The sequence below is a fragment of the Nicotiana tomentosiformis genome, chromosome 8 (genome assembly GCF_000390325.3).
Source record: "Nicotiana tomentosiformis chromosome 8, ASM39032v3, whole genome shotgun sequence".
In the NCBI taxonomy this organism is placed as follows: domain Eukaryota; kingdom Viridiplantae; phylum Streptophyta; class Magnoliopsida; order Solanales; family Solanaceae; genus Nicotiana; species Nicotiana tomentosiformis.
The window spans coordinates 64,921,222-64,993,310 of record NC_090819.1 but is presented as its reverse complement, the minus strand read 5'-3'; the positions used below and the strand labels follow the sequence as shown (position 1 = coordinate 64,993,310).

The following is a 72,089-nucleotide window of genomic DNA, read 5'->3' as shown; positions in this document are numbered from 1 at the left end:
AAGAGAGCATTTATTAATACGACGAACATGAAATAATGTTTTCTCTACGACTGCTAGCAGCAAAACATTAATGAATGTGCCTGCTTTACTTACATGAATAAAAGTAGATAGTTATGTTGTAGAGATTAGAGTAGAGAAAGTAGGGCTAGAACCGAATAGGAAATGCAACTAATCCAGTAAATTTGAACAAATTAATTGACATTAAATAATTAGAATTCAACCAATGGGAAAGAGAATGAAGTCATTTTTCAGCTAAAAATTTACGAAGAGTTGAAGCAGAGATAGATACAAGGGAATTCTCCCATAAACTCAGGGAGAGCTTTGCTCATCCAATATCCAAAAGCTAAGGAAATGAAAGAACTTTTTATACCTAGGGGTCTAATTAGGATCTCTTTAGCAATTGTAATCCTAAAATAGACCTTAAATAAGATTAGGTCGAATTTGCAAATTAGGCCAAATTTGCAACTCTGTTGGGCGCTTCTTCTTGCCTTGAACCTTGACTTCTTCCTTCAAAAAACTTCCATTTCAGCCTACTGTTGTCTTCGAAATTATCTTTCCATTTTCCTTTAAAGCAATCAAAACTCTCAAGTCTCAATGGTAAGAAGAACATTTCAATTTCCATGATGTGTATCATTTCCTTCCTTTCACTTGTAGAAATAGGATTGTGATATTAATTTTGTAAATTCTGAAATCTATGCATGCAACTACTAATGGTATTATTTCATTGATTAATGTTCGTCAAACGGGTAAAGTAGTTTTACACAGAGCTTCTCATATTCACCTTTTATAAGTTAAGAGATGTGATAAATTAAAGAATACAAGAGAAATTCGTTTCTTTGTAAGTAAATTTGCACCAAAGAATAAAGACTAATGAACACTACACAACAACTATTCTGGGTCCAGAACCAAAGTGTTGTTTTTTTAGACTCAAATCACAAAAATAGATAAAAAAAACATAACTGGTGACCAATTTATATATAACGCATGTGTTCAATGTGCTATACCTTAACAGCATGTTTGTCCGTTACGGTATAGCGCATGACTTGCATGCGTTATGTTTAATTTTTACTGGCCCACCAATAATTGATTTGAACTTTACTGACCCACCAATAATTGAGGGTATAGCGCATGCATAATACGCGCTACATATATAACGCGTATTATGCATGCGTTATACCTTCAATTATTATACCCCCGGATTTTTTTTTGCTTATTTAAGGAGTTTCAGGATTTCGGTAAAAATCCATTCAGGATCCTCCAGGTCTTCCGAAATATTTGTTTGCTTAACTTATTTTGCATTTTGTCATAATATCTGAAGAGCGAAAAATTAGGGTTGCATTATATTGGGGGTGAGGTTGTGGTGGAGAATAACTCAGTACGCTATAGTTATTCTCACAGTGTATTGTTAAGTTGCCACTTACAATGGAGTATGATAGATTGGTTTCGTTGTTATGTAAAAGAATGAGTGTGAGAAAACGTTCGGTTAATATTAAAGTAACCGGAAGATATCTGTATTTTGTTACTCCACAAAAAGGTTGTTTGTTATACTGAGTTTAACATCGAAGACGATGAAACTCTGACAGATTTTTTGAGGACTCCGGATGAACACCGAGAACTTCTTGTGATAAAAATGTTAGAAATGTACGTCAAGTATGAAGACGTTCGCAATATTGAGGTTCTGCAAAATAGGGATAACCCTCAATCATCAGGTGATTTTTTTGGAGCAGTTTTATCCGAACAGGTTCCATTTGAAAGAGTTTGGCCAGAACTAAACTTATCTCAACGGGCGAATGAGGAGCGAGGACATAATTTCTCCCCAAGTTTACATAATTCACAAGTCGAGTGGTGAATTTCAATTTTTCTTTGTATTACTAGATTTTTTTTTATGTATTATATTTGTATTAACACTCATATATTCCAAAGAGTGTACCGGCCAGATATAAATTTTACAAGTTATGAACCAATGGACAGTTGGAATATGCCTAGTTTTTGTGTGTTGGATCATGATGGTCCATCGGGAGTCATCAGCAACAAGATAATGTGCATCATGGAATATCCACAGATTATGATTTGTAAGTTAAGTGTTAAAGTTTAAATGTAATGTTTGGATGAAATTCAGAAACTCATTATTTTATTGGTTGTGCAGTGAAAACGAGCAACTTGAAGGTCCTGTCCTTACTCAATTTCCTGAAGACGATATATTTAATCGGGATCTGGCAGATGCATAGAGTCAGGAAGATGATAGTGATTATGACAACAATGCTTATGAGTTTGGAGATGACACACCCTTCCCTGATGAGGGTGATGTTGATGAGGATGAGAATGATAAACTTGACTTGATGAAGGGAGCATGATGCCACCAATGAGGATGCTCCATATATGCAGATTCCACCTACCGTTAGACCCAGAATGTACGAGTCCCATGTACTGTTTCATTCAAGAGAGATTATCTACCTTGATTAGTTGCCTAGTAGGCCGGAAGTGGATGCCCTCACAAGGGATATTGAAGACATTCGGACAGCAATGTGGGATGAATCTAGACCAACAGTGTTGTCAAAGAATATGCTTTTTGTTGATAAAGCGCACCTAAGCAGGGTGGTGCGAATGTACAGCATAAAAGAGTGTTGTGAGATCGTGGTTCATGAGTCATCTCCAGAAGTATACAAGGTTATTTATTGTAGATGGTTTCAAGGTTGTACATGGATGCTGTGTTCGAGAAAGTTGAAAACAAATATGTGGATTGTGGGGAAATACATTGGCACTCGCACTTATGATATGGACACATTCAATGGGAATCATTTTAACTTGAATGTTGACTTGATTTCTCTTGTCTTGATTTCATACATTGAATCGTCCATAAGGTACAAGATTAAAGAGTGTATAACATCTGTACACTAGGTATATAGATGTACCATTACCAAAAGAAAGGTATTTCTCGGACGTAAACGTGCATTTGAGATTGTTTATGGTAACTGGGAGAAGTCCTTTGCCGCTCTACCCAGGTACATGGCTGCATTGCAACACTTTAACCGTGGGACTGTTGTTAAATGGAAGCTTGAGCGGAGTCCGGGAATACAAGAATTCATATTCAGATATGTTTTCTGGGCATTTAAACTAGCCATTGATAGTTTTATTGCATTGTCGGCCGGTAATATCCATAAACGGCACTCATGTCTATAGAAAGTATGATATTAAGTTTTTGATCGCCGTTGCAGTAGATGCTAATGAAATTATATTTCCCCTCGCATTTTCTATTTATGCCAATAAAAGCCAAGAGACTTGGACATTGTTTTTGAACCACATGAAGGAGCACGTTATCAGACAGCGTTCATGTATTTGTCTAATATCTTATCGGCATGGCGGTATTTTAAGTTCTGTAAAAATTTGCGTGTATGACAGAAACTGTATGCCTACCACCGTTACTGTGTTAGGTACTTGAAAGCCAACATCCAGAGGGCTCATCCGAATAAGAACTTACACGATTTAATGTGGATGGCTAAAACAAATCACCAAGAGTGTAAATTCAGGAGGCGAATGGAATTGATTAGGCAGGAAGACTCAAAAGCCTATCGTTGGTTGATGCGACATGAGCTTGACAAGTGGACTTTGCATAAGAATGGTGGTAGAAGATGGGGAATTTTGACTACAAATGTGTCAAAGTCTTTCAACGGGTTGTTGAAGTATGCACGTGGATTGCCTGTCACTGCCATGGTGCGGATGTCATTCATGCAGATGGCGGAGAAGTTTGTTGAAAGATCCAGAGATGTATCGTCATTGATGGAAATAGGTGTTGAATTTATGCCACAACCAATGAAACGATTTGAGAAATATAGGAAGCAAGCACAGTGGCATACATTTTTGCAGTATCGCAGCGAGCGAAATATTTTTGAAGTTCGCACTGGTCTGCATCAAAACCGCAAGAATAATACACACACCGTCAATGAATCCATAAAATTATGCTCATGTGGTAAATAGTCAATCTATCATTTGCCATGCTCACATGCCATGAAGTACTTTCAACATACAGGTTTTGTGGCAATGAGGTACGTTGATAAAGAATATAGTGTTATTATATAAAACACCTATAGTGGACAGTTGCAGCTAGTGTGTGCTGAGCATTATTAGCCACCGGAACCATTTAAAATGGTGTGTAATAAGGATTATGTGTGTCAACGGCAAGTGCAAAAAAGAATGCGGATACGAAACTAAATGGATGTTGGTGATACCGTTCATGCGCGTAAATGTGGAATATATTCCCAAATATGACACGATCATCATAAATGTCCTTCGACTGGTTTGGGAAGTAGTGGTAATTCGGCTCCACTTGGCAGTTCATCCAATGTGCCAAATTATCAAGGATAAACGTAGTATTTTGTTGTAGTATTTTTGTTGTACTACATGTTTGTAACGGTTCAGTTTGCAAAATTTCTGAAATAAAATTATGTTTCCAATAGGGTTAAATCTAATTGATATTTAGAATTCAATACAACAATTTAAAATATTCCCCAAGAAATAAATAATAATTTTCATTCGTCATTATCGTTACTGTCTGGCACTATTTCATTGTCACTGTCTTCATCTTCTTCATCAACATCTTATACGCACCCTTCCGGACCGAGGGCATCGTAATCTAGGCCCCAGTTGATACACATTTCTCGTATTTCATCGATGTCATCAATAATACCACTTGCTTGATTTCTACAATAATATGGGACTCCTACGTCAAGCGTTTGCGGTAGAAACTTAGGTGGTCCCTCCCACTCAACAACTGTTGGAAAAATAGGATAATCAATATCTCTATGCAATTTTTTATTTTCTAATAAATCCCAATATTGATCCTCTGTTCCTTGCAGGTAGTTAAGATCATCCAGTGCATGATGAACGGCTAGTGCCTTTTCCATCTCTAAAATCTCCTTCATCAAATGCCGAATCACTTCTGGTTCATCTTTGGATGTTTTGTTTGGAAGGTTGCAGACAGTACTTATGGTACAACTAGCCCATGCTAGTGGCATAGTACTTCATAATCACACCGTTTTGAGTAAAGGGGAACCCATTGTAGTTTTTCACCCCACATTCGCAGATCTTCAGGCTTTGTAAAATGCGTTTCGCCCTCAATAATGTGCCCTGTAACTTTGAGATCAGTGTGTATATTGATAGGCTTATTTTCCAAGGGACGTAGAACACCATACCACTTGTCATCAACCAAATCAGTATAGCAACCTAGCATATTTTTTTAAGGTAGGGATCGATTGTGTTATGACGTGTTCCATGTGGATCTGTTTAACTACCTTCACCTTTTTGCCTCTTCTTAAACCACTTATTAAATGTCAGTGGCATTTCTGAAATGGATGTTGTAATGGTTCTTGAAATCGTCTTTGAATACTGCAATGTTGGTTCAACTTAAGAAGAACTAAACTGCACGAACTTGTATATTAAACATAGCGCATCACCAATATTTATTATGTGTATTGTCATGTCGACCTGAAAAAGTTGTCGATCTGAAACGTTGCACCCACTTGTACCCTAAAGAATCATTAGCACGCGAAACGTAGCGCATCACAAATATGCGTTATGTGTATCGTCATGTCGTCCTGAAAAAGTTGTCGATCTGAAAAGCTGCACACACTTGTACCCTAAAGAATCATTATGTCACGGCCCAAAGTCCACTATAGGCCGTGATGGCGCCCAACGTCGTCGTGAGGCAAGCCAACGGTGAATTATTAACTTAATTACTCATTTCGTTATTTTTTAAAATCATAAATCCCATTAAATAAATAGAGTGAAATCTGGTACTCATAGAAACCTGTGATTTTCTTTACCAAATCCCGTAAAAAATATAAATTACAAGGTGCAATGATAATAATAACATGAACTACAATAATGAACATCCACTAGGAACCCCCAAAATCCGATGTCACAAGTGCATGAACATATACTAGAAGGTACAATAACAATACAACATCTGTCTGGAGTTCAAAATAGACAGTATAATGTAACAAATTAAAATGGATACTCCGTATGCTGCGGGTCGTAACATGGAATGCAGTTCACCGTGAAGTCCCTGCAATAGCCGCGCCTTTGCGCCCCAAAGACCACCAGACATATATATACCTGCACAATAAGTGCAGCAAGTGTAGCATGAGTACGTAAATCAACGCGTACCCAGTAAGTATCTAGCCTATCCCCGGAGAAGTAGTGACGAGGGGTCGACATCGACACTTACTAGTGGTCAAATAAAAATTAAATACAGTAGGAAGTAAACAAATATGAGGCAAGGTAAATAAACAGTATAAACAAATATAGGTATGTGGTACAATCCTCCTCTGAACAGTAAACTCAAGCTCTCAATTATCGGTCACCTCCTCAACCAGAGTATATATGTAAAATGGTTCCCACCAGATAGGTTGTCACAACTCAAATCAGAAAAGCTCACGGATACGACGCCTTCTTGTCAAATATTATGCACGATGCTACCGAGGCGAACGGACCAATCCCCTAAGAGTGTTTCATATAGCTGCCGAGGTGAACGGCCTGATCCCATAAGAGTATTTATTGAAATGTCGAGGCGAACGGCCCAATCCCATTAGAATATGATGTTGTCGAGGCGAACGACACGATCCCATAAAAATATAATATTGCCTAGGTGAATTCTCGATCCCATAAGAATATGATACTGCCGAGGCGAACGGCCCAATCCCATAAGAGTGTGGTACATAATCATATCGAGGCGAACGACCCAATCCCATAAGAGTGTGGTACATAATCCTGCCGAAGCGAATGGCCCGATCCCATAAGAGTTTGGTACATAATCCTGCCGAGGAGAACGGTCCGATCCCATAAGAATAAGAAGCTATAATGGGTCCTTGACCCCACTCACGAATATACGTGTGAGTTATGAAATTTAAAGAAGCTTTTCGATGAAAACGCATAACGCGGGAGAACTTCATAAAGAAAGCACAATTATTTTGCGGCTAATCAAGTAGCTCATCAAATCTCTTACAATAGCGAGTCTATCACTCTACACAAGCCTAGTCTCAAGTCGTAACACAAAATAAAGAAATTAAACAGGCAAGGATAACTCAAATAGTATAATTAAAGCATGGTGTAAACCTAAGTCTACCCGGACAAATTAGGAATCCTAGCATACGCACGGACACTTGTTACATCATACGTGCGTAGCTCCCACAACATGTAGCACATAAGAATATAACACCTACGGGGTAAATTCCCCCTCATAGGATTAGACAGGAGACTTACTTCTCTCCGAAGTTCCATAACCGGCTCCAATGCCTCTCTAAGTCCTTAACTCAAAGCCAAACAATCCAAAACTAGTCAAACAATGTGCAAATCAATCAAAATATTCTCCAATGCTCATAATTAATCAATTTATAATAATTCTCAACTCTGCTCGAAAAGTCAATAAAGTCAACCCTCAGGCCTAAGTGCCAAATTTCAAAAATTGTCGAAGATAAACTTTACCCATAACATCATAAACTCAAATATATAATTTATTTAAAATTTCATGTCCAATTTCGTGGTCAAAATCCAAAAATACGATTTCTAAGTTTTTCTTCAAAAATCCCACAATTTTCACCAATTCCATGTTAAAATCTGTATATAATCCATGTAAAATAGTTGGAAATTGAACAAAATTACTTACCCAAAGATTATAGATGAAAATCCCTCTTCAAAATCGCCTCATACCGAGCTTAGGGTTCCAAAAATGAGAGAATGTCTCCAAAATCCCATCTCCCAACCCTTTGACAAGGTGTAGATGTCGCATTTGCGACACATGGTTCACATTTGCGGACCCTCGCAATTGCGGACAAGTGTTCGCAATTTCAAACCAAGGCAAAAATCTACATACATCACAATTGCGAACCAAGGCAAAAATCTACAATCTATACCTGAGCACCAGCAACACCAGCAATCTTTCCTAACATGGAAATGGGCATAACTCTCTCACACGACATCGGAATTCGATGATTCTTGTTACTATAACTCCGTAATTATGATACAGATCTAATGGTTCAATCAAATCACAAATCAAATGTCGCTTTCTCAATATAGTATCTTTTATACCCAAGAAAACGACGCCGAAACATCAAATAAGAGCGTGACACAACCCAAACAGATCTGAAACACACCCGAGGCTCCCGGGACCCTGTTCAATTACACAAACCAGCCCCAAAGCATAACACGAACCTGCCCGAGGCTTCAAATCATACCAAACAACAACAAAACCATGAATCGATGATCAAATCCTCCTTTTAACTTTCAAACATTCAAACTTCGACGAACGCATTCGAATTACACCTAAATATTCCGGAATGATGCCAAACTTTACTTACAAGTCAAAAATCACGATATGAACCTAGTCTAAGGCTCAGAACCCCAAACAGACATCGATAACACCAAAGTCCACTTCATACCAAACTTAGGAAATTCTAAAACCTTCGAATTGCCAATTTTCCATAATAAGCGTTGAAATACTCCCGGACTACCCGATACTCAACCCAAATATACGTCCAAGTCCGAAATCATCATACAGACCTATTGGAACCTCTAAATTCCGATTCTGAGGTCGCTTACTCAAAAGTCAACCCTTGGTCAACTCTTCCAACTTAAAGCTTCCGAATTGAGAACTTTCCTTCCGAAACAACTCTGAACTTCCCAAAATCCAATTTCGACCACACGTACAAGTCGTAATACATGAAGTGAAGCTAATCAAGGCCTCAAACCACTAAATGATGTGCTAGAGTTCAAAACGACTAGTTGGGTCGTTACATTCTCCCCCACTTAAACATACATTTGTCTTCGAACGTGCCAAGAACTACTCCGGAGTTGCCTCAAAATCAGCGCTCAACACCTTGTACACCTAGTCGTGCCACCACAACCCAGGTGAATAAATTAGCTCGAGCCAGACTGAAGGTCCTCCCTTTTATTTAGCCAACAAGCCTTAAGAACAAATTCCAACCTTTGAATTTCTCGACAAGACCTTATTCTAACATACGAACACTGTATCAATATCTACACACTGAACCCACACATGATCATGCACCCATGCTGACATTACACGATGCACCGCATAACTCATTTGCCCATGGTAACCTCCTCCATGCACAACAACTGCAAATTCACTAACCCGACGCCCGTAGTATACCTCATAACACATATAAGCCTGGTATCAACCATCACAATACTGCAACGTCAAAGAGATGCACAGGAACTCATAACCACCTATTAAATCAATAAATCACGGAGTTCCTCCGCTCGACAATAACCATTACCTCATTCTGAACTGAATAGTGACATTTCCCTTTAATATACCTTACATAAGTCTGATCGCACCGATTTCAGGTCCAACAACCTCATCTCACCCAGTACAAGCTGCTCGGGCAATAAGCCACCTGAAACACTGACCAAGATCTCATATGACGCCAACAAGCTACAACTTGAATATGACACACAAGGAAGAACGAACTCTGGAAAAGAACTACCCAGCCGCGTAACAAATAAAACAGCTGAAAAGATGCTATGAACCCTTCTCAGCGAATGAGAAACAAAATACACAGAAATAAGTATACGGAACCGTACTCAATGTCTCACTATTGCGGCGTGCAACCCGATCCACACATGATACCATTGTCGTGTCCAACCCGATCCAAACAATATACCTATGGCGGCGTGCCACTCAATCCACACATGACAATAAACAAGGAAATACCCATCAAGCCATAATGCTTATACCTATGAAATACCCGAATATTAGCCGCAAGCACGCCAAGTGCATAAATATGACTCTGGGGAGATGGATAGCGCCATGCGCCACAAAACACGAGCTCGACTAAGGTGAAATAATGACAAGCTACACAGGACCACAACACCTAAAGATTCCTCCATAAACAGTGTTATGCTAAATGAACACATCCGACACGACGTAGAGCATACATTCACATTACATCTACTAGCGGACCTCAAACCGATTCTGATCATCCCATACTTGGCCAATAACCTTCCAAGAATCCATAATGACCCTATTCATGACACATAAAAGCAGACGTCGAGTCTGGAACAAACTCCCATAGTCCACAACCAAAGGAATACAGCGCCTCTCAGTCATAACCTCTCACATTGGCGACATTACCAAAATCTCCATACCTGATTTCAATCTCTAACAATCAGATGAATAACACATCACCCTTATACGATCTTCCTGTGGGATATACTCTCACAACCTTCCGCACAAGGTAGTAAAATATGAACATTAATGGCCATCGACCATGCTTTTTCCATAGTGCTAGTCGAGCATCTACATTTCAATATCCAACACTTCTTCCATAAAACAGACCATCCTCATACTGCCCAAAAATAATGCCAGCATACTCTGAACATCTTAAATCTCTCCCCGCTCCTCCAAGCTCGTGAAATTCTTATCCACACCGAACCTCAACCTTGGTCCTCAACTTCAAATTTCCATTCCGCTCACTGCACTTATCATGCCGCTACGCGAGAGTACAAGAATTTCATCATAACTCCTGAATCACCAATAGAATAATCACTTCATCGTCTAGAACCCCTTTCACTCAACACATTTAAGAGCAACAATTGCAACGCGCAACTGAATTCCCATAACCGCAAAAAATACAAACCTCAAGTTGTGATCTAAACCACCAGAACTATTCTGGGATCCATTTACACATAACGGACCATCATAATCAAATACCTCCCAATCAATCAAATTACGGTGGCTATCAAGAAAGTACGTACCACCACGAATCACCTGTATAGCTTAACAAACCGAAGGAACTGATCATTTCCACAACCATGTTGATTGAACCCATCACTAACTGACCTAACTTCCTCTGATTTACTCTTGACTTGCCTTCGAAATAATTATAGCTCCCTTCAAATGCATAACGGACCTCAAACAACACTCATCCCGAGTGACCCCAAATCACGAGACCATGGCGTCTCAACATCCGTAAGCCGTTTTGTACCCTCTTCATACACTCAATAGTATCTCCAACTGATACACCATGCTGATTATATCTTCTGCGAATCTGAAGTTGGTTCTCCCACTTCTCTAATGCTGCACCGCCGACCCGATGATGACATAGAATACTCCAAGTATCCTTCACACTCTGCTGCAAAACCCAGTCTTCAGCCATATAATGAACCCGAAAAATCCTTAAGCACCACACCTTAAATCTTGAATCCACTAAGACCATTACTAAGAGTCGCCCACTCTAATCCAGTCTCGATTATTTAACCAAATAACTTATGCTCCATTAGAACATGTGCACTCCCATGAAGCAACCGTATGAATCTTTTTCCTTGCCCATCACATCCACAGAAGCATAACTCATACACCGTTCTCAGCACCTGCACACGAATTAATAAGGCGAAATGTAACACATATACGTCAAATTTCCTTATCCAAAATTTCTCATCTTTTTGGTCATACCTAATCCACCAATGCATTGATAACCCGTAACCATACAGGCACACAGCCACGTGACTCACTTATATACGGTGGGCTCCGCCACTTAGCTTTACACTATAATCACATAGATCCAAACCCCACAACGCCCACTTCTTCCCAGTTACCATGATCCCACACCATTGCTCAGCCAAATTCCTCATAGGTTCTTATGGGACAAATCATAACGCATCACGAATTATCTGCCATAATTGCACAATCTCACACTCGGCCTCCTAACAGTCCTACCATCTTCTTCAAGCGATCCAAGCTCACATTGTAGTACATGCATCCCGTGTTAGGCAGAAAGTAGAATTCTTCATAGGAACATCATCAAAACCATGCAACCGCTAACTTGCTCACCGTAGATAGCCCACATATGTAGCCTCGTATTGACCTTCTCCAATGTCATTGTTATAGTTACATCCATCATGAAATCAATTAATCTCCCTGGGTCAACACTGATCCGCCAGCCATAAGAATCCCTTCATTCATTAACATCACCCGAAGGCCCAACAATATGTTATCAAGTCCTTCTCGCCACATTCAAAATTTCCTAAGCATAGAAACCACCTCAGAGATCATCTCCCTCGAACCATCAACACTGGGCTGAAATGATAGAATACTCCTCCACAAGGCGACGATAATGGTCTGCCCGCATTCGCAGGGACAGGCATCCTGTGCCGCAACTGTAGCATCTTAACAACTCATTGGTGCCCAATTGATAACAAGAACTCCACACCATATAAGAATGAGTAGGAAGTAAATAAGGCATAAACTTCAATAGAATCAAATTGCACAATGAGAAATCAAGAAGGGAAGTGCTCCTAACAGCCCTATAGCCTCTCGAAGATAAGTACAGACGTCTCCGTACCGATCCAAAAGACTCTACTAGACTTGCTCATGACTCGTGATACCTAAATAAACCTAACGCTCTAATACCAAGCGGTCACGACCCAAAATCCATTGTAGGTCATGATGGCACCCAACATCACCGTCAGGCAAGCCAACGGTCAATTATCAACTTAATTACTCATTTCGTTATTTTTAAAATCATAAATCCCATTAAATAAATAGAGTAAAATCTGGTACTCGTAGAAAACTATGATTTTCTTTACCAAATCTCGTATAAAATATAAATTACAAGGTGAAATGATAATAATAACATGAACTACAATAATGAACATCCATTAGGAACTCCCAAAACCCGGTATCACAAGTGTATGAGCATCTACTAGAAGGTACAATAACAATACAACATTTGTCTAGAGTACAAAATAGATAGGATAATGTAATTAATTAAGATGGAGACTCTGTATGCGGCGGGTCGTAACATGGAATGAAGCTCACCGTGAAGTCCACGTAATAGCCGTGCCTTTGCGCCCCAAAGACCACCAGACATATATATACCTACACAATAAGTGTAGCATGAGTACGTAAATCAACGCGTACCCATTAAGTATCTAGCCTAACCCCGAAAAAGTAGTGACGAGGGGTCAATATCGAAACTTACTAGCGGTCCAATAAATCAAATACAAAGTAAAAAAAATAGGAGGCAGTGTAAATAAACAGTATAAACAAATATATGTATGTGGTACAGTCCTCTGAATAGTAAACTCAAGCTCTCAATTATCGGTCACCTCCTCAACCGGAGTATATTTGTAAATGGTTCCCGCCAGATAAGTCGTCACAACTCAAATCAGGAAAACTCACGGATACGACAACTTCTTGTCAAATTTTACGCACAACGTTGTTGAGGCGAATGGCCTGATCCCATAAGAGTACTTATAAAAATGTCAAGGCGAACAGCCCGATCCTATAAAAATATGATAATTTCGAGGCGAATGGCTCGATCCCATAAGAATATGATACTGCCGAGGCAAACGGCCCGATCCCATAACAGTGTGGTACATAATCCTGTCGAGGCGAACGGCCCAATCCCATAAGAGTGTGGTACATAATCCTACCGAGGTCGTTCATAAGAGTGTGGTACATAATCCTACCGAGGCGAACGGCTTGATCTCATAAGAGTGTGGTACATAATCTTTCCGAGGCGAACGGACCGATCCCATAAAAATAAGAAGCTTTAACGGGTCCTTGACCCCACTCACGAATATACGTGTGAGTTATGAAATTTAAAGAAGCTTTTCGATGAAAACACATAACGCGAGAGAATTCGTAAGGGAAGCACAATTATTCCGCAGCTAATCAATTAGCTCGTCAAATCTCTTACAATAGCGAGTCTATGAAAATTGAACAAAATTGCTTCCCAAAGATTGTAGATGAAAATCCCTCTTCAAAATCACCTCCTACCGAGATTAGGGTTCCAAAATTAAGAGAATGTCTCCAAAATCCCGTCTCCCAACCGTTTTACCAGGTGCAGACGTCGCATTTACGACATAGGGTTCTCATTTGCGGACCCTCGCAATTGCGGACAAGTGTTCGCAATTGCGAACCAAGGAAAAAATCTACACACTTCGCAATTGCGAAGAAATGTTAGCAATTGCAAACCAAGGTAAAAATCTACAGGCTTCGCAATTGCGAACAAATGTTCGCAATTGCGAAACTTGAGCACCAGCAATATTTCCCGACATGGAAATTGGCATAACTCTTTCATACGACATCAAAATTAGATGATTCTTGTTGGTATGACTCGGTAATTACGATACAAATCTAATGGTACAATCAAATCACAAATCAAAGGTTGTTTTCTCAAAATAGGATCCTTTATACCCAAGAAAACGACGCGAAAACATCAAATAAGAGCGTGACACAACCCAAACACATCTGAAACACACCCGAGACCCCCGGGACCCCGTCCAATTACACAAACCAGTCCCAAAATATAACACAAACCTATTCGAGGCCTCAAATCATACAAAATAACAACAAAATCATGAATCGACGATCAAATCCTCCTTTTAACTTTCAAACATTCAAACTTCGACGAACGCATCTGAATTACACTTAAATATTCCGGAATGACACCAAACTTTACGTATAGTCATAAATCACGATACGAGCCTAGTCCAATGCTCAGAACCCCAAACGGACATCGATAACACCACAGTCCATTTCAAACCAAACTTAAGAAATTCCAAAATCTTCGAATTGCCAACTTTCCACAATAAGCGTTGAAATGCTTCCGGACCACCCGATACTCAACCTGAACATACGTCCAACTCCGAAATTATCATACGGACCTATTGGAATCTTCAAATCCCGATTCCGATGTCATTTACTCAAAAGTCAACCCTTAGTCAACTCTTCCAACTTAAAGCTTCCGAATTGAGAATTTTCCTTCCGAAACAACTCTGAACTTCCAAAAATCCAATTCTTACCATACGTACAAGTCGTAATACATGACCGATCGGATCATTACATATTAGTATGCAAAACGTAGCACATCACCAATATGCGTTATGTGTATTGTCATGTCGACCTGAAAAAGTTGTTGACCTGAAACAGCTATCGACCTGAAAAAGTTGCACCCACTGGTACCCTAAAGAATCATTAGCACGTGAAATAATCATTAGCAATGCGATATGTAGGCATCACCTATATGCGTTATGTAACCTAAAATCACTCTTAGCTGCCTATAAAAACCTCGTGCATTTAGTTATTATTTGCGTTATAACGAAAAGAAGAAAATAACTTTCCATTAATTTTTCATTTTCGAGCATTATGACATGTGTGGACGCAATGACGTACCAAGGTGTTACTGTGGCAAACGTGCAATTTTGAAGCCATGTTAGTAAAATTGCAATCTAGGGCGCAGACGTTGGATGTCTAAACAAGTTGTAAGTTATTATTATTGAAATTTATTTTTGTTAATAGTTTTTATATAACATGTTAATTAATAGTCTTTTGTTATCATCCCCATTGGTAGGACGAAAATCAATGTGGTTTTGAAGAATGGTATGATGAACCCATTAACCAAGAATACTACAAATCATGTTTGCTAAATATTTGGAATCTTACTTGTGAGTACGAACTCCAGATCTTGAAAATGTAAGAACAACTTGCGGTAGTGAAGGAGAAACTAAAAGAGTCAGAAGAAGAAAATAATCGGTTGGAAGAGAAATTTAAGTGGTTGAAGCATAGAATAATGGGCGATAGTGACTAAACAAACACATGGATGCGTTAAGTGTAGTTTTTTATTTTTATGTTGTACGTGTCATGTATTATTTTTAATTGTTAACAAATTTAGATTTATATTAAGCTATCTTATTTGTTTTGTGTTCTAGTGTTAAACTAATAAATAACCCGAAAAATAAAAACACATGCGCAAATTATGTAAAACATCAATAATTTTGCTATTATATATTTAATGAGATATATATAACTCAGAATACATATTAATGAGTCCCGAAGCATGTATGCTTTAAAGCATTGGTTGGCCTGAGGTGCACCCCATCCCGCCCGACAACACTATCAGGATCATCCTCATCACGTCGCCTATTTATCGGAGGATGCGCTGCAGCATGATCGTCAGTAAGGCTGGCAGGCTCAGTAGAAGTAGTCGTTGGGCCATTAGTAACCTACAGAATAATAAGATATTTTAGTATATGAAATATAGAATACTAACGTACGTGTTAGCAAAATATTTTAATGGTCATACCATGGTCTCTGCGGGCTCCTGAATAAGATCATCCATCTCCGGCAAGTTAGTATCGCATAATGTGGCATCCATGACGGGCGATGACAAAATATTTAAAAAAATATAAACATCTTAGATATTACTGACTAATCTATAAGATAAAAACAAATTGAAATAATAGTAATACAAACAAACCTGCGCTAGAGTAGTGACACAATGCTCTGTCAGAACTTCGAGGTGCACTAGAGAAGATGAAGTATGTGAAAGATCCTTAGTAGCCCTCGGTGATGAGCCATAACTCAGTTGTCGCCCACTATGTACCTCTCGTATAGGATGATCAGCAGCAACCGTCGATGGCTCTGGATGATCAGGAAAATACTGATCCCACTCCTGCTGCGTAACGGCCGTGCCCGCGATCAATAATGGAGCTGACGAGGTCACCTGCCAAGTCCCTGGTGACAACTGAAGGCTGAATGACGGCATATCATGAGAACATTGTGTGGCTCAGGGTAGTCACCCGACTGATCATCTCTAATATCCTCCACGGGTGCCTCAACTCCTCCTTGATGGGGACCCCGTCCTCGCCGACTACCACGACCACATGGGCCACCCCTTCCTCTCTAGCCACACCTGCCACGTCTACCGCATTCAGAGGCCACTTGTGGCCCATGATGGTACTCCTCGGGCGGCACATAAGTATCCTCATATCCTAAGCTCCCATCCTCTCGGGCACGTCTCAATATGTCAGCAATAAGATCAGTAACCCGACGGCCAAACCTGTGCACAACTACCGCTCCCTCGCATGTATGATGTAGCATCTCCAGTTCCAACTGGTAGAACTGGTGTAAGCCAATAGCCTGCATAACATATAAAAAAATTAATTACGGAAGGATACTGTAACATTATAAGTAAGTATAACAAATAGCATACCAGTGCCTCAAGCCTCCTAGTGTCTGCAATGTACCGACCACCAGCGGGATAAACAGGATTCCCGACGAGAAGTCGGATAATTCTGCATACCAACCCGTGTACTCATGCTCGTCGTCCAAACGGTCAGGTGGAGGGTATGGCAGTATCATGCCATACCTCTGGTCCCAATCCTCTATCTGGTCCTCTAGCCAAGCCAAGTATGTCTGGTCAACCTTGCGGCGATCATCCCGCTGGTAATGTGTCATGTTCCAAGTAGGCGGAATAGGTATAAGCTGGGGTCGACCAAACTGGCAAAAGACTCGCTCAATGGCATGATGCTTGACTATATCGATACATATCATTGAGATGGAAGAGCTCCACAAAGCTCGACCACGAGAGTAATAATCTGGCAATCCAGCTATGAGCGCGTCGCTGTATGTCCTCCATACGTACTATTTATTAAACATAAGAATCGTGAGTAAACGCAACACATATCAAGCCGGGCCAAGTAAACTTAAGTATATATGTACCTGAGCGCCTTCAAGTAAATCCAACAAATCCCGATAATAAGGGAGATGATGTCGAGCCTCGACTTCATGGGCTAGGCATCGCCTATCAACCCACCTCCTAGCGAGTGGGAGAAACGGTGGAGGTGGTGCATCGAGCTATCGGTGGCAGAGGTGGATGGAACTGTAGGAATTGCTCGCAGGCCCAAACCTAATATAGATTGTGGAAGTAAAATTTAAGGCATTTTTTTACTATGTATGTTATAATCATGAAAAAAATTGACTATGTTTTCACCTGTAGCAGTGGTATAAAACCGGAAACATCTCTCTGGGTGCCCATGCATGCCCGGCACATCTGCCAGTAAACTAGAACAACGGCACCCCAACTGTAACCAGATAAATCATCTAGCCACTCCAGATGAAGTAGAAATTGCACGCTGACAAGGTTTCCCGAAGTGTTTGGGAATAGTATACCACCAAACATCATCATCAGCAACAGTCTCGTCTGGCGGTCGATATCCTTTGGCGGCGAATCATCAATAATCTCCGCATGTATCGCCACCAGATGTTGCCAAACGGGCGTCAGCTACAATCGACTAGCCCCACTAAACACAATCGGCTCCGCGGGCTAGAAATCGGTGAGACTCTGCAACATATAAAGGAAGTCCTCTCCCGTATAGTCCCTAAGAGCATGCGGGTAAGCTACATGTATACCATCAACGGGTAGCCCAAAAAGAACCTCTACGTCCTCTAGCGTGATGGTAGCCTCGCCGATGGGTAGATGAAATATGTGCATCTTCAGTCACCACCGCTCTATCATAGCCGTGATCAGCGCCCAGTCAAACTGCAACCGACCGATCTCTATGATCCTATAAAACCCGTCTGGTGAAGGCATCTAACTATATGGGGATGCAGTGGGTGGTCCCTAATGAACTCTCACAGGTCGTCTATACATATGGGGTGGAAGGTCTGGGACACACACTGCCCATCCTAGATGTGTGAAGACCTATGGTTGCCCTGGAGCAACAGTAGCTCTCGAGATGCACGTCCGGGAAGCACAGAGGGAAGCTCCATGACAATGTCTGTAAATTGAACAATATTAATTAAAATATTTTTCTGTTTAATCGTTTAACATCTTTAAATATATTGTAATATTTTTTATATTAATATTTAATCGATAAATTCTCTATATTATTACTTAGGTTGATACATTTTCTATATTATTATTTTATATGTTAGTTTCTTACATTTTTGACTAAAATCCGGCAGGGTTTTGTTTGAACTATCATCTTTTTCAGCTATTTTTGGGTATAATAGAATTAAATAATTAATTTTCATAACGATACATGATATAATTAATAAGAATTCATATAAATATACTTAGGTTGACAAATTTTCTATATTTTTATTTTATATCTTATTTTCTTAATTTTTTGACTAAAGTTCGAGAGGTTTTTTGTTTAAACTATCATATTTTTTTCAAATATTTTTGGGGTTAACAGAGAATTAAATAATTAATTTCAATAACTAAAAAGATATTTTAGTAATTATTCATATAACAAATACTTAGGTTGATAAATTTTATATATTAATATTTCATATGTTAGTTTTCTATATTTGTTTACTAAAATTCTACAGGGTTTTGTTTGAACTATCGTCTTTTGTAAGTTTTTTTTGTGTTATAATAGAATTAAATATTAAATTTTCATAATTAATCAAGATATATTCAATAATTATTCATATAAAAAATACTACAAACTTTATAGTAAATAATATTGAATTTATTTCATTCGTACCGATTTATTTGTTAACTGTCATATTTTGCCCAAATTTCCCGGCAGTGTCTGTTTTGTAATGTCAACTGATTATTTTATGATTCATATCTAATATTTGGTAATTATCTACTAATACATTAAATCCATAATTAAGTACTCTAACCGAGTTTCTTAAGGAGAGCACGTAGTTTTTATTCTAGACTACGGAATCTTAAAGAGCACTAAAGTCACACTACTCTAAATGGCCATAAACAAAGTCAACTACCATAAGCTAACATTTATTATCAGTCTTACTACGCTAAAGGGTACTACATAATAATTAAAGGCATAACATAATACTAAAGGGTACTAAACAATAATAAAGTCACATATTAATATACGTACAACACTAAAATCACTTATAACAATAATTATTTAATAAGCAAGCCACACAACGTTCTAACACCGAGGCTGATAGAATGTACCTGGATCTGCACAAAACATGTGCATAAGCGTAGTATGAGTACACCACAACGGTACCCAGTAAGTGCCAAGCATAACCTTAGTAGAGTAGTGACGAGGTCAGGTCAAGGCCCTACCGGAGATAATAAGAAACAAGCCAGAAGATATAATAATATAATGAAAATGACAAAGAAGTAAACAATAAAGAATTTACGGGAAATAACAACACGGAGTCAAGGAAAGCTAATACAACACGAAAGGAAAACAAGAATTTTACATATTAAGGAAATAATAACCAAACAATACAGCAAATAAAGAAGATCAACAGGGGCACTCCCGAGGTACCGCCTTGTAGTCCCAAATCATAAAATAACTCACAGTCTTTCCTTATATCATAGCTGGAGCCTTTATATTTGGTTTTGAAAATTATTTTTCCTGAAATAGCATCCCGCATTTTAGCCCACCTTATCACGCCACATGGTTTCTAGTAGTTTCCCTACTAGCCATGCGTATGAAGTCCACTTTATCTCACCACATGCATTTCAACACCCAGACCTTATCTCACAACGGTACGGCAAAAACCTCGTGCAACTAATAACAATAGCATGACAGAAACCTCGTGCAAAACAACCAAACAATCACCTCAACAATAACATGAAAGCCAAAACATAACAACTAAATAAATGATATTTCACAACTTACACATTGCCTCAAAAGAACCACGACCTTGCAATTCAACACCAAACTCAACAGCAAGATATTTCAAGGATAGCAATTTCAAGTAAAGAATTTCATAGTTAAGTAATGAATACGGAAATCAAGAAAAGCAAGTAATTCAACTAAACATGTGATACAAGTTGCAAATAGGAGATAAGACAAGTATGACAAGTGAAATTAGGCTAAACATGATGACTACAACATGCTAAAGTAACTCAATTAAGGCATGAAAAGGAAACTATGTAGCTAAAACCGGAATTCCAATATTTAGCCCGTGTACTCACTCGTCACCTTATGTACACGGCCTTCACATATCACAAATTATCGCCACAGTACCAAATCCTAAGGAAAATTTTCCCCATACAAGGTTAGACAAGTCACTTACCTCAAGCCATGCTCAAACAATCGACTAGAAAACCTTTCCCTCGATTTTCCAACTTCAAACAGTTCGAATCTAGCCAAAACAATTTTATACTTTAAATATAACTACAGAAAATTAGTTTAAATAATGAAATAATGATTTTAGAAAAGAATTGGAAAATCTCCCAAAAACATTAACCAGGGCCCGCGTCTCGAAAACCGACTAAAATTATAAAATCTGAACACCTATTCGATATCGAGTCTAACCATATAAGAATTATTCAAATCAGATCCTATTTCGTCTTTCAAAAGCCAAGAATTTAGTCTAAGAACTTCTACACCTCTTTCCTTAACTTTAAACTCCAAAACAATATTTAAAAGGTATAATTAACAGTAGATTCATGGGAATTAATCATAAACGAGTCAAGAATCCTTACCCAAACACTTCCTCTGAAAATCCCTCAAACTCTCGCCTCAATCTGAGCTCTCAAAGTCCCAAAATGAAAATGAAATCAAACCCTCGATTTTTCCCTTTTTCTTCCCAGACGAATTGCTTTTCTGAAGCCTTAGCCGCATCTGCATTTCCGCACCAGTGGAAAATCCATCGCAGGTGCGGACTTCACTTAAGTCTAAAGGATCATCTTCTGCGGCATAACACACACACTCGCGCATGCACACATGCGGCTCGCACGTCGCATCTGCGCTCAGGTACTCACCTGCGATCCTCTCCATCGCAGAAGTGAAGCCGCTCCTGCGGAATATTTTCTGCACCAGCGAGCCCTGGCCTGGGCTACCTTCTCTGCTTCCTCACACGCACATGCGAGTCCGCACCTGCGGTCATACCCTACGCATGTGCGATGACACCAGAAGTTAGGATTTTCAGAAATGCATAAATCCAATAATTATTCCGATATCGATCTGAATCACATTCAGGGCCCCGGAACCCCGTCTGAGTATACCAACTAGTCCCAAAACACCTAACATACCTACTCGAGGCTGAAAACCACATCAAAAAATATGAATTCAACGAATCACAACCTAAATTCTAGCTTAGCACTATGAACTTCCAAATTTCGGAACCGACGCCGATTCATACCGAAACAACACCGATTAACACCAAATTTTGCACACAAGTCATAATTGACATCACAGACCTATTCCAACTTCCGAAATTGGAATCCAACTCTGATATCAAAAAGTTCACTCTTAGTCAAACTTCCTAAAATTCTTCCAACTTTCCAATTAACGCCGAAATGGCCTACGGGCCTCCAAAACAACATCCGGTGTAACGACTCGATCGGTCTTTTTAAGCTCTAGTGCGTTGTTCAGCATTTTGAGGCCTTGAATAACTTCACTTCATGTATTATGACTTGTACGTATGGTCGAAATTGAATTTCGGGAAGTTCAAAATTGATTTGGAAAGGAAATTCTAAATTTTGAAGGTTTAGGTTGGAAGAATTGACTAAGGTTTGAATTTTAAGTAAATAACTTCGGAATCAAGATTTGAAGGTTCCAATAGGTTCGTATGATGATTTTGGACATGGGCGTATATTCAGGTTGAGTATCGGATCACCCGGGAGCATTTCAGCGCTTATTGTGGAAAGTTAGCATTTTGAAGGTTTTAGAATTTCTTAATTTTGAATTGAAGTGGACTTTGGTATTATCGAAGTCCATTTGGGATTCCAAGCCTTGAAATAGGTTTGTATTATGATTTATGACTTGTGCGCAAAGTTTGGCGTCATTCTGGAATGTTTTGATATGATTCGGACGCGTTAGTCAAATGTTAAAAGTAAGTTTAAAGAAAGGTTTCGATCGTTGATTCACAGATTAGATATTATTGGGCGTGATTCAAGGCTTCGATTAAGTCTGTATTGTGTTTTGGATTGTATTGGTACGTTTGGATAGGGTCCTGGGGCCTCGGGTTGGAAATGGATTGAAAACGGATTGAACTTGAAGTTGAGGACCTGTTGATGTTGCTGAAGTCTGGTGCCATCGCACCTGCGGAAGGAATGGCTGCAGGTGCGATCACGTAGGTGCAAAGTGTCCATCGCAGGTGCGATTTTTGTGGAGGAAGTCTGGGAGTGTAGGTGCGAGGAAATGTGCGCTCCTGCGAAGCCGCAGATGCAAAGAAGATGTCGCAGAAGCGGAGATTGGACAAGAAGGCCTGGGCCACAGAAGCGGACATTATCGCGCAGGTGCGCTAGCGCAGAAGCGCTTGAGGCCCGCTGAAGTGGGAGCACAGAGGCGAGGACTGCTGGGTTGAGCTAGAGCCATACCTGCGATGGATTTCCAGCAGGTGCGGAGCCGCAGAAGCGGTTAATTGACCGCGGGTGCGAAGGGCGCTGGGCAGTGGGGTATTTTTAATCAGAGACTTAGCCTATTTCTCTCACATTTTTATTTGGTTGGGTGATTTGTGGAGCTCTTGAAGGGGAGATTTTCATCATCTATGTCGAAGTAAGTAATTCCCACATTTTTGAGTTAAATACATGGTTTATATGCGGATTTGAACATGAAAATTAGTAGAAATTTGAGGTTTTGGTAGAAAGCCTAGAAATTAGTATTTTTGGATTTTGACCACAAAATTGGACATGGAATTTGGAACAAATTATATATTTGAGTTCGTATCTTTCCACTGATACCCGTCATTTTATATGGTATTCCTTATTCATTTGATATTGGCACTTGACATTTTCTGAGCTGTTAAGGTAGAATACAAGATTGAGAAATTCATACTTTAAAAGAAATATTTGGAAGATTATGTAACTTACAAATTTATCTCATTTTTGTTGTGTGCTTCGTATCTGCTTATGGTTTATTATATTTCTTTATTGGACCTCTAGTAAGTGTCGATGTCGACCCCTCGTCACTACTTCTCCGGGGTTAGGCTAGATACTTACTGGGTACGCGTTGATTTACGTACTCATGCTGCACTTCTGCACTAAGTGTGCAGGATCCGACGGGTTTGTTTGGTGATCATCTTGGCGCGTAGGCGTACCTGTTGAGGAGACTTTATGTGAGCTGCATTCTAGGCTACGCATCGCAGTCCACCGAGTCTTCATCGTACTATTTATTTTATCCTGTCTTATTTACATTCTGGACAGATATTGTATTATTATTGTACTCCATTAGAAAATGCTCTTGCTTGTGACACCGGGTTTGGGGGTTATACTAGTTGATGCTTACGGTTTCGTATATTATTATCGCCTTTCATTTCTTTTATAAACTACAAATGTTGTACGTTCCCGTGGATTTAGAAGTGTAAATCTCCTTCCGTATTAAAATCTATGATTTCGAAAGTAATAAAATGAGTAATTAAATTGACGAATCACTGTTGACTTGCCTGACGGCGGTGTTAGACGTCTTCACGACCTATGGTGGATTCTGGGTCTTGACATCCGGATACGCTCATAAGACCAAAATCACTCTACAGAGTTATTGAAATCGTCGAAACTTAATTCCGGAGTCGTCTTCACACAAGTCATACTACGGTCAACTCCTACGACTTAAACTTTCAGTTTAGGGACTGTGTGCCATATCACTCCGAAACTCTCTCGAAACCCAAAACCAAACACCCCGGCGAGTCATGCAACTAAATATAACACAGAGGATAAATAGGGGATCGGGGCTAATACACTCAAAACGACCGTCCGGGTCGTTACACTGTATATGCGCTATATATATATATATATATATATATATATATGCCCGGCAATTTAAAATTCAAATAAAACGCATGTGTTGCATGCGCTATACCTTAATGGACAAACGTGTCGTTAAGATATAGCGTATTGAACACATACATTATATATAAATTGGTTATTAGTTGATTTTTTACCTATTTTTGTGTTTTGAGTAAAAAAAAAAAAAATTAACACTTTTGGTCCTGGACTCCAACTTTTCTTACCTCAGTTCTCAATCTGCATAACACAATAGACAATAGACAAAGACAGGTAAACCTCAGAGGTTGATCCTCACTAAAGGTGTCAGAGGTCAATACTGTCATTAGAGATGTCCAATACAATGAGTGACGCCACAGAGTACGATTAGCAGTTTGCCGTTGCCCTTCTTTGTAAAAAGAAACAAAACCAATGAGATACAAATTTTGGCAATTTATGCATTTTCTAATTGTAATGATTACCCAGCTTTTTCACTTTCTACCTTGCACTTGCCAGCTTTATTTGTTTTTGAGGACCCATTCCTTTTCTTTCTGGTGAAGAATCTGGTTTTCCAAAAATGATTGTGTTGAAGGCCCGTTTGGCCATAAAAAAATCACTTTTTAAAAAAATTTCTTTTACTTTTTATGAGATCGGTAGTTGGTCATTAAAATTTTAAATTTTACTTAAAATTAAATTTCGAAAGTTTTCAGAAATTTGAAAAACTTTAAAAATTTATTTTTCAAAGTTTTCACTTTAAGTGGGCGTTTGGACATAAGAATGGTAAAATTTCTGAAAAAGTGAACAAACATTTGAAGTGAAAATGGTATTTTGAAGTGAAAATTTTGAAAAATAACTTTTTTGGAATTTTTTAAATTTTCTAAAAATTGCGAAATTTATCTTCAAGTGAATTTTGTAAATTTTATGGCCAAACACTAATTTCGAAAAAAAAAGTAAAAAATATTTCGAAAAAAAAAAAGGAATCTTTTTTATGCCCAAACATACCCTAAATTACTCACAAAAATTTAAAAACAATTCTAAATTATATTCATGTCCAAACACAACTCTAATTCTTAAATACCATTTTTAAAATTTCACAATTCTTATGCCCAAACGCCCACTTAATTTCGGAATACTTAACAACAACAACAACCCAGTATAATCCCACTAGTGAGGTCTGTGGAGGGTAGTGTGTACGCAGACCTTACCCCTACCATTGGGTAGAGAGGTTGTTTCCGATAGACCCTCGACTCCCTCCCTCCAAGAACTCCTCACCTTGCTCTTGGGATGACTCAAACTCACAACCTCTTGATTGGAAGTTGAGGGTGCTCACCACTAGAGCAACTCACTCTTGTCAAAATACTTAATCTGACATTATTGTGTTTTAATATGATAAAGGGGTATTCAATAAGTTTCCAAAGCATATAAAGATTTGTATATGATTCAAAATGTTAGTAAGATATATCAACTAAACTTCTGCACCTGCTATTAAACTAATTTATGAGTAGCTAAGAGGAAACGAATTTTTTTTTCTTTGTAGACAAATCACGAAAAAAAAAGTGTGACATTAAGCAAAATGCTAGATTAAAATTTAAAAAGGTCGCTCAGAAACTATTTTTTTATAAAATGAATTATTATTTAAATTTTTTATAATTATTTAAAGTTGCCACTTTTAAATAAACTAATAAAAAATATGTTACATTAGTTGAAGTGGAGAGAGTATCTTATAACAACCCTTTTAATATTTAAGAGATAATACATAAGATGCATCCTGAACTTGTCCCGAAAAATAAGTTTCACACTCAACCTTTACGGGTGTTCCAATACCATCCTATACTTGTTAGGACTGATTTTTCTGCACCCTTTTAAGCCATCTCCTTGGCGCGTTGTGCCTAACTACAAAGGGGCGCGTTTATTACTATTGTATAATCGTGAAAACAAAAAAATCAAAAAAGAAATTGCTAGCACTAATTACAACCCCCAACTATAATATATTCCTCTTTCCTCCAATTTAATACCCGACCCACCCTATATCTTCTTCCACCATACCAACCTCATTAACCCTAATTTATTTTTCTACCAAATCAGCCACAACTGACATTCAAGATTCTTCCTTTGAAGGAAAAGGTAGGTAATTTTGGTAATTTTAGTTAAATTTTGCATGTTTCTACTTATTTTACGTCTATTTTTATTTTGTTTTGAACTGCAGTTAGGGTATATAATGGCTTCGAAAAGGTTGAGTAGGCTTTGTATGAAAGAGGACAACCATGTATCTACTGAAGAAATACGATGTAATCATGGATATTTGCTGTCATTGTTGACTTCTTGAACCCCTAGGAATCCTGGTAGAAGGTATTGGGCTTGTTCATACTATGGGGTAAGTTGATTTAATTTTCAAGATTAAATCAGTTAAGATATAAAGAAATTAAACTCTGAAATACCAATTTTATTGTTATACAGGATAGAGTGCTAGAGCATGTGATTTTTGGCATTGGAGGGATGGGGAAATTGACCCTAGATCAAAGTTTGTTATTCCTAAATTGAAAGAAGAGATTGGGAAACTTGAGAGCCAAGTTGAAGTTTTTGAAAAATTGGACAATCCGATGGCAGCAAAGAAGGATGAACATGATATTGATAAGATAGGCATTCAATTAAATTACTTGGAAACTGAAATTGAGAAGATGAAAAAAGGGGAGAAGAAATAGAGGAGCAAAGTTGCTCGATCAAGGAAAAGGGAGAATATTCTTTGGTTTATCATTTTATATTGTGTTATTATTAATATTAGTACTAAGTTTCAAGTGTTGTATTTGAAGGAGGATGAATTGAAGTTGCCATATGCTCTTTATTTCTCTTATTCATTTAGTATTTTTTTTTAACCTTGTTGGTGTATGATACAATTCAATATTGGTGACTCATTTTTGTATTGTGTTTATATTTTTTGGAATGAAGTTGGTGGTTGTTTTGATTCTAAATTATTTTGTTCAAGCATATTGAATCCATGAAATGTATTGAAAGAAATTGAATATGTAGTGACAACTCCTAATAGAAAGAGTGCATAATTGCAGACAATAATCATCACTAAAATGCAGTCATTGCTTCTCCTTAATAACACCATTCATTAGTTATACTAATTACCATAAAAACATCAGTTGTTTCAAGTATTTTAATCACAACTGCTAACACAAAAGAGTGCATAATTGCAGTCACAACTGCTAACATAAAAGAGTGCATCATTGCAGTCACTGATGCTAACACAAAAGAGTAACTACTCTACATAACCATACATCATAAAAGTTCAGAATAATCTGCCAAGTACACAAGATGTTCCTAAGGTTTTCAAGAATGTGAGGACTCTGTTGTGAAGCTTCCTTGATTTAATTATGCAACTTTTGAACTTGCTTGGATGACTTTTTTTCCTCTTATCTGATGGAGTCGTCTTTGTATCACTGCTGCTTTTTCTTTTCACTTTACTCCAGTTGATGGTGTGTGTCCAATATTTTCAGTGACATCTGCTTAAGATATAATATTTCTGGGCCTACTTGAAAGCATTCCGGGTTATTAAAGAAATATAAAATTGGTTAGTCTAAACAAATAGTACCACTTATTTGATATACAAAAAATAATAAGAAGCCTTACATTATGGATGGTGAAGCCACTTTCTGTTTGAAGCACCCACCATTCCAACCACTCTTGGTGTTTTGTAGGGCCTTGTCTCATTGGAAGAACCTTTTGGTCTACCCCTTCCTCTTCCAATTTTTGGTGTTGCAGTAGACTTAGAACTGCCACTTGGTGCTGCACTTGGTGTTTCACTTGGTGCTACACTTGAAGGTGCTGTCTTGGTCTTATGACACCCTCTCTTATTATGGTCTTTCTCATTACATGCTTTACATGTCATCTCCAGTCCTCTCCTAGACAGCTTGCCTGTCTTGTTTTCAGTTTGCTCTTTTTTTCTAACTTTCTTTAGCTTCTATGGCATCTTTATGACTGTTGGTGGAATAACAGATACATTCTGGGAGTCTGGCCACATTGACATATTAAAGACATGCTGAATAAAATAACTCTAGACTTTCAAGTAAGTCGCTTTGGTATATGAGTGAGCAACATAGTTAATTGGCTCTAGCTTTTTGAAATGAAAGGCAGCTACTGCATGAGCACATGGTATGCCTTTTAACATTCAAGATCAGCAAATGCATGTCATGGTTTGTAAGAAACCAAATATTTCAGATATTTAGTTTCTTTCACTTCATATCATGTGTCTTCATTCCACATAATATCACACTTCATTGACTTGGTTGTGTTGTCTTGTAAAACCTTCAATGCTATTGGTGAGATATCACAGATCCAACCATTGGCAAATTCTCTCAATTACCCAAACTTGTTCATCCTTTTCACTATGATTTTATCAAGCATTGTTATAATTTTCTTGTGCCTTGGCTCTAATATCTAGCAGTTGAAACTTTTAGCCGTGTTGTTGTCCACAATATCACAGTTACTGAAGAACTTGAAGTACACCTTAGACCACCTTTCTTTGTTATACCAAAACAAGTCATCAATGATTCCATTACCACCTAATCATTCCATGAAGTTAAGATTCTTTCTCAATTCTGCCTCATAAGTATTTCCGGCACATCTCCAGAAATAATTTCTTCTTTCAATGCCTTAGACCAATTAGCTAGGATGTGTCTAGCACACATCCTATGTTCACAGTTTGGAAGTACTTCATCCATTGCTTGATACAATCCCTACACAGTAATAAACTATCAATAAGACTTATGGAAGCAATAGAAGCAAATAAACACAAAGATAACACAAGAATAAAATAAAGAACAGAATACTAACTTTATGCATATCTGTTATGAATGTGAAATTTGTCCAATCTCTAAGGTCAAAGTCATCCTTCAACAACCTTAAAAACTAGGTCCAATTGAACTTATTCTCAACCTCAACCACTATCCAAGCTAGAGGCAGCATCTGGTTGTTACCATCCTTACAGACAGCAACGAGCAACTGCCCCTTGCAGACACCCTTTAAGAAGAAACCATCCAATCCAATATAAGGCCTACACCCAACCTTGAAGGCCTTTTTCAATGCATCAAAACAGATGTAGAAGCCAACAAATATTTTCTTGCCACCTTCAAAAATCTCTTCACTTAGTTTAAAAATACATGTAATACCAGGATTAGACCTAAGTATTTCATCTCTATAATCCAAAATTCTACTATAGTCTAGCACATGATCACCCATTATATCATTCGAATTCTTTGTTTATCTACATATTGATCTCCCAACATACAAACCTAATTCTTTTCTTACAAGCTGCTGAAATTTGAATATCTTGATGTTAGATTGCTCTCATATTCTGTCTTTAAATTTCTCAGTCAAGTATTTGGTGTTGCACAGTGTGTTCTTGTTAGTAAGTTCACATGTGTGTATTAGAATGTACTTCTTTACAACAAAGTCTTTAGTCCTAAAGTCATAGCTAGCAAACAAATGCTAGGGGCAACCATCCTTGTACTTATACCTCACCCTTATTGGTTGATTAATATATTTTTCTACAATAACTTTTTCTTCAACTGCAAACCTAATAAGAGCTTCTCTAAACTTGTCAATACTCTCAAATGCAAGACCAAGCTCCCACACAATAGTCTTACAGTTTAGGTCAAATATCACCCGTTTTTAACCTTTCTTCTTCTCGTTTCGGGTTTCCTTTGATTAATCTCCCTCTCCTTCATAATTATCATTATCATCTGTATCAGTTTCAAAGTTGGCAGCCTCATAAGAAGGATAATATGGCTTATCATCTCCTATTTTACCATCCAAAGGATTCTTTTGGCCTGACTCTTTCCTAGCTTCATACTCATCATAACCCACATCTACTATTCTTTTACCCAACTTAATAACCTCAACTGGAGGAACTCTAATATTCCTTTTTTTTCTCTGCTCAGTTTTTCTTTCCTCCCTAAATGACTTATACTCCTCATTTATATCACTACCATAATCCTTATCTCATTCTTCAAATAACTCTATATGATTTGAATCTGAGCTATTCTCAGTACTAAAGCCATTTTCAGATTCAGCAGGGGCAGCAGGTTCAGAGGGGCCAGCAGGTTCAGGGGGGAAGTAGGATCGGGGGGAGGGCAGTAGTATCAAAAGGAGCACTTGGTTCAACAGGGGACACTAGTGGATGGTGTATTAGATGGCTCTTCATATATGCCTAAACCCTTACATCCCCTCAGATTTTGATCAAATTATAGGGGGGGAGGGGGGACACTACTGGTTCATCAACTATGTGCTCCACAAATACATCCAAGATATCCCCTTTTTTAGTACTTGACAAATACACATAATGTCCCTATCCACTTTAATTTCTACCAAACCAGGACAATAAGGTGGTCTTACATAAATACGAGCAAAAGAAGGATTATAACCAAACTTTTTAACATAAATTAGAAATTCAAAGTAGGAGAACCTATCTACATCAACATCAAGTGCAGAAGTAACAACTCCACCTATATAATCCTCCTCCGTAAAGGAGTTTTGCTTATTCATGGAGATTTTTTTCTCCAAGGAAGAATCTTACTGTGACTAGTTCAAAAAACATTTTAAAACCGATGCAAAGTAGATATATGACTATATCAGACCAGTATCTACCAACTCAAATCACATGCAACAATATATTCAGTAATATTTCTATAGCAACGACAAAGAAAATCCTAGAACTCAAAACAATATAAAGACGACGAACAACACTAACCTTTAAAAAGTATATTTTCTATCCAAAATCTAAATCGAAGAAAGATTGTAGCATCAACGACCGGTAACAATGACTGAACCCATTTCCTTGCAACTCGAACAAATCCAACAATTCGTCAAAACCCTAAATATAAGAGAAATATAATGACAAATTGCGCTTCAACTAGTTTTAATCAAAAAAATATTCTTCTTCTCCCTTCAATTTTAGTCGGAAAGAATGAATTTCAGATGGTTTGGGATTAAGGCTTTTTCGTCGACTTGAAAATTTTTTACGGGGTGGGTGAAATGAACTGAAAGGGAAAATAGGTTGGGTAAATATTTGATTACAAACGATGTCGTTTTTAAATGTAAAAATTGATTAAAATAATTAAGTATAGTCAAAATAATAATTCTCTCTCAAGTCTTCATTTAACTACGTGGCATCACCAGATGGTGCGTGTATGCTACATAATATATAATTACTGGGAGATGGCTTACACGGGTGCACAAAAAATTAGTCCTAACAAGTATATGATGTATTGGAACACCTGTAAAGATTGAGTAAGAAACTCATTTTTCTGGACAAGTTCAGGTGCATTTATGTATCCCAAATGGAAAAAGGGAGCGAGAATTGCATGAATAAGGAGTAGAATAACTCATATGCACGGTGGACGCAGATATGCTGCCATAATGTCATGCAGAAAAGGATGGATGATAGAAATGGAAAAGGTGTGGAAAAATATGCACAATTCAGAAATGTAGATAGGAAGTTTGTCATAATTGCATGGGTTTTCTTTAACTAAAGATAGAGTTTGCAGTAGCCAATTGTGTAGAGGTGTTCTGCTTTGCCCGGATTTCTAAGTAAAACAAAAAAACTTTCCTATCTTTAGTCCCTTTCACTCATGCCTAATTGTTTGCTAAATTTTCTATGTTTTGGACCAAATGTGAGAAAACTTCTTCAGGAAGTGTTCTACCATTTGCAGAAATTGAAATTTTTTTTCTCTACTGATACTTGACCGAAAAAAATCATGAAGTTGCTCAAAATTAATTTCGACACTTTTTTTCTCAAGCCTAAATTTTTTACGCTTTTTCAATAGTCTGTTTGGCCGTGCTTCTTTTTTTCCAAAAGTATTTTTTTTCTAAAGTTAAGGTATTTGATCAAACTTTTAAAAGAAAAAAAATGCTTTTGAGTATAAGTATAAGTAGTATTTGAGAAACATAAAAAAAATAACTTCTCTCCAAAAAGTATTTTTTTTAAAAAGTATTTTTGAAAAAAATACACTTAGAATCACTTTTTAAGAGCTTGATCAAGTATAATAATTATTTGAAGAGCATATTTATAGGTGAAAGAATAATTTTTCACTCACAAATATTCAAATTTTATCCAAATACAAATACTCCTTTTCAATTATAATTCAATATTTTTTTAATTTCAATCATATACTATCCCAACTCCTGCTAATTCTCAATATGCAAATTAACCCTTACAATATGCATTTATTTCTTCTTTTAATTGGTTGATTGCATTATCAAATGGTTAAGAGAGCCAGTTAAAGATCTGAAAAAGCTTTATATAAAAGCGGTGTGCAGAGTCCTCTGCACAATCTTTTGATTCTGATTCCAAATTGCCTATACCTAAAGCAAACAAGATCCAATTATTTAATGCTAAAATGACCGTTGATCCTTTTAACTCTGTTACACTTCAATTAAATCCATCCTGTAGTCAAAATGGTAGTACTCCTTGCATACCTTTGGTTTATATTTTGTCAGGAGGGAAAAACAAAAAGTTGAAGGGTAAATAAACCTAAGATATTATTTCACGATTTTAGCTTGATTTGCAAATTTTTAACAACTAAAATTCATTGTGCTTTTTGTTAAATATCCTGTCACTACATGCATTTGTAATTTAAGCATTACATAGCACATTTGAGATTATCTATTTATTACTGTATTAGCATTTTACTCCTGAATAAATTTTAATTTATGTCAGACGAACCTATTTATCACAATTTATTTTTCTGATGTCTTGTATACATATTACTAAAAGGTATTGACATGAAAGAATGGCACAAATTCATCTTTTATCTTCCGTGATTAGACTTTCAACAGAAAATGAGGAGTGAACTCCGTTTAACCCCATGAACTTTTGATTTAGTAAAATAATACCCCTTCACTTAGATAATCTTTCCATCTCAAGTCAAAGGTCACACTGAGGCGGAGCTACATTTGAAATTTATGCGTTCTGAATTCGTTCGTGAACTCATAGCTTGTCTTAGTTATTAGATTCATAATTTGATATTTATACATATTTTATGAATTTTCTAATACAAATACAAGATTTAAACAAAAACTGTTGAGTTCGTCTGAATTCATAGCTAATGCTCTCACATGAGATGTCATTGACAGAATGTTAAGGTCATAAATAACCATAATTAGTATGAATTATACAAACTATGTATTTCAATAATTAAAACTTTAAGTGCTCGTGCGGGTTTTGTATAGAAATTAAATTATCACATCTCTCTTTTTTCTCCTTTCGCCTACTCTTTTCGATTTTCAAAGCCTCATTGTGCTTCATGAGATTTTTTTCATGTAGAGTTTCAAATTTCAACTATGTCTTCATTCGTTTTGTTATTTGTGTTATTGATAGTTTTGAAATTTTACTTATCTAGTCAATTTTGGTGTAAAGCATTTTTTATATTTTCATGTCATTTCTTACATATTCAAAGGACTAATTAAAGATATCTCATTGATGATTATTTTGAAAATAAAAAGTAACAATCTCGAATAATACAATTTATAGGTGATATACTATTTCACTATTTTCAGAACCACCCGAAAAATATTAATTCAAAGAGATTTCTCATTTCATGCAAAAGATGAATGAAATCTTTTGTCTTTATCTGAAATTACTCAGATGATAATTTATCATATCTATATAATATTACCAGGTATTATATATTGATTTTTCATTTATGAGTAAAACGTATAATATATTCATCATAATTAAAGATCATTTTTTACATTCAGGAAATACATCCAATGATTAGCTAACTTTTAATCGTTGATTCAAGATCAAGGGGTCCACTATTCCATTCAAAATATCAATAGGGTATTGTTTCTCAAATCTAAAAGATTAAAAGTTAAAATAAAATTTACTCTAAGGTAAGTAGGGCTGTGCATAATTTGGTAAATACCGAATTACCGTACCGAAATCAAAAATTTTGGCATTCGATATTCGATATTTTGGTATTCGGTATGGTATTTGTTTTAAGTTTTAAAAAAAAAATTGGTATTAGGTATGATATTTGATATTTTAAAATGAAATACCGATACCGTACCGAAATATATATTATATTACACAATACACATTTTATTAATTATAACATAAATATAAGAAATCTAAAATTTTATTTTTCTTTATTCTCTAAGTTCATCAATTAACTCTAAACAAGTAATAAGACATTTCTCTAAGTTTTCTCTCTCTAGGTTGGTATATGTTGGTTTGGACAAAAATTTTGTCAACAAATATTTTTAGTTTTGTATTTTTGAGTACTTTAATTAAGAATATTATCGTCTATGGCTATATGCACTAGTTAGTATTCAAACCGAATAAACTTAAGTTACCGAATCGAATAAACCAAAATCGAAAGGAGAATCATACCGAATATAATTAGGTACGGTATTGATATAACATTTTACGAAACCGAATACCAAAAATATCAAACCGAAATATATAAATACTACCGTACCGACCGCCGAACGCCTTGAAAGGTAGGAGATTTTCCGGGGGGAAAAAACAAAGTAAGAGATTTTCTTAATTTCCTTTTTCTAACAAACCCGTCAACGTTTAAACTTTTGATTTTGACAACTAGTAAATAGTACACACGTATGCTCTTATAGGATATGACAAATAACGTATTAGAATTCACTGCTTTTTAAAATCATTTGATCTTAAGAGTCACAAATTAAAGCGATAATAAGAAGTTCATATTTAACTTTGAACATGCGATAAATATTTATTTTTTAAAAAAATTATGTAAGATCTTGGTGGAGATGCTTTTACTAATTGAGCAAGTCTCACTTGTCTAACTTCACAAATTCAAAGTTAGAAACTTGTAGTATTTCAGTATTTCTTTCAACTCGTCGTTTTTCAAAAGAAGGCTACCCATCAAGAAGATGAATACTAAAATCCGATTAAACTTATTGCCATTTTATCTGAAAGAAAATTTCTAAATCCACATATTTGGAAATGAAAGTCACTTGACTTTGTTTGGAGTTTGTTGAAGAGTTTAACATCCTCTTTCTTCTTTTCACTTAAATCCCAAAAATCATTTATCACAAATTTACAAAAACAAGGAAAAGGACTAACTAGCAAAGAGACCACAATTACAAGAAGTCACATGGTGGGGAGCTCAAACCAAAAGGGACTTTTGAGTAGAAATCACCGAAAACCAAACCAAACCAGAAAAGGTGAACCCAAAAAGCAACCTCAAAAACTCCCCCCACACACTGAAGACAACTTTCTTGGCAGTAATGGCGGCACATGAACAAGAACAAGAACAAGAAAAACCCATTTCCCCTTTCAACAATAAACACTTGGAGAAGTTCTTGTCCTCCTATTTGGGTCTCAGTTTCACAATCTTTCTTGGTTTTTTACCTAAGAATGCAATTTCTTTGATTCCAAGACTTCAGAACCGCAGCAAGGAGCTAACTTTTCAGCTCATTGAGACAGAAGAGCAGCTAAAGCAGTTACTCTCTCGTAGAAAAGAGGATTCAAAGGCAAATGCAAGAGTTGTGGAGATCTTTGCAAGTCATAGACATGCTTGGCAGCAAGAAGAGAAGAGGCTTTTGCAGCAGATTGATGAGTGTGCTGATGAGATTGAAAAGTTAAGAGGGAGAGTTGAGGAGTTTGAGAAAGTGGAAGGTGAGTTAAGGGCTAATATTGAGGAGCTGAAAAGGGAGATCAGTGAAAGGGATGAAATGTTGAACTTTATGAGTAGAAGGGGTTGTTGTGAGATGGAAAATAGTACAAGTGGAGATGTTGGTGAGGGTGTTGGGGATTGCTATGCTGAAATGGGTTTGAGGTTTGGGAAAGTTGGGATATCAGAAGGGATGGATTTAGGGGTAGGGATGGAAGAGTGTTACTTGAGTAATGGGATACCTAATTCTGAGCAACTGAGTGGTGTTTATGGACAGAGTAATGGGTTCAATTCAGAATACTTAAATTCTGCTTCTAAGTTTTGGGCTGAAAAAGCTAGTCCTTGGCAGCAGGTATGATTCATTCATTTGATGATTTTTTGTTCGTTGTATTTGTTATAATTTGGGGTTATGGTGCTTTCATAATGTGGTTAAAAACCACAAAGTCCTTGCTAGAATGATCTTCATGTAGAAAAAAATAGGACTAAGTTTGTCTCCTTTGTGTTTGTCTTATATTTTGGTTTTTCATGGTGCTACTTTGAAAAAACAAAGGTGCTTCTTTCATTTGACTAGGATGGTACTACAAGGATTAGATTAGATTACCATCTTCATGCTTTCTTCAACTCTTTTTTGTTCATCATTCCTTTTTTTTCTTTTTTCTTTTTGTTTATGATATCTGATGAACCAAATTAGCCAGAGGCATGTAGGATGAAGAAAATTAAGTTAAAAGAAATTAAATAAGAATGTGGCTGAAGTATTGACCAATGTTGCAGTAAGTAAAGAGTTCTTGGTGAAGTTCTATACCCTTTTCCAAATACCTGAAAATTTCAGAGGAACATTCACTTGTCCATAGTTTAATCCTTTATGATAAAAGCTGAAATGAAAGTTTATGCAGGATAGTAGTTCAGCGGCAAATTCAAATTGAATTGTATGATGATTACAGTCTGAGATGCTTATTAATGAAATCTGTAGTTTAGTGTACTCAGTTACCTCTCCTACTTGTCTTATGCGTTGTCTTTTTGTTGAGACTCATGTCATTGTTATCCATAATTTTGAATGACTTTATCTTCTTGGTGTCTACTGAACTTCAAACTTCCCAGGATATGGTTCTGTTTTACAAAAGATGAAACTCACCTTAAATGTTGTTCATTTTTTTCACCCTATACTGGTGTTTTGGACCACTGCTTGAAAACCAGGTCATTGTTTCGTACTTTTCTTCTTTCACCTTTTTTTGTCCTATTGGAGTTTTGCAATTATGGCTTCAAGAATGGTCCCCTTTTGTTAAATATTTCGATGAAGGCTGGGTATGCAGGAAGCTCAAAATGATGTACACAGATTAGCTCCAGAAACTTCAATGGAAAGATGTCCTTTCCCTTTGGTTGGAAAGTTGAACAGTGATCTGGTTAAAATGGATCCTTATATCAGCAAAGGATGGGCTGTTATCAGTCAACATCTAGTTGATCTGTTAATATATCTGTTTAAGATTCATCAACCTCAATGGAAAGATGTCCTTTCCCTTTCTTGTTGCTAGCTGTATCTTGTCCTCATCTCTCTCTGGACTTTATTTTCTCTATAACTTCAACGTCATCTTGTGTAATGTAATAGTTTATATTATCGATTTAAACTAGTTCCTCCAATGAAACTTTAACTCCACCGGGCTGCCATTCATAACTAATTACTGAAACGTTTTTACCTATACTAGGTGAATGCGCCAAGTCTGGACTAGGTAGATCTCACAGTCTATTTGTGCCTTCCATTTTTTGCTTTCCTGAGAATGAAACCCTTTGATAGATCTGAATTTTCTTAACCCTGGTACTGGCGAGCTTTTCATTTATTTGGTCCCTGAGGAAACTTGAAGCATTTCACTATCTTAGTAGATAACCAGCTTGGTAGTTAGGCGGGAATTATCATTGGGTCTTAATAAAATGTGTTTTCTTAATGCAGGATATGCAGTATGATTCTGCCGATTCACTTCACCATTTAAAGCATTTTGTAGCAAGGTAAACATTCTGTGTTTAGAGACATATGGTTAGACGTTTGCATTTTGAGGTTGAAGCAACTAACAAGGGTTATCACTTTTTGCTTTCTCAGAAGGGAGGCCCCTTGGAAGATAGATGGTGAATCAACAGGAGTCTCCTCCAAATTAAAGTTACTTGAGCAGGAGCTACTGAATTTGGAAAGGATTGGGAAGACAGATCTATCTAAGGTACCATCATCAACGCGAAAGCAGGTCAAGAGATACCAAGCTCTTGCTGGCAAGATCGATGATCTATGCAGAAGAATGGTAATTATGGCAAGCTTATTGCTGAAAATTTTAGTAGATCGATTTGAAAGCTTATTGCATGCATGCTTAGGTTTCTCTGAGATTGGACAATATGGTGTTTCTTTCTTGCAAAGAAATCGAGATCAAGAAATACATATAACACTTCCTTTTTTGGTGAAATGGATTACCTCATGCATCTATAAGATTTATCTATTGGACTTGTTGAAAGAAGGGAATAAACTAGTCTTGATTACATGTGCTGATTCAAATATTTAGATGTCGGTTTATACTCTTAGCTCGCACAATTCTAGGCCTTACATAAGCATACTGCTGATAATGATAATCCTCATAACAGCAGGCCAGCGATCCTAGCGAACCCAACCTGAGTCCTGAGTTTCGGACCCAAAGACAGACAGAATTTTTGCTTGAAGCATTTCGACTTCAGCAGCGTGCATCTGAAACTGGTCAGAAGCTAATGGTGCTACAAACTGACAGCAGAAAGAGTTATTATGGGGATGAATTTGAAGGTCAAGCCCAACTAGCTACTAAGCGATCCTTTGACTCCATCCGTAACAACTTAAAAGAAATCCAACGGAATTTAGAGATATGGCTGGCAAGAATTATTGGGGATCTTGAGGGAATCCTTTCCCGCGATGGTGCTACTCGTGTAAGGGATTATTATATATCTAGATATCCTTTTGTTCAATAGGTGTTAATGTGTTAACGGTGTAAGTGAAATCATGATTCAAAAATATAGTTTCGCTTTTGATGAATTTGTCATCCATCCTATTGAAATGGTGTATAGCTCCTTTCTGTTAACAAGAAATATCAAGAATGGTCAGAGACAGAATATGCATAATGGGGGTTATGAACCCAAACTATTAGTGCTAACTAGCAAAGAGTATGGCATGAAGATTTATTTTGACAGAATTATTGATGGATGTCACTATTCCTGATCTGGATGCTTATCATTTACTACTAGTTTTCTTGGTCCTGGTCTTATTGTTCTAGCTTGAAAGAGATGGTATGGTCCTAAGCAACTGGATAAATGTCTTCTGAAATCTGACAAACATTAAATGGTTGTGGACTAGGGGAAAGAGAAATAAATACAGTAGCTCAATTCTCTATGAACTACCAACAGCTAGTGGCACTTATAGGAGTTTCTGAACTACCAACATGGCACTGATAAGTGAGTTCAATTCTTGTACTGTTTTCCTTTTCTCATCTCCCTATGTAATAGTCTAATAGACTACGAAGCAACAAGCTTTTAATAAAATCTTCAATTGGAAGATGTTTGCATTTTGGCAAAGGTTAATTCTGTGGTACATGGTTTTATGTTCAAATAGGTCTTCAAAGTTTTCTTGGCATCATATGAATTCCTTGCGGTTATACAACCAATAACAGATGAATTTTAAGAAATTCGTAAACGTTGACCGAAAATATACAACTATTCGTCGTCTGACATTTAAAGAGTTAACTTGGGAGCTGGTAGAAATGAGTTTAATGAATAAAGAAGTAGAACTAGTGGATCAACCGCAACCATCAAACAAGGGGTAATAGCTACTCTGAAAATTTTAGGAGCAGTTCAATCAGGTTTCAACCAAGTTCAAACTTCTTTTTTGGTTTATTGATAGAAGGTTCAAACATAAATAATAGAAGCATTCTTGGAAAAGCATAACATTAGGCAAGCCATTGGTAAATAAGATTACATAGTCCAACAACAATTTAGCAACAAAAGATGATAGAGCTTATGCTGAAGCAGCTTCTTCCTTCAACTGTTTCACCTTGGTGATGTAGTCGTTCATAGCTTCGTCCTTGGATTTTCCTGCCATAGATATAAAAGTGTGTTCAGTTGAATGAAGTGAAAGCAAGTTTCAGCCAAGAAAAATGAATTCAACCTGAACAACACCACAGATCACATACCTTCAACAGCCTTCCATGCATCCCACTTTGCTCTGTCCCTCATGTTGAAAATACCAGGACGGCCTGCCCATCAATATACAATGGATGTAAGAACATTACATAGCTAGCTCGAGACATGAAGAGCAGTAAGTGCATATGCTCAAGACATAATACTCACTTGTGTCGACATTGCCAACAGTGGCTTGCTTGTAAAGCCCGTAAAGAATAAGCTTGTTCTCATTGGAAGTACTCTCTGGCAATGTCTTAGCCAACTCAGCGTGCTCTTCAAAATCCTCCTGAAACCCAAATGTTTCAGCAAAACGTATGGCTACTGCCTAGCAGTAGATGCAAAGTTTTATCTTCCAGGTATACTTTCCTAATGATAAAATCAGGACGTGACTCCACCATAATAGTGGAGACGAACATAGTTGGTGGTTCAATAAAATGGGAGCGCAACTAACAAAAAAATCTATATCAACAGCTCTAACGCCGAAACCGAATTTATGGAAATCTATGATACAAATTGAGTGCTTTAACGGCATCTATGAAGAGTTTGCTATTCAAATACATATGTTTAAATTCGTTCATAGTTAGTCCAAAGAATATCTGCAAACTGTTAGTAGTCAAGAGAGGCACAAATAATAGAGTCAAGAGAGGCACAAATAATACATTCATTCCTCAACATTGTAAAGACCCCCTTGGCCAAACTTTTGCTTCCAACATGTTACAATTAGAGCAAATTTGACTGTGATCTATGTTTTATCGTTCAATTCTTCAAATGCTACTATTTACAAACCACAACGAAGAACCAGAAATAACCTTTAGATAACATGAGTAATTCTTATGACACTCATATTTTTGTTTACTGCTCTGTTCCATCTGTTACCCAATCATTCAGCCACAATCCAATTCTAAAATTTCAATCTTTCACTACTGAAGTTTTGGCTAGTGTACATCTCAGACAGTGGCGGAGCCAGAATTTTCACTAGGGGGGTCAAAATATAAAGAAGTAAACTTACAGAAAAGTTAAGGGGAGTCAATGTATAGTATATACAAAAAAAAAACTTTTACCTAGCTGCACAATGTAATTTTCCAGGAAAGGGGTGTGACTTGACACCCTTTGAATACATGTGGCTCCGCCAATGCTCTTAGTAGCCTATATACTTGGTGGCAATAGGAATCCTTTTAGTGCTAAGCAATTGGGCAACCAACAATTCTTCTAGCCACTTATAAATAGGACGGGCAAAATTACAGCCACTAGGCCATGAACAGCAGAAAGAATTCAAATCCAGGCTGAACATAACTTGGGCCTTTCTTCCATTTTCTTTACCCGATTTAATGAAGCACGGAGGGGAAATGATAGGTTTTAGACAACTGAATGTAAACTAGTACCCAGACTAGGCAATCTGATAAAATAGGATGGTAAAGAAAGAGGAAGCCTTCAACTTCTGTTAAATTATTTACACAGAAGTTGGTCCATGTATTCAAGAAACAATAATTTGTTCATTACTAACATTGTGATGGCTCTAACTGCACACGAATTAGTAGTTCCTTACCATTCATATTTAAGTGCTCCCTGGCTTTACTCATCACAAAAGATACACCATATATAACCAATAATATCAACTATCTCAAAAACCAAAAGAAAAAACACTCTCATCAGATGAAATCTTCAAAAGATCATTGAAATTGTGGACTACTTCTGTGCCGGACACAATACATCAATATATGGAAGGCCAAACATGTAGTGGACAAATTCCTATGACAAGTCACGGCTCATCTGCCATTGCATCCAACTCTTTTTATCTAATTAGGTGCTTAAATCTTGATGTATAGTATAGCATAAACACATCACCCTAGACTAGTGTTTAATCTGAACCAGTGTAGGATATGCTAAACGAAAATTCTTGAACGTCAATAATAAACAGATCAACCCAACCACAGAAATTTCAACTATGTAATAACCGTCCAATCATTATGTCAGGGGCTTTTTAATTGACAAGACGTACTCACAAGAATAGCATAACGGACCAGCAAAACTACAGATCTATCAAACCACGAAAATAGCAAACCAATTAAAATAAAAGTGGAAACGGAATATAAAGGATTTAAACTTTAAAGACATTTTACCTTCAAACCCATGTCTGATCTAATTTGCTTGATAACTGCGCAAGAGAATGGGAGAAGAAGAGTTTGTGTGATTGTGATTGTGACGAAGATGAGGGTGGCTATATATATAGTGAAGTATGAGCATAGGAAATAACGTAATATTCGATTGTGATAATCTATACAAAGTGGCGAGTAGGTTAGACAGTTGAAGTTGGGTCACTTACTAGCCAGATTAGTGGGTGTGGACCTAATGCTATTATGCGAGGTCCATAGCATGTTCTTGGTTCAGTCGTATGCCTAATTATTCTTATTAAGAAATTATAATGAGGGTAGATCTTATTAAGAAATTATTCTTATAATGAGGGTAGATCTTATTAAGAAATTATCTAAATATTAAATAACATATTTGTATTATAAAATAAAATTAGAAAATATAAATTCCTAAAAAGTGATGAATATTTATCCTATTTAGTTGTTTCGATAAATGAAAAAATATGACTTATCCGATTATCTTATTTCTTTCTCTTTGCCTCCTTCTATCTTTATCTTTTATGTTCTTAATTATTTGTTTGTTATTTATTTTGATTATTAAGTATCATTTTAAAATATTATACAAAAAACTAATGAAGTAAAAAGTATTATTTAAGAAGGTAATTAAAGAGTTCAACGATAATATTGAATGAATTATAGTCATGTTATAATATAAAAAGAATTATGATAATGTTATAATATTCAAATAAGAAATAATTTATATAAATTAAAATCTCGATTGCTTTTAAAATTTATAATATCAAGACTTCCAAAAATATTCAATGAAGGATTCAAAAAGTAAAAATTAATGAATATATCAGTTTTGAATCTTTCTATTTGGCTTTTACTAATCACTTTTGTTTGCACTTGTCAAATAAAGAGTAGACAAAATTGGAGACACTCTGTAAGATATTCTTGAATTTATGTGTGGGCTCTTGTCTTTGCAAGCTTATGCCTCAAGCCCGCGGACGAACACTTGTTATGGGCCCACCGCCTTAAGCACGGGCTCGTCCCACAATTCTTGTGCAATCATGTGTAAAACTTTAAAGATCATAAAAATTCATTATTTACCACATGACTCGTCAAATAACTCTATTCATTAATTATATTTTAGAAGTTGAGAACACTAACATCGTGTCATGAAAGTGAATTCGATAAAATATTTTATATGAAAATTCTTCTATTTTTAATGCACGCGAAACTCAAAATATCATGCTAAATAGCACGGAGGTTCGACTCCTCTTCAAGGCTCTCTTCAAATCTTGCTTTTTTACATTATTTTGTTTGATAACAATATTTTCATATATGTGCATTATGAAACTTATTACTTAATAATTAATGTTAGTGATTAACAACTTACAAATAATTATATCCATTAATATTTTTAATAATAAATTAGAGTACTGGATTGTATGTTAATATTTTAGTAGCTTATTAGAAGAACATAATGCCAAATTGCATTATGTAATTGTTAACTTTTTCTAAAAGACTAAATTTCCAAAGAATCAATCTTTACAAAAAAGTTAACAGAACAAAAAGACTCTTAAATCTTGTTTTGATGGTTGTTACCTGTTATATTGTATCGTATTATTACTTTAAATATAATTTTTTTTTTGTTACTTAAATTTTATTGTATCGTAAATCCGTCGTTACGTAACGACGAAAAGTGCTACTTTATGGAACGACCGATTTGGTGTGGTCGCGTCATTCCCTTAGTTTTTTCTCTCATCTTGCCCTTCCATATTATTAAATAATTTTATTTTATCCTTTACCCTATCTTTTTATATAATAATTCTACCTCGTACCTTAATTTTTTTCTATAATATTGTAAATTTATTCTTCATATTGTTGGTGCATGATGTCATAAAACGACGGAAAACAATACAATTTATCCAAACATTGTATACATCAAAACGATACAATACTATACGATACATTATGAAATGATACATAACAACCATCCAAATAAGTTGTTAAGTTTGTTAGCTATGAAATATCCCCTTTTTAATCAATCTTTTTTTCTCTACTTGTAATTTTTTTAAATTTCTTTTCTCCTAACTAAGGTGTATTTGCAATATTTTCTAAAGCTTCTAAACCTAAAAATGTGATTTTTATGTATTACGTGTTATTAATTTTTTTTTTTTTTTTGCAAATATGGTATACTACATAATTAAAATAAGAAAAAACTTCAATATAGAAAACTTAGTTGATATAGAAGTCCTAAATATTAGAAAATTATTAAAATCCTAAATATTAGAAAAATAATTAATTGACTATGTCATAAATATTAGAAAAATAATCAAATAACTATTTTGTCTAGTACGAGCTCTATTTTAAAAGGGTAAAAAAGACGAACGACTTTTTGCTAAGAGCCTTCGTACTTTTAATATAGTATAGATAATAATAAGGGAATCTTACAAAAATATTCCAAAAAAATTCCAACTTACCAATCTCTAGCCATTAATCATAGGCTTACTAAAACTAGAAAAGCACATACAAAAATTAAAAATCCAAAAAAATAAGGTTCTTTCTCTCCAAAAGTCACACCAAAAAATCTCCTCCCATATTTTTAAGCGTGATCAACAATATTAGATACAAGACGGAAAGAAATTTCATGGATGAGGTAGCAAACAAGGTGATCAAAAAAGACCTTTTTCAATGTGTATGGTTGAAATTCATTGAAAGACGTATAGGTGAGTCAATATACAAATTTTGAGGAAGATTGGAGGTGATTTAGACTGGTTTGGTATCAAAATTTATAGTTAAAATCGAGTTAAAAAAATTCTTATGCGACACATGTATCACATGTGTATCACACACAGAGGAATACATGTGATACACATTTGATACATATATGATACATATGTGATATACAAATGATACACATCATTGTTTTTCAGGTTTCATCTTCTACTTCGAGTTTTCAATTCAAATCACCTCAAAACTCCGCCAAATCATCCCAAAACTGATACTCAAACTCCTTAAGATGTACCCAATCTATTCTAATAACACCCATTCAAAAGAAAGCAAATATTTAACCTTTTTATTTTTGCTACAAATAGCTAATTGGTTGATATTAGTAATATTTTATGAATTGGCCAATTTTTATAATAAGCTACTTATAAATGGACATAGCTGGTAGTTTCCCTAATAATAATCTTCTATACTATATTAAAAGTACGAAAATTTTAGCGAAATATCGTTTGTCTTTTTATCCTTTAAAAACAACTTTTACAATGAACAAAATTGTATTTAGGTTAGTTTCCTAATATTTAGGACTTTGAAATCAATTAAAATTTTGCATATAAATCTATCTTATTAAAATAGGTAAGAAATTTTAATATTTAGGAATTTAAAATCAATAAATATTTTATCTCATATAAATCATACCAATTGAAAATTTGAAATACATCCTTTGTACAATAGTATGGGTGACATAATACCATTGATTTGTAATTAAGAAGTTGAAATATGGGGAACAACAACAACAAAAAACCCAGTATAATCTCACATAGTGGGGTCTGGGGAGGGTAGTGTGTACGCAGCCTTCCCCTATCTTGTGGAGATAGAGAGTCTGTTTCCAATAGACCTCCGGCTAAGAGAAGCATAAGCACCACATTAAAGAAGAGAAAAACAGAAAGTGCAACAGTGAGAAGCCATGTAAAAGCAGCATAAATAACAACCAAATAATCAGGTGATCTCAATGAAAGAAATGACTGGTAGTCATAGAAATCTAATGTCAATAGAATACTAAAGTACATGCTAATACTACCGGTATGACAAGGAGAACACTAAACTAACTACCCTACTACCCTAATCTTCGACTTCCACACCTTCCTATCAAGGGTCATGTCCTCGGTCAGCTGAAGTAGCGGCATGTCTTGCCTAATCACCTCACCCCAATTCTTCTTCGGCCTACCTCTACCTCTCATTGGGCCTTCCAATGTCAATCTCTCACACCTCCTTACCGGAGCGTCTGTGCTCCGCCTCCTCACATGTCCAAACCATCGAAGCCTCGCTTCCCGCATCTTGTCCTCAATTGGGGCCACACCAACCTTGTCTCGAATAACTTTATTCCTAATACTATCTAACCTTGTGTGCCCAATGTCACGACCCGAAATTTCCACCGTCGGGACCGTGATGGCACCTAACATTTTATTTGCTAGGCAAACCAACGTTAGAGAATCATTAAACCAATCCTTATTCCCATTCAGTAAATAACAATAAATTTAGCTAAGATAAAATATAGTGAGTGCGGAATAACATCAAGATTGTATTAACTACTACCACCTGGATCTGGAGTCACAATTCACGAGCATTCTAGAATTTACAACCAGTAATTGTCTGAGAGAAATACAACTGTTGGACCTATACCGGGCTCTAGAACCAAAATACGAACCCGGTATAAAAAATGCCAAACATTAACCAATTCTTAAAAATTATTAAATTTCAGACTTTTAATTTTCATCAAAAATTCATAACTCGAGCTAGGGACCTCCGAATTCGATTTCGGGCATATGCCCAGGTCCCATATTTCGATACGGATCTACCAGGACCGTCAAGACATAGATCCGATCCCATTTACCAAAAATGTTGACCGAAGTCAACTAAAATCAACTTTTAAGGTAAAAATTCTTATTTTCATCAATTTTCAACATAAAAGCTTTCCGGAAACATGCCCGGACAGCGCACGCAAAATTGAGAAGGGTATAAATGAGATTTTTAAGGCTTAAGAGCGCTGAATCGAGTTCTAAAATATAAGATGACCTTTTGGGTTATCACATTCTCCACCTCTAAAACAACCTTTCATCCTCGAACGAACATAGAAAAGTACCTGAACTGGTGAAAAGGTGGGGCATATCGGACTCGGACTCCCAAGTAGCTGCCTCAACAGGCTGACCTCTCTACTGCACTTGAACTGAAGGGTAACTCTTTGATCTCAACTGGCGAACTTGCCGGGCTAGAATAGCCACCGGCTCATCCTCGTAAGTCAATTCCTTGTCCAACTGGACAGAGCTGAAATCTAACACATGGGGCGGATCACCGTGATACTTTCGAAGCATGGACACATGGAATACCGGAGGAACAACTGCTAAACTAGGTGGTAACGCAAGTCTGTAAGCCACATCTCTCACTCTCTTCAGAATCTCAAAAGGTCCGATATACCTAGGGCTCAACTTGCCCTTCTTTCCGAACCTCATTACACCTTTCATGGGTGATACCCAAAACAACACTCTCTCCTCGACCATGAATGCAACATCACGAACTCTGCGGTCAGCATAACTCTTCTGCATGGACTGAGCTGTGCGAAGTCGATCCTGAATAATCTTGACCTTATCCAAGGCATCCTGTACTAAGTCTGTGCCCAACAACCGAGCCTCCCCGGGCTCGAACCACCCAAATAGCGACCGGCACCGCCTACCGTATAATGCCTCATAGGGAGCCATCTGAATGCTCGACTGGTAACTATTGTTGTAGGTAAACTCTGCAAGGGGCAAGAACTGATCCCACGATCCTCTGAAGTCTATGACACATGCGCGGAGCATATCCTTCAAGATTTGAATAGTACGCTCGGACTGCCCGTCCGTCTGAGGATGGAATGCTGTGCTCAACTCAACCCACGTACCCAACTCACGTGGCTCTCTAGAAGTGCTAGGTGAACTGCGTACCTCGATTAGAAATGATGTACACGGGCACACCGTGAAGACGGACGATCTCGCGGATGTAAATCTCTGCCAACCGCTCCGAGGAATAGGTAACTACCACAAGAATGAAATGCGCCGCCTTAGTCAGCCTGTCCACAATGACCCAAACGGCCTCGAACTTCCTCTGAGTCCGTGGGAGTCCAACAATGAAATCCATAGTGATACGCTCTTATTTCCACTCAGGGATCTCTAACCTCTGAAGTAAACCACCAAGTCTCTGATGTTCACACTTTACCTGCTGGAAATTTAGACACCGAGCTACATATGCAACTATGTATTTCTTCATTCGCCTCCACCAATAATGCTGCCGCAAGTCCTGATACATCTTGGTGGCACCCGGATGAATAGAATATCGGGAAGTGTGGGCCTCCTCAAGAATAAACTCACGAAGCTCATCCACATTAGGCACACAAATATGACCCTGCATCCTTAAAACGACATCATCTCCAACAGTAACCTACTTGGCACCACCGTGCCGCACTATGTCTCTAAGGACAAGCAAATGAGGATCGTCATACTGCCGATCTATGATGCGCTCAAACAAAGAAAATCGAGTATCTGTACAAGCTAGAACACGACTGGGCTCAGAAACATCCAACCTCATGAACTGATTGGCCAATGCAAGGGTTCTCTCACCAACTAGAATATATTCAAGGCTACCCATACTAGCTGACTTTCTACTAAAAGCATCGGCCACCACATTGGCCTTCCCGGGATGATACAATATGGTGATATCATAGTATTTCAATAGATCCAACCACCTCCTATGCCTCAATTGAGCTCCTTCTGCTTGAACAAATACTGCAAGCTCCGATGATCCGTGAATACCTCACATTGCATGCCATAAAGATAGTGCCTCCAAATCTTCAACGCGTGAACAATAGTGCCAGTTCTAGATCATGAACAGGGTAATTCTTCTCGTGAACCTTCAGCTATCGTGAAGCATATGCAATAACCTTGCCACCCTACATCAATACCGCACCCAGGCCAATACGAGATGCGTCATAATATACTATATAAGATCCTGAACCTGTGGGTAACACCAATACCGGTGCCGTAGTCAAATCTATCTTGAGCTTCTGAAAGCTCGCTTCACAATCCTCTGACCACCTGAACGGGGCACCCTTTTGGGTCAATTTGGTCAACGGGGCTGTTATAGATGAAAACCCCTCCACAAATCGACGGTAATAGCCCGCCAAACCCAGGAAACTACAGATCTCTATAGCTAATGTAGGTCTAGGCCATTCCTGAACTGCCTCAATCTTCTTAGGATCCACCTGAATACCCTATGCTGATACAACATGTCCCAAAATGGCAACTGAGTCTAACCAAAATTCATATTTTGAAAATTTGGCAATTAATTGATTATTCTTCAAAGTCTGAATCACACTCCGAAGATGCTGCTCATGCTCTTCTCGACTGTTGGAGTAAATCAAGATATCATCAATGAATACAACCATAAAAGAATCCAAATAGGGCTTGAACACCCGATTCATCAAATCCATAAATGCTGTTGGGTATTTGTCAGCCCAAATGAGATAACTAGGAATTCGTAATGCCTATACCGAGTCCGAAAAGCTATCTTAGGGACATCAAATGCCCTAATCTTCAACTGATGGTAACCAGACCTCAAGTCGATCTTTGAAAATATCTTGGCACCCTAAAGCTGATCGAATAAGTTATCAATTCTTGGCAATGGATATTTGTTCTTGATAGTAGCCTTGTTCAACTATCGATAATCTATACACATTCGTATTGAACCATTTTTCTTCTTTACAAATAACACTGGTGCACCCCAGTGTTACACTACGCCTAATAAATCCCTGATCAAGCAAGTCGTGTAACTGCTCCTTCAGTTCTTTCAGTTCCGGCGAGGCCATACAGTATGGTGGAATGGAAATGGGCTGAGTGCTCGGAGCCAAATCAATGTAGAAATCAATATCCTTGTCGGGTGGCATCCCCGACAGGTTTGCAGGAAACACCTCTGGAAACTCACGAATCACCGACACTGAATCCATGGAAGGAACCTCCGCACTAGAATCGCGAACATAAGCCAAATAAGCTACACACCTCTTCTCGACCATATGCCGAGCCTTCACATAAGAGATAACCCTGCTGGTAGAATGGCCAAGAGTCCCTCTCCACTCTAATCGAGGCAACCCCTGCAAGACTAAGGTCACCATCTTAGCGTGACAATCTAATATAGCATGATAAGGTGACAGCCAATCCATACCCAGTATGACATAAAAATCAACCATGTCGAGAAGCAAAATAGGATGACACATAGGAGTAAGTAGACCCCTGATCAATTAGAACTGAAGCATCTCTACTGCAAACTGAAACAGTACCTGTGATAACAACGTCAGATGACTCAGCCTCCGGCCTGGCTGGGAAAGTATAACATCGGGGCTGGGACCTACCACCCTGGACTACGTCCCTGGGATGACCTCTAGCTGGTTGGTCTCCATCTCTAACGGAATGACCTCCACCTCTAACAGTCTGGACTCTACCTATGGCTGCCTAACCCCTGCCTCTAGCTAGTTGAGCAGGTGGTGTAGCAACTGGTGTCAGAACCATGGCACGAGAACTCTGATACTGTGAGCCGCCCGTTGCCCGAGGGCAAAATCTAGCAATGTGCCTCGGATCACAACATGTATAACATGACCTCGACTGCTGACCTTGAAACTGACCCTGTCGACCTAAGTAACCACCCTGATAACTCTGGAGTGGAGGTGCACTAATAGAAGCTGGTGGTGCACTGTAGGCTAGCTTGTCGGAATAATGCATCTGAGGGCCACGACCACTTGAGGCACTATGGGATGCCTGGAGTGCTGAATGAAACAGCCTGGGAGGATGGCCTCTACCAAAAGTACCCATGCCTCTAGATGAGGCACCGCTGAACTCACCGAAATAACGAGGTTTCTTGTCAGACCCCTGACCTCCTTGAGTAAGAACCAGCTCGACTCGTCTGTCGACATTAGCAGCCACCTGAAAAGAAATCTCACTCCTAATCTCCTTAGACATCTGCAATCTGATAGGTTGAGCAAGTCCGTCAATAAACCTCCTCACCCTCTCTTTCTCGGTGGGACTCAGAAGAATAACATGACGGGCCAAATCCACAAAACGGGTCTCATACTGAGTAACAGTCATACTGCCCTGCTGGAGTCGCTCAAACTAACGGCGACGCTCCTCTCTCAATGTGATAGGCAGAAACTTCTCTAGGAAGAGCTGAGAGAACTGGTCCCAAGTAAGAGCAGGCGACCAAGCTGGTCTGGTCAACAAATAATCTCTCCACCATTTCTTGGCAAAACAAATAATACCCATGTTCCGTAGAACCTCGTGTCAACTGTCAAGATACTCCTGGGGATCCTCTGAAGTAGAACCACTAAAGTGAATTGAGAAGAGCTTGGTAAAACTGTCCAATCTCCATAAAGCCTCAGAAGACATAGTTGGCCTATCTCCAGCCTGTGCCGCAACAACCGGCTGAACTACTCTGATTGGCTGAGCTGCTGGAGCCTGATACTGGGGAGCTATCTGCTCCTGAGCAGGAGTAGTGGGAGTCTGGGATCCTCCCCCATCCTGAGAGACGGCTGGTGCCATAGGAAATATGCCAGTCTGGGCCATACTCTCCATAAGGCCCACCAAACGGACCAAAGCGTCCTGAAGTACTAGGGTAGCAATGAACCCCTCCGGAACCTGAGCTGGCCCGATAGGAATAGTCTGGGCTGGAACCTCCTCGTCAAGATCTATCTGAGGCTCCTCAGCTGGGGCTACTGCTCGGGCTCTGGGTTGAGCCCTGGCCCTACCTCATCCTCTGGAATGGCCTTGGCCACGACCTCTGCCCCGCGTAGGAGCTGCCACTGGAGGCTTTGGATGCTGCTCTGCTGAGGAAGCGGTACGTGTTCTCGCAATCTGCGAGAGAATAGAGTAGAAGAGTTCAATCAGTATTGAGAAAACAACATTGCACGACAGAGGAGAATAGAAGTGAAATTTGTTCCTAAACTTCATAGCCTATAGAAGATAAGCACAGACGACTCCGTACTGATCCTCCACACTCTACTAAGCTTGCTCGTGAATCGTGAGACCTAGGCAACCTAGTGATCTGATACCAACTTATCACGACCCGGAATTTTCACCATCGGGATCGTGATGGCGCCTAACATTTCACTTGCTAGGCAAGCCAACGTTAGAAAATCATTAAACCAATCCTTATTTCCATTCAGTAAATAACAATAAATTTAGCTAAGATAAAATATAGTGAGTGCGAAATAACATCAAGATTGTATTAATTACTACCACCCGAATCTGGAGTCACAATTCATGAGCATTCTAGAATTTACTACCAGTAATAGTCTGATAGAAATACAACTGTTTGAATGAAAGAAGCACTAAAACAGAAAAGATAGACGGGGACTTCAAGGTCTGTGTCAGAAAATGCAGAGTGCGGTGATGGATATAATTTATTCATATATTTTTATATGTAAATATTAACTATTTTAAATAAAACATGAATAAATATACCATGTTCTCCCATATTTTATAACATACTTCGCAGGAGGAAGAGCATATAAAAATTTAAGAAAAAAGAAGCAAAAAAAGAGTGGGAATTGAGTAGTCAACCGGGAATGAAGAAGCAAATATAACACCATAGTTGAGACAATGGCAATTGGAAATCATGGAGCAAATTACATAGTTGCAACTAGCAAACTATAGTTGAAACTATGATTTTTCCTTTGCAGAATGAAACTCAATTGGCAAGGTCATAGTTGCACCTACAATTTCCATAGTTACAACTATGGAGAACCTTAGGCAAGAAAACTCAATAAATAGAGTGAGAATTTTGAAGAGAAGACATTGAGTCTTACTGGAGAAAACTACTTTTTGGTCTCTCTCTTTTTTGTCTTTAGTATTTCCTACTAGTTGTCTTTCTTTTAGAAGAATAATATTTCTTCATAAGATCTTTGTTCCTAAATTAGTTTTTCTTACTTCGTAATGGAGTAACTTCTTTTGTTGGGATAGTTGATGAAGCTTGATACATATATTTATAATACTATCTCAGTTTAATACATTCTTGGCTTGAAACTTTCTTTTTATATTTTGTACTGTGCCGTAATAATAGTTTTAATTAATCATTATTATCACTTCTACATAGTTTATCTCTAAGTTATTCTTATATTGATTTTGTAATTCTCATGAAGCAAAATTGATATATAATAACCAATGAATAATTAGTAGAGTTAGAGTAATTTTTAGTAATCTATTTTTCCAACTTCCTAATCTTGCTTGCCTCAATTTTAATTCTCACAGAGGAATTGTTGTAGGCAAGATTATTGATTTTTTTTAGTAAAAATATTCTCATGAAGTTTTTACTATCTCTTAGCACAATTCAAGCAAGAAAAATATTTCGGTTTAATCGTACTAGTTTTAAACAATTAATCACATAACCTCACGGAGTGCTATTAATTGACTACTTCTTAGTGAGCTAAATATAATTGTATTAGCAATAAGCAATTATTCCTAAGAGAAATACATGTAAAAATTGAGATTTTATTGTAATATATTATCAAGTGAATTCAACGATTCCCAACTCTTTTAAATTATAAATCTTCCGAAAGTTCTTGATTTTTGTTTAAGTAGTTAACAAGCTTTAAACCTCACTCACTTTTCATCAAACTGATTCTCTCAAATAGTAGTTGAAATATTAAAAGTTTGTAGTATAGATGTTCCAATCTCTATGGGACGATATCCTACATTATACTAGAATTTGACAAAGCACGAATAGAAAAATCGTATACACATTGGCCTCGTCAAACTTTTGGCGTCGTTGCCTAGGATTGGCATACATCTACTTCAGATTAAATATTTTGTTACTAATTTGAGACTTTATTATTGTTATATGTTATTATTATCACTATTTACTAAGTAGTACTATAAATACTACTATCATATTAATATTTTCGTTTTCTTTTCGTAACAGCACTCTAAAAAAATATATTAGTACTTCTTCCTATTATTGCTATCATTAGCTTTCCTTCATTATATTTAGTATAATTATTATTAGTACTATCACTTGTTGTATCATTTTTTTTTCTCATTGCAAGTACTTCGACATACTTCTTTTTCTAATTTTCAATATAGTTTGTTGTTACATATTATTATTTTCTTATCATTGTTTATTGTTTTTTTTTGTAATATTTTATCATTATTATTAGTACTTCTACAGTGTTATTCTCACTGATCACTATTAGTAGTCACTAATATAACTTTTGTTTATACTTAATAATACTCTATTATCTCAATTCATTATTAGTATTACTACTAATGCTTTATTGTTAGTTTCATTATTTTATATATATATATATTTTATTTTATTAGTAGCCTAATTACTAGTATTATTATCTACAATATTATGATATTTGTTTTTCTTCACTAACTATCTATATTCTCTTTGAAATTTTCTTTAGTTTAGTTATCAATTACTAGCACTACATTGGGAATTAAATTTAATTTTTTTTACTTTTAAAATTTTAAGTAGTTTTTGACCCGCTCTTCTACAAAAGAATTGGCTAATTACGATCCTGAAATTAAAAGATCTCTTCGATTGCGCAGGAAGGGACAAGCATTATCTTCTCAAAGCATAACTTGTGACAGAATGGAGTACCAACTAGAAGATGATAATAATCCACTGGAGATTCCACCAGCAGTTCATGTAAATGAGTAGTTTGATGAAGTGGCGCCAAAGCCAGCAAACAGAATCCTTAGGGATTATGCTAGACCTGATCACTTCAACTGTGAATCTAGTATCAGGAAGCCCCCAGTGGCAGCCAACAACTTTGAAATCAGGACCGGCCTGATTCAAACAATTCAACAATCTTGTATCTTCACTGGTGATACAAGTGAAGACCCACATAGTCATTTAATTGATTTTCTAGAACTTGTAGAAACTTCTAAGTACAATGGAGTACCTCCCGAAGCTATCAAGTTAAGGTTATTTCCTTTTTCTTTAAAAGGAAATGCCAAGACTTGGTTGCGAAGTTAACCTCAAGGGTCCATTACGACATGGGACTAGATGACTCAGAAGTTTTTAAACAAATATTTTTCCCTGCTAAAACCACAAAGTTAAGACAAGACATATCTAATTTCTTGCAGACTGACATTGAGTCAGTTTATCAAGATTGGGAAAGATTAAAAGAAATGTTAAGAAAATGCCCACACCATGACATTCCTGAACATATGCAATTGTACATTTTCTATCACGGGTTAAAATCCTCTGCTAGAAATGTGATAGATGCAGCTACAGGAGGTTCTGTAATGGGAAAAACCACAAAGAAAGCATTGCAACTGTTGAATGAAATTTCTGAGAACGCTATCCAATGGCCATCCGCGCGTGTAATCATTAAAAAGGCTGCTACGGTAAATCAGGTTGATGCCTTGAATACATTAACGCAACAAATTATTTCTTTGGCACAAAAGTTTGAATCTTTTTAGGTTAATACACAACAATCAAACCAATCTGAGATTTGTGACATGTGTAGAGGAAACTACCAGAACCATGAATGTCAAGCAACCAATCAAACGGATGAACAGGTTAATGTCATCGGTTACAAACCATATCCTTTTGGGAGTCCAATGGCACAAAAGCATCCAGAATTTTAGTGGAGTAACCTAAATGGTGTAGAAAACTCTCAAAGCTTCCGAAAACAACAGGTGCAGGGCTCGCCGGGATACCAAAACTAAAATCATGGGCAACCAAATTACAGACCTTATCAGCAAGCAGGACCATATCAACAAGCAGGGTCATACCAGCAGAGGCTCCAACAAGCTCATCCAAGTCTTGATGACCTTTTCTATAAGTATATTAAGGTCACTGATAAAAATATGGAAAGCCAAAATTCATCCTTCAAAAATCTGGAAATTCAGTTAAGCCAATTGGTGGCTCTTGTGTCAGAAAAGATTCAAGGTCCCTTACCAAGCAATATAGAGAAAAATCCAAATGAGCACCTTAAGGCCATCACTTTAACGTCAGGTAAGGAACTTGATGAACCTTATGCAGACAAACAAGAAAAGAACCAGACAGAACAATAGGTAGACAAAGGTAAGAATATTGAAAAAGCATCTGAACCATCAAAGGAGAAAGAATTAAAGAATAAGGAAGAAAAAATTTCTGTAAAAATGACTGCCCCACCTGTGACAATTCCTTTTCCACAAAAAATGAAACGAGAAAAACTTGATGGTCAATTTGCAAAGTTTTTGGAAATCTTGAAACAGATTCATATTAATATTCCTTTCACTGATGCTTTGTTGCAAATGCCTTCATATGCTAAATTTTTAAAAGAAATTTTGTCAAGCAAAAGGAAATTGGAAGAAGTTTCTGTGGTAATGCTTACTAAAAAATGCAGTGCTATACTTCAAAATAAACTACCACAAAAACTTGATGATCCTTGAAGTTTTACCATTCCATGCACTTTGGGAGGAGTATATTTTGAAAAAGCACTTTGTGATTCTGGAGCTTCAATAAATTTGTGTCACGATCCGAAATTCCCCCCCTTCGGACCGTGATAGCGCCTAATATTTCATTTGCTAGGCAAGCCAACATTAGAATAATATTATCCATTTTTAAAATAATTTTTAAATTTGTTAATAACAAAGAACAAATGCGGAAGTAAAGTCTAAAATATAGTGAATAATCCATAAAACCAACGGTGTCTAAATACCATCCCAAAATTGGTGTCACAAGTGCACGGGCTTCTAGAATAATACAAATAAGGGTCTGAATATGATAAAACTGTCTGAAAATAAACACACAGCTAAAGTAAAGTAGATGGGGACTTCAGAAACTGTGGACGCCGTGCAGTTATACCTCAAGTCTCCTCTTGTAGCTGAAATCCGAGCAAGTCTATGGTACGCCGCTGGGACCAACTCCGAAATCTGCACAAGAAGTGTAGAGTGTAGTATCAGTACAACCGACCCCATATACTGGTAAGTGCTGAGCCTAACCTCGACAAAGTAGTGACGAGGTTAAGGCGGGTCACTTACATTACCTGTACGCAATATTAGTAACAACAACAATAATATAAATAAATCAAGTAACTCATTTATAATAATTGAAGCCAACTCAGCAATCATAACCAATTATCATTTCCATCAATTCTGTTGCTGCGTGAAACCCGCTCTCACAATATATTCACATTCAATTCTGTTACAACGTGTAACCCGCTCTCACAATATATTCATATTCAGTTCTGTTGCAGCGTGCAACCCGCTCTCACAATATATTCATTTTCAATCCTCTCATACAATTATTTTTAATCAAGTATATATATTGACTTTTAAATAAGTCTATTGCGGCGTGCAATCTGATCCCCCAAATAGTGACTTTTAAATAAGTCTGTTGCGGCGTGCAACCCGATCCTCCAATATATTCATTATAATTAATTCTGTTGCGGCGTGCAACCCGCTCCTTCAACATATTCATTTACCAATTCTTATAGAAGAAATTTCCCCAATAAATGCAACAATTAATATAAATTTATAAGACAACAAGCATACAATAATTATGATTTAATTGTGAAACAAACAAAAGCAAATAGCAAATTATTATGAAAATCAGAGAGAAAATATGCAGTTTAATATTTAATATGCTAAATGCCAAATAACAATTAAGGCACATAATTCAAATAGCATATAACAATTAATGCAGGAATTCAAGAATTAATATTTGATAAAGAATAGGTGAAAAATAATTATTATAATAATTAATTCATGATTTAAAATAATTTATGACTTTCAAGTAAGCAGACAAACAATTAATTTGATAACGTATAGACACTCGTCACCTCTCCTATACATCGTTCACATGTATTTCACATAACAAATAATTTAAGGGTCCTATTTCCTCTAGTCAAGGTTAACCACGACACTTACCTCGCTTTGCTAATTCCAATCAATTACTCAACCACAACTTTTCCTTTTAAATTTATCTCCAAAAGCTTCAAATCTATTCACAAACAATTTGATATATTCAATACTAATCATAGGAATTAATTCCATATGAATTTACTAATTTTTCGGATAAAAATCCAAAATTCATTAAAATATTCGACAGTGGGACCCATATTCCAAATCCTGAAAAAACTTGCGAAATCCAAACGCCCGTTCCGCTACGAGTTCAACCATATAAAAATTATCCAATTCCGATGTCAAATGGACCTTCAAATCTAAACTTTTTTTTTTTGAAAGATTTTAGAAAAATCTGATATTTCTTCCATAAATTTACGGATTCATGATATAAATGAGGATGAAATCATAAAATATAATCAATATAGGATAAGGAACACTTACCCCAATGTTCCCTGTGAAAATCTCCCAAACATTCGCCTTAACCGAGCTCAAAATGACCAAAATGAATAAAAGTGTCGGACTCTTCGATATATACACTGCCCAGGCATTTTCGCACATGCGGTGCCTGGACTCGCACATGCGAGCTCGCATCTGCGAGAAAAATCTAGCATCTGCGAGATGGGCTGCCAGGCGAGGTCTCGCACCTACGGAAGAAAAAGAATGTGCACCTGCGCTGACCTCCGCTTCTGCGATTACTGTGTCCGCTTCTGCAGACGCGCGGGTGCGTGCAGGTTTACGCACTTGCAGACTTTTGCCCAGCCACGCCCGGGCGCATCTGCGATGGAAGGCTCACTTCTGCGAGCTCGCACCTGCGGTCAAAAATCCGCAGGTGCGATTACACCAGAAGGCCAAATTTCAGACTTTTGCTTAAGTCCAATTCTTGTTCCGATTTCGATTCGAATCACACTCGGGGTACTCGGGACCCCGTCCGAATATACCAACAAGTCCAGAAATATAGTACGGACTTACTCGGGGTTTCGATTCATGCCAAACAACATCAAAATTACATTCCATACCTCGATTCGAACTTTTAAGTTTTAAACTTTTTAATTTACAAATCTTATGCCAAAACATATTAAATGAATCCGGAATGACTTTAAATTTGGCACACAAGTCATAAATGACATAACGGAGCTATTTCAATTTCCAAAATTGAATTCCGGCTCTGATATCAAAAAGTCAACCCTGTGGTCAAATTTGAAAGTCTTTAGCCTTTAAATTGCTAGTTCCGTTAAATGGTCATAACTTGAGCTAGGGACCTCCAAATTAAATTTCGGGCATACGCCCAAGTCGCAAATTATGATATGGAGCTACTGGAACTGTCAAAATACTGATCCGGTTCCGTTTGCTAAAAATGTTGACTAAAGTCAACTCAATTGAGTTTTAAAGCTCTATTTCACATTTTAATCCATTTTTCACATGAAAACTTTTCAAAAAATTTTACGGACTACGCACGTAAGTCGAGGAATTATAAATGGTACTTTTCGAGGTCTTAGAACACATAATTACTTATTAAATTTAAAGATGACATTTTGGGTTATCACAATTTGATGCCATTTTCTATCTTTAGAAAATTGGATCTTGGTGAAATGAAGGACATAGGTGTCTCACTTTAGTTTGCAGATCAATGTACTAAGAAACCAAAGGAAATAATTGAAAATGTGCTTGTAAGAGTAGATAAGTTTGTGTTCCCTGTAGATTTTATAGTGCTTGAAATGAAAGAGTGTCCCGATGAACCAATAATTTTGGGTAGACCATTTCTTGCTACAGGAAGAGCAATCATAGATGTTCATCAAGGACAACTAATTTTGAGGGTTGATGAAGAAAGAGTCATTTTTGATATGCAAAAGATACTAAGATTTTTAGGAGATGAGGCATCATCTTCATACTTTTCTATTGACATGATTAGTGATCTTGCAGATGAATTTAAAGATGATCAATTAATTTCTGACTCTATGGAAAGATGTTTGACCAAATCAGGCACTACATAAGATGATGATCCCACAATCAGGAAAGAAGCTGAAAGACTGGAAAATGATTCTAACGATAAAGAAATGCAATCAGAAGAAGTTCAGCCGAAAATTGAACTCAAAGTTCTCCCTTCTCATTTAAAATATATTTATCTTGAGCAAAAATTATTTTCAGTAATTATTTAATCTTCTTTGACTGCAGAACAAGAAGAAAGACTAATTCAAGTCTTAAAAGCACATAAAGGAGCTTTAGGTTGGACTATAGAGGATATCAAAGGAATTAGTCCAGCAATTTTTACGCATAGAATCCTCATGGAGGATATCTACAAGCCAATAATCCAACCCCAAAAGAGATTGAATCCTGCAATGCAGGAAGTGGTGAAAAAAGAGATTGTCAAGCTTTTAGCAGCATGCATTATTTACCCAATTTAAGACAGCTCTTGGGTAAGTCCAGTTCAGGTAGTACCAAAGAAATGAGGTATGACAGTTATAAAGAATGAAAATAATGAACTCATACCTACGAGGACTGTTACAGGATGAAGAGTCTGTATTGATTATAGACATCTCAATGATGCTACCAGAAAAGATCATTTTCCTTTACCATTTATTGATCAAATGTTGGAAAGAATTACAGGATATGGTTTTTACTATTTTCTTGATGGCTATTCAGGGTATAACCAAATACCAATTTTACCCGAAGATCAGGATAAGACAACTTTCACATGTCCTCACGGAACATATGCTTACAGGAGAATGCCATTTGGTCTGTGCAATGCCCCTGCTACATTTCAGCGTTGCATGTCATCAATTTTTTCTGACATGACTGAAACATTTCTTGAAATTTTTATGGATGATTTTACACTCTTTGGAAAAATATTTGAAGATTGTCCTTACCACTTGACTTTAGTTCTTAAGAGATGTGAAGAGACAAACTTGATTCTGAATTGGGAAAAATATCATTTTATGCTTACAGAGGGAATTGTTTTAGGACATAAAATCACTGCTAATGGAATAGAAGTTGATAAGGCTAAAATTGATCTTATAGCAGGATTACCCCCTCCCATAACTGTTAAAGGCATTAGAAGCTTTCTAGGTCATACAAGTTTTTATGGAAGGTTCATAAAGGATTTTTCAAAGATTTCAAAACCTCTGACTAACCTCTTGATGAAAGATGTTAAGTTTGATTTTTCTGGTGATTGTATGATAGATTTTGATACCCTGAAGGAGAAATTATCAACTGCCCCTGTAGTTGTGTCCCCTGATTGGAGTCAACCATTTGAGGTTATGTGTGATGCTAGTGATACGGCAATTGGAGTTGTTTTAGGCCAGAGAAAGGATAAGATTTTTCTTCCCATGTACTATACCAGTAGAACACTAAATGAGGCTCAACTGAATTATGCCACAAAAAAAAGAGTTACTGGCAGTAGTATTTGCATTTGATAAATTTCGTTCTTATTTGATAGGAACGAAGGTCACTGTTTTTACTGACCATGCAACTCTAAAATACCTCTTAGCAAAAAAGGATGCTCGACCTAGATTGTTAAGATGGATTTTACTTCTGCAAGAATTTGACCTTAAGATAAAAGATAAAAAAGGAACAGAGAATCAGGTAGCTGACCATTTGTCTAGAGACTAGAAGACCCTCCCCTTAAATTCAATAAAAGAAGAATTCCCCGATGAACACATTTTTTCAGTTGACTCTATTGTGACTCAACCACCTTGGTTCACAGATATTGCTAATTACTTGATTGGAAGATGGACACCCCAAGATCTCTCTTACCAACAGAGAAAAAAGCTTATTTTTTATGCTAAGTATTATTTGTGGAATGAACCTTACTTGTTCAAAATTTGTGCAGATAATACCATCAAGAGGTGTGTACCTGAAAAAGAGATGACCAAAAATTTGTATCACTATCATGATGGAGTAATTGGAGGTCATTATGCTGCAAACCGTACGACATTTAAAGTATTGGAGGCCAGATTTTTCTGGCCAACACTCTTCAAAGATGCCCGAGCATATGTCGCACAATGTGACAGGTGTTAGAAAACAGGTAATATCACTATGAGAGATGAGATTCCATTACATCAATACAGGTATGTGAAATATTTGATGTTTGGGGAATAGATTTCATGAGACCTTTTCTTTCTTCTCATTCTTTTGAATATATCCTTGTGACTGTGGATTATGTATCAAGATGGGTTGAAGCCTTCCCCACAAGGAAGAATGATGCTCATACAATGTGTAATTTTCTTAGAAAAAATATATTTACTAGATTTGGCACACCTCGAGTCATCATTAGTGATCAAGGACTCATTTCATGAATAAGCAATTTTCTGCTTTGCTATCAAAATATGGTGTGACTCACAAAACCGACACACCATATCATGCTCAAACACAAAGGCAAGTTGAAGTTTCCAACCGGGAGTTAAAAAGAATTCTTGAAAAGACGGTTAGAATTTCAAGAAAAGACTGGTCTTTAAAATTAGATGATGCATTATGGGCATACCGAACGACGTTCAAAAAGCCAATTGGAACATCCCCATATAAATTAGTCTTTGGAAAGGCTTGCCATTTGCCAGTTGAATTAGAACACAAAACTTTTTGGGCACTCAAAGCATTAAACTTTGAATTAACATCCGCTGGTAAAAAGAGATTTTTTCAGGTTAATGAATTGGAAGAACTGAGGTTGGAAGCTTATGAAAATGCCAGAATTTTCAAAGAAAAAATAAAAATATGGCATGACAATTTTATCCGATAAAAAAGTTTTAAAATTGGAGATCGTGTACTTCTTTACAATAGTCGACTCAGGCTATTTCCAGGAAAATTAAAATCCAGGTGGACATGTCCTTACAATGTTATAGGTTGTTACTCCCTATGGAGCAATCGAAATTCCACAGAACAGTGGAGGAGACAAATTTAAGGTAAATGGTCGGAGACTCAAATTGTACTTTGGAGGACATTTTGAGCAACATCCATCAGTCACTCTGATAGACTGATGAATTCCACACTCAATAAGTCGAGCCGACGACGTTAAACTCAGAGCTATAGTACCTACCCGTAGCCATTGAGGGTGAAGAAATGAAACCTCATAATCCCAATGGCAATTGAAAATCATGAAGCAAATTACATAGTTGCAACTAGCAAATTATAGTTGAAACTATGGTTCTTCCTCTGCAGAATGAAACTCAATTGGCAAGGTCATAGTTGCACCTACAATTTTCATAGTTGCAACTATGGAGAACCTTAGGCAAGAAAATTCTATAAATAGAGTGTGAATTTTGAAGAGAAGACATTGAGTCTTACAGGAGAAATCTACTTTTTGGTCTCTCTCTCTTTTGTCTTTAGTATTTCCTACTAGTTGTCTTTCTTTTGGAAGAATAATGTTTCTTCATAAGTTATTTGTTCCTAAATTAGTTTTTCTTACTTCTTAATGGAGTAACTTCTTTTATTGGGATAGTTGATGAAGCTTGATATATATATTTATAATACTATCTCAGTTAATACATCTTTGGCTTGAAACTTTCTTTTTATACTCTGTACTGTGCCGTAATAATAGTTTTAATTAATCATTATTATCACTTCTACATAGTTTATCTCTAAGTTATTCTTATATTGATTTTGTAATTCTCACAAAGCAAAATTGATATATAATAACCAATGAATAATTAGTAGAGAGAGTAATTTTTAGTAATTTATTATTCCAACTTCGTAATCTTGCTTGCCTAAGTTTTAATTCTCATGGAGGAATTGTTGTAAGCAAAATTATTGATTTCTTTTAGTAAAAATATTCTCACGAAGTTTTTACTACCTCTTAGTACAATTCAAGCAAGAAAAATATTTTGGTTTAATCGTACTACTTTTAACTCAATTAATCACATAACCTCATAGAGTGCTATTAATTGACTACTTCTTAGTGAGCTAAATATAATTGTATTAGCAATTAATAATTATTCCTAAGAGAAATACATGTAAAAATCGAGATTTTATTGTAATATATTATCAAGTGAATTCAACGATTCCCAACTCTTTTAAATTATAAATCTTCTGAAAGTTCTTGGTTTTTGTTTAAGTAATTAACAAGCTTTAAACCTCACTCACTTTTCATCAAACTGATTCTCTCAAATAGTAGTTGAAATATTAAAAGTCTGTAGCATAGATGTTCCAATCTCTATGGGACGATATCATAAATTATACCCTTCGTGCATTAACACTCACAATATGACACGGCATCACCCTTCGTGCATTAACACTCACAATATGGCATAACATTACCCTTCGTACATTAACACTCACAATATGGCACGACATCACCCTTCGTGCATTAACACTCTCCCTTACCATCATGCAATAAACAATTAACAACAGGGAGATAGAATAACAAGTACAAGCCTTACTTCAACATTTGGTTCCACAATATAAATCTCAATCTTCGAAATAAATACTCAATTATTACCATAAGGTCCATGAACATGATAAGAACATTCAATTTAACAACACTAGTCTAAACATGTATCAATTAGGCATGGGAAAGAGACAATATAAGATAAACGGAAGAAAAATAGAAAATAGGTAATTTGGCGGCGCATAAGTACTCGTCACCTCACATATACGCCGCTCACATAAATTTCACATAGCAAATAGTATGAGGTTCCTAATTCCTTCAAGTCAGGGTTAACCACAACACTTACCTCGCTGTGAAGGCCACTCAATGCTCAATTACAACTTTTCCTCTAGAATCCACCTCCAAACCACTCGTATCTATTAAAAAATGACTCAATAAATTCAAATAATGCTAAAGAAATTAATTACATTGCATAAATTTAGGTTGCATAAATTTACATGCTAACGACTCAATGATCATCCCGTTCGCGAGGGCACTGTCGCATTCACGATGGGTATAGGTTGCGAAGCTGACGCGTTCGCGAGTCCTCCCTCGTATTCGCGAAGGCTACTCCCCCTGGCCTTCACATCGTGATGAAGGATTATTGACTGCTCCCCCCCAGTGCCTAACACTACGCGTTCGCGATGAGCTGGTCACGTTCGCGAAGGGTAACTCCCCTATCGTTTCGCGTTCGCGACCAAGCCTTCGTGTTCGCGAAGAAGAAAATTTCATCCTGACCAGATTACTCTTCGCGTTTGCGAGAGTACCTTCGCGAACGCGAAAAAGGACATACCAGAACAGTTGGTGCAGCAAAATACCAGATTTCCTAAGTCCAAAACATTCCGTAGCCTATCCGAAACTCACCCGATCCCTCGGGGCTCCAAACCAAACATGCACACAAATCTAAAAATATAATACTAACTTGCTCGCGCGATCAAATCGCCAAAATAACACCTAGAACTATGAATTGAACACCAAATCGTATGAAATTTTCAAGAAAGCTTTAAAATTACTATTTTCACAACCGGACGTACGAATCACGTCAATCCAACTCCGTTTCTCACCAAATTTCACAGATAAGTCATAAATATTATATTGGACCTATACCAGACTCCGGAACCAAAATACGGACCCGGTATCAAAAATGCCAAACATTAAACAATTCTTAAAAACCATTAAAGTTCAGACTTTTTTCATCAAAAATTGATAACTCGAGTTAGGGACCTCCGAATTCGATTCCGGGTATACGCTCAAGTCCCATATTTTGATACGGAACCACCGAGACCGTCAAGATACGGATCCGGACCCGTTTACTAAAAATATTGACCGAAGTCAACTAAAATCAACTTTTAAGGCAAAATTTCTTATTTTTATCAATTTTCAACATAAAATCTTTCCGAAAATATGTCCGGACTGCGCACACAAATCGAGGAGGGTAAAATGAGATTTTTAAGGCTTAAGAGCATTGAATCGAGTTCTAAAACATCAGATGTCCTTTTGGGTCATAACACCCGCAGATCCATCTCAATATCCTCATCTTTGCTACTTTCATCTTCTGGACATGGGAGTTCTTGATTGGCCAACATTCAGCCCCATACAACATAGTCGGATTAACTACCGCTCTGTAGAACTTACCTTTAACATTGTTTAATATAATAACGTCTAAATTAAAATTATTTCAAAGTGGAACACTTAAATATGAATTGTAAAAATTCTTATTTCAATCATAAAAAAAAAAAAAATTAATCCATATTCGATTAAGCATCCAAAATAATTATTTGATACCGTATTTAATCATACTGAAACGTACAAGCCTAAATTTATATTATAAAAGCACGAAGCCTCTACGCGAAATGTTGATTGATTATTTATCTTTTAAAATAATTTTTATAGTGAATAAAAATGTAGTGTAAATATCTTACAATTATTTAAGTGATAAAAATTAATTAAAATGTTTCTTATTAATTATTTCTTATTTGAATTATGTAGGAAGTCCAAACATTTAGGCATTAAAATAGATTATATATATAAAAATATCTACTTTGATATGTATAGTTGTATAAACACACTTAGTGAGTTTAATAACTTTTTATAGTAATTTGTTCCTCTTATTAAATTTTTATGTTTTAGTAATATGTTCTTTCCTCACGCACATTTAGACAAAGTTATATGTAGATCATTTGTTTTTATTTCATCAACTAAAACCTTATTACATGGGTAACATTGAAACATTTGAAGAGAGTGAGAAGATGTATGATTCACTTTTAGATTTATGTCAATTGATATAACTTTATAGAATCGTGATAATATTCTGTGATGACCCAAAATGTCGTCTTATGTTTTAGAACTCGAATCTACACTCTTAATCCTTAAAAATCTTATTTTTAGCCTCCTCAATTTGCGTGCGTAGTCCGGGCAGGTTTCCGAAAAGCTTTTATATTGAAAACTAATGAAAATAAGAATTTTTGCCTTAAAAGTTGATTTTAGTTGACTTCGATCAACCTTTTTGGTAAACGGGCCCGGATCCGTGCTTTGACGGTCTTGGTAGGTCCGTATCATTATGGGGCCTGTGCGAATGCCCGAAATCGAATTTGGAGGTCCCTAGCTTGAGTTATGAAATTTTGATGAAAATTAAAAGTCTGAAAATTAATTATTTTTAAGAATTGATTGATGTTTGGCATTGTGAGTACCGGATCTGTATTTTGGTTACGGAGCCCGATACAGGTTCATTATGATATTTAAGACTTGTCTGTGAAATTTGGTGAGAAACGGAATTTATTTGACATGATTCGGACCTTCGGTTGAAAAAATAGTAATTTTAAAGTGTTCTTGAGAATTTCATTTGATTTGGTGCTAAATTTAGAGTTCTAGGTGTTGTTTTGGCGATTTGATCGCGCGAGCAAGTTCATATGATGTTTTCAGACTTGTGTGCATGTTTGGTTTGGAGCCCCGAGGACTCGGGTGAGTTTCGGATAGGCCACGAGATGTTTTGGACTATGAAAATCTTATTTTTTCTGCAGAGTCTGGGTTCTGGCATGTCCTTCTTCGCGTTCGCGAAGGTCCTCTCGCGAACGCGAAGAGTAAACTGATGAGGCCGAGATTTCTTTTTCGCGAACGCGAAGCGATGGGGGTATTACCCTTCGTGAACGCGACAAGACCATCGCGAACGCGTATCGTTAGGTACTAGGGAGGGGGAGTCAGCCTTTTCTTCATCACGAATGCAAACAATGACTCGCGAACGCGAAAACCAGGGAAGGGTATCCTACGCGAATGCGAGCACTGTCTCGCGAACGCGAATTCTTGGCAGCCTATACTCTTCGCGAACGCGACAACACTCTCGCGAATGCGATGAACACTGACGCCCAACACTTAACAGAATCCAAACACGGGATTTGGCCAAAAATTCATTTTTCTCAAAAACCAAACGGCGTGAGGCAATTTTTCAAGAGGCATTTCTTCCCCAATGTGTTGGTAAGTGATTCTAAACCATTTTATTTTAATTACCCATTATATTTCTTGATTTATCAACCTAAAATCTAGTGTTTTCATGGTAGAATTAGGGGTTAGGGTGAAAACTAGGGATTTCGGGAATTTGGGGATTTAGACCTCGATTTGAGGTCGGATTCCAAAACCAATTACATATTCGGGCTCGAGGGTGAATGGGTAAATGGATTTTGGTCCGAACATCGGGTTTTGACCAAGCGGGTCCAAGGTCGATTTTTGACTTTTAGGAGGAAAATTTGGGAAATCTGTAATAATTCATTAAAGTTGAGTCCTTTAGCAATATTTGATATTATTGAATAGATACGAGTGGTTTAGAGGTGAATTCAAAAGGAAAAGTTATGATTGAGAATTAAGTGGCCTTCAGAGCGAGGTAAGTGTCGTGTCTAACTTTGGCTTGAGGGAATAGGTATTATGTGTTCATTTGCTACGTGTTTGGTTGTTAAATACGATGTATAGGTAAGGTAACGAGCATCTATGCATCATTGTCGAGTCATAGCATGCGAGTGAAATTCTATTCTTATCTATTTTGTAGCCTTAAATTCTGCTATCCATGCTTAGCGAGTTATGTGAAATGTTTGATGACTTATATCTGGTTTCATTGAGATTTGGTAACATTAGAATATTGATTCAAGGTTGAGGTTACATTGTGCTATTGATTATGGGTAAAATACTGGTTTCTTTGTGATACTCCTATCTATCAATTATATTTTATTCTGTGATTTGTGAGGAAGAGTGTAAAAGCACGAAGGGTGATGCCATGTATATTATGAGAGGTTTAATGCACGAAGGGTGATGCTGTGTATATTATGAGAGATTTAATGCACGAAGGGTGATGCCGTGCCGTTCTATTTATTTATTTATTTGGTGAGGTTGAGAGTAAAAGCACGAAGGGTGATGCCGTGCCGTTCTATTTATTTATTTATTTATTTGGTGAGGTTGAGAGTAAAAGTACGAAGGGTGATGCCGTGCAGTTTTCCTTTGCTGTTTTATTTTCTCAATTCGTTTAAGGATTTTTGGTTTATTTTTGTCTTTTTATTGTTCTCACTCTTTATATTGTATTCCCCCACTGTATGTCCCCTTCCCATTATTTCTACGTTATTTCTTTATTTATTGTTGTTGCCACTAGCATGATTATATTGTTCAGGTTATATGTGGGTATCTTGTCCTAGCCTCGTCACTACTTCGCCGAGGTTAGGCTCGACACTTACCAGTACATGGGGTCGATTGTACTGATGCTGCACTCTGCACTTTCTGTGTAGATTTTGATACCGGCTCAGGTTAATCGAGATTTTGCTATTGGTCCGCTGTCCGGAGACTCAAGGTAGATCTGTCGGCATTCACAGACCTTGAAGTCCCCGTCTATCCTTTATGTCATACTGTTTTCTTTCATTTAGATAGTTGTATTTCTTTCAGACTATTACTTGTAGAGTAATTTCTAGAATGCTCGTGAATTGTGACTCCAAATCCGGGTGGTAGTAATTGATACAGTTTTATGATATTCTGCACTTATTATTTTTCATCTTAGTTAATTATTGTTAATTACTGAATGGGAATAAAGAATTGATTTATTGATTCTCTAACGTTGGCTTGCCTAGCAAGTGAAATGTTAGGCGCCGTCACGATCCCATCGGTGGCAAATTTTGGGTCGTGACAGTTGGTATTAGAGCACTAGGTTGCCTAGGTCTCACGATTCACAAGCAAACTTAGTAGAGTCTGGAGGATCGGTACGGAGACGTCTGTGCTTATCTTCCAGAGGCTATGAAGTTTAGGAACAAGTTTCACTTATATTCTTCTGTGTCGTGCGATTTTGCTTTCTCAATGTTGATTGAACTCTTCTACTCTTATTCTCTCGCAGATGGCGAGAACACGTACCACTTCCTCAGCTGACCAGCAGCCAGAGCCTCCAGTGGCAGCTCCTACGTGGGGTAGAGGTCGAGGCCAAGGTCATGCCAAAGGCCGAGGCAGGGGTAGGGCTCAGCCTAGAGCCCGAGCAGCAGCCCTAGCAGTGGAGCCTCAGATAGAGCTTGACGGGGAGGTTCCATCCCAGACTGTTCCTACCGGACCAGCTCAGGTTTCAGAGGGGTTCATTGCTACCCCATACTTTAGGATGCTTTGATCCGTTTGGTGGGCCTTATGGAGAGTGTGGCCTAGACTGGCGTATTTCCCATGGCTCCAGCAGCTCAGCCAGTCGGATTAGTTTAGCCAGTTATTGCGGCACAGGTCGGAGATGGGCCAGCTATGTGTTCTGAGGCTTTATGGCGATTGAACAGGTTTATCAAGCTCTTTCTTGTTCACTTCAGTGGTGCTCCTTCAGACGATCCCCAGGAGTATCTTGACAGCTGTCACGAGGTTCTACGAAACATGGGTATAGTGGAGACCAATGGGGTCGATTTTGCTGCATTTCAGATGACTGATTCCGCCAAGAAATGGTGGAGAGATTACTTGTTGACAAGACTAGCTGGGTCGCCTGCTCTTACTTGGGACCAGTTCTCTCAGCTCTTCATAGAGAAGTTTCTGCCTATCACATTGAGAGAGGAGCTTCGCCGTCAGTTTGAGCATCTCCAGTAGGGTAGTATGACTGTTACTCAGTATGAGACACGTTTTGTGGATTTGGCCCGTCATGCTATTCTTCTGCTTCCCACTGATAGAGAGAGAGAGAGAGGGTGAGGAGGTTTATTGATAGACTTTCTCAGCCTATCAGATTGCAGATGGCTAAGGAGACTGGGAGTGAGATTTCTTTTCTGGCGGCTGCTAATGTCGCTAGACGAGTCGAAAAGGTTCTTACTCAGGGAGGTCAGGGGTGTGACAAGAGACCTCGTCATTCCGGTGAGTTCAGCGGTGCCTCATCTAGAGGCAGGAGTACTTTTGGTAGAGGCCATCCTCCCAAGACGTTTCATTCAGCGCTCTAGGCATCCTACAGTGCCTCAGGTGGTCGTGGCCCTCAGATGCATTATTCCGACCAGCTAGCCTACAATGCACCATTAGTTCCTATTAGTGCACCTCCACTCCAAAGCTATCAAGGTGGTTATTCAGGTCGACAAGGTCAGTTTCAGGGTCAACAGTCACAGCAACCGAGGTTATGTTATACTTATGGTGATCTGATGCACATTGCTAGATTTTTCCCTCGAGCAACGGGTAGCTCACAGCATCAGAGTTCTCGTTCCATGGTTTCGAAACCAGTTACTGCACCACCTACTAAGCCAGCCAGAGGCAGGGGTCAGGCAGCCAGAGGTAGAGGCCAGACTGTTAGAGGTGAAGGTCAGGCCGTTAGAGGTGGAGACCAACCAGTTAAAGGCCGTCCCAGGGACGTAGTTCAGGGTGGTGGGTCCCAACCCCGGTGTTATGCTTTCCCATCCAGGCTTGAGGTTGAGTCATTTGACACTGTTATCACAGGTACTATTTCAGTTTGCAGTAGAGATGCTTCAGTTCTATTTGATCCGGGATTTACTTACTCCTACGTGTCATCCTATTTTGCTTCCTATTTGGTTGTGCCCCGTGATTCTTTGAGTGTTTCTGTGTATGTGTCCACACTAGTGGGAGATGCTATTGTTGCTGATCGTGTTTATCGTTCGTGTGTAGTCACCATTGGGAGTCTTGAGACTCGTGTAGATCTTTTAATTATCGACATGGTTGATTTTGATGTCATACTGGGTATGGATTGGCTGTCACCTTATCATGCTATATTAGAATGTCATGCCAAGATGGTGACCTTAGCCTTGTAGGGGTTGTCTCGATTAGAGTGGAGAGGGAATCTTGGCCATTCTGCCAGCATGGTTATCTCGTATGTGAAGGCTCGGCATATGGTCGAGAAGGGGTGTCTAGCTTATTTGGCTTATGTCCGCAATTCTAGTGTGGAGGTTCCTTCCATGGATTCGGTGCCGGTTGTTCGTAATTTTCTAGAGGTGTTTCCTGCAGACCTGCCGGGGATGCCACCCGACAGGGATATTGATTTCTGCATTGATTTGGCTCCAGGCCCTCACCATATTTCCATTTTTCCATATCGTATGTCCCCGCCAGAGTTGAAAGAATTGAAGGAGTAGTTGCAAGATTTTCTTGATAAGGGCTTCATTAGACCTAGTGTCTCGCCTTGGGGTGCACCCATGTTGTTTATGGAGAAGAAAGATGGATCGATGAGGATGTGTATAGATTATCAGCAGTTGAACAAAGTCACCATCAAGAACAAGTATCCATTGCCGAGGATTGATGATTTATTTGATTAGCTTCAGGGT

General features: G+C 37.3%; 3 protein-coding genes, 1 long non-coding RNA gene and 1 other non-coding gene across 6 annotated transcripts; 3 read left to right on the top strand and 2 right to left on the bottom strand.

Annotated features, from left to right (window-relative positions):
- The first annotated feature begins 26,481 nt into the window (after positions 1–26,481).
- On the top strand, positions 26,482–27,415 carry LOC104103156 (uncharacterized). The gene is made up of 3 exons (XR_687841.3): positions 26,482–26,570; positions 26,653–26,820; positions 26,904–27,415. It is a non-coding gene; the product is annotated as an uncharacterized lncRNA (long non-coding RNA).
- An 8,133-nt stretch (positions 27,416–35,548) lies between these two features.
- Positions 35,549–39,314, top strand: LOC104103155 (uncharacterized). Of its 2 annotated transcripts, none has more exons than XM_009611042.4 (4): positions 35,549–36,449; positions 38,040–38,095; positions 38,187–38,379; positions 38,714–39,314. In XM_009611042.4, the coding sequence occupies exons 1-4, from the start codon at positions 35,712–35,714 to the stop codon at positions 39,065–39,067; spliced, it is 1,341 nt and encodes a 446-aa protein (XP_009609337.1). In that variant the 5' UTR covers positions 35,549–35,711; the 3' UTR covers positions 39,068–39,314. The 2 variants fall into 2 exon arrangements, with proteins under 2 accessions (XP_009609337.1, XP_009609338.1); XM_009611043.4 differs by having other exon boundaries at positions 35,575–36,449; positions 38,717–39,314.
- Positions 39,315–39,952: 638 nt separating this feature from the next.
- On the bottom strand, positions 39,953–42,643 carry LOC104103154 (acyl-CoA-binding protein). Its single transcript, XM_009611041.4, has 4 exons — positions 42,391–42,643; positions 40,439–40,556; positions 40,282–40,344; positions 39,953–40,183 (listed from the first exon to the last, which is right to left on the bottom strand). The coding sequence occupies exons 1-4, from the start codon at positions 42,400–42,402 to the stop codon at positions 40,107–40,109; spliced, it is 270 nt and encodes an 89-aa protein (XP_009609336.1). The 5' UTR covers positions 42,403–42,643; the 3' UTR covers positions 39,953–40,106.
- Positions 42,644–55,220: 12,577 nt separating this feature from the next.
- LOC117278475 (small nucleolar RNA R71) lies at positions 55,221–55,327 on the bottom strand. The gene has a single exon (XR_004508846.1). It is a non-coding gene; the product is annotated as a small nucleolar RNA R71 (small nucleolar RNA).
- Positions 55,328–56,276: 949 nt separating this feature from the next.
- LOC138897608 (uncharacterized) lies at positions 56,277–60,406 on the top strand. The gene is made up of 3 exons (XM_070183600.1): positions 56,277–56,480; positions 59,621–59,984; positions 60,177–60,406. Exons 1-3 carry the CDS (start codon positions 56,277–56,279, stop codon positions 60,404–60,406), a joined length of 798 nt encoding a protein of 265 aa, XP_070039701.1.
- Positions 60,407–72,089: the final 11,683 nt, after the last annotated feature.

Excerpts from the sequence above, each read along its gene's own strand:
- LOC104103155 (XM_009611042.4), top strand. The coding sequence starts at position 35,712 with ATGGCGGCACATGAACAAGAACAAGAACAAGAAAAACCCATTTCCCCT. Across the intron at positions 36,450-38,039 it reads AAGCTAGTCCTTGGCAGCAG|GATATGCAGTATGATTCTGC; the intron begins GTATGATTCATT and ends TTCTTAATGCAG. Across the intron at positions 38,096-38,186 it reads TTAAAGCATTTTGTAGCAAG|AAGGGAGGCCCCTTGGAAGA; the intron begins GTAAACATTCTG and ends TTGCTTTCTCAG.
- LOC104103154 (XM_009611041.4), bottom strand. Across the intron at positions 40,345-40,438 it reads TGTTGGCAATGTCGACACAA|GCCGTCCTGGTATTTTCAAC; the intron begins GTGAGTATTATG and ends ATTGATGGGCAG. Across the intron at positions 40,184-40,281 it reads TGCATGGAAGGCTGTTGAAG|GAAAATCCAAGGACGAAGCT; the intron begins GTATGTGATCTG and ends TATCTATGGCAG.
- LOC138897608 (XM_070183600.1), top strand. The coding sequence starts at position 56,277 with ATGACTGCCCCACCTGTGACAATTCCTTTTCCACAAAAAATGAAACGA. Across the intron at positions 56,481-59,620 it reads AATTGGAAGAAGTTTCTGTG|TTTGCAGATCAATGTACTAA; the intron begins GTAATGCTTACT and ends GTCTCACTTTAG. Across the intron at positions 59,985-60,176 it reads AAGATGTTTGACCAAATCAG|AACAAGAAGAAAGACTAATT; the intron begins GCACTACATAAG and ends CTTTGACTGCAG.